At 41.6% G+C, this 72089-nt stretch overlaps 2 protein-coding genes across 7 annotated transcripts; both read right to left on the bottom strand.

Moving 5' to 3' along the window:
- Nucleotides 1-1342: 1342 nt before the first annotated feature.
- On the bottom strand, nucleotides 1343-57393 carry LOC117823500 (transcription factor HIVEP3). Of its 6 annotated transcripts, XM_034698711.1 has the most exons (11): nucleotides 57093-57362; nucleotides 33550-33701; nucleotides 28315-28360; nucleotides 13977-16303; nucleotides 13401-13684; nucleotides 11136-13181; nucleotides 9398-9540; nucleotides 5346-5521; nucleotides 5128-5229; nucleotides 2984-3636; nucleotides 1343-2847 (listed from the first exon to the last, which is right to left on the bottom strand). In XM_034698711.1, exons 4-11 carry the CDS (start codon nucleotides 15955-15957, stop codon nucleotides 2203-2205), a joined length of 6030 nt encoding a protein of 2009 aa, XP_034554602.1. In that variant the 5' UTR covers nucleotides 15958-16303; nucleotides 28315-28360; nucleotides 33550-33701; nucleotides 57093-57362; the 3' UTR covers nucleotides 1343-2202. The 6 variants fall into 6 exon arrangements, with proteins under 6 accessions (XP_034554602.1, XP_034554604.1, XP_034554599.1 ...); XM_034698713.1 differs by lacking the exon at nucleotides 33550-33701 and having other exon boundaries at nucleotides 2984-3633; nucleotides 57093-57381; XM_034698708.1 differs by lacking the exon at nucleotides 33550-33701 and having other exon boundaries at nucleotides 57093-57381.
- Nucleotides 57394-62005: 4612 nt separating this feature from the next.
- On the bottom strand, nucleotides 62006-69676 carry serinc2l (serine incorporator 2, like). Its single transcript, XM_034698714.1, has 10 exons — nucleotides 69554-69676; nucleotides 68311-68472; nucleotides 66899-67086; nucleotides 66229-66308; nucleotides 65962-66099; nucleotides 65676-65845; nucleotides 65241-65331; nucleotides 64397-64550; nucleotides 64097-64306; nucleotides 62006-63746 (listed from the first exon to the last, which is right to left on the bottom strand). The coding sequence occupies exons 1-10, from the start codon at nucleotides 69590-69592 to the stop codon at nucleotides 63608-63610; spliced, it is 1371 nt and encodes a 456-aa protein (XP_034554605.1). The 5' UTR covers nucleotides 69593-69676; the 3' UTR covers nucleotides 62006-63607.
- Between the last annotated feature and the right edge of the window lie 2413 nt (nucleotides 69677-72089).

The following is a 72089-nucleotide window of genomic DNA, read 5'->3' on the forward strand; positions in this document are numbered from 1 at the left end:
ATGACCCTAACCCTGTATCCCTAACCCTTATCCTAACCCTAACCCTAACCCTAGTCATAACCCTAACCCTGTAACCGTAACCTTATTCCTAATCATAACCTTAACCCTAATCATAACCCTAACCCTAATCATAACCCTAACCCTAATCATAACCCTAATTATAACCCTAGCCCTGTAACCCTAACCCTAGTCATAACCCTAACCCTAACCCTAATAATAACCCTAACCCTAGTCATAACCCTTACCCTGTAAGCCTAACACTAATCCTAATCATAACCCTATCCCTTACCCTAACCCTTACCCTAACCCTAATCACAACCCTAATCATAACCCTAATCATAACCTTAACCCTAACCCTGATCATAACCGTAACCCTGATCATAACCGTAACCCTGTAACCCTAACTCTAATAATAACCCTTACCCTGTAACACTAATCATAACCCTAACCTTAATCATAACTCTATCCCTAAACCTTACCCTAATCATTACCCTAACCCTGTAACCCTGTAACCCTGTAACCCTGTAACGCTAACCCTAACCCTAGTCATAACAATTAATCGATAATTGAATGTTTACATATCCAAAGATCGGTCCCCGAAAATCCTTGAAATTTACCTGCCCATATGTATTAGAATCGCTGTTGGAATTAGCTGCATGTTACTGCGTCACTCTCACTCCTAACAGGTGCGCTTTATCTGGGACTTCAGCTCAGCAGGTGTGAGGTCGGGGCTTTCCCCTTTGCTGTGATGTGAGGTCACAGCAGCGGCACTGGAATTGACCGGCCTCATTCGCATTTTGTTCTCAGCAGATGTTTATTTCTACATCCTCTATGTTTTGGTGTAATTCTCAAAACTTTTGGCCAAGGCTGTACATCACTGATACATTGTCAATTTTTGTCATTTTTGCACCTCAGTTTTACATAAGGTGAAGCAGGGAATGCCTAAGATTACCCAGCAGACTCAGTGACGTGTTTAGAGTTATCAGCTCAGTCTTCCCTTTCATCAGCTCACACAGTGTATTTTGATCATGTAAAATGTCTTGCAGAGAAGCAACTTTCTTTGCATTATCCACAACAAAGAGTTTTGATGTGTAATACATTTGTGTTTTAAAAGAAAGCAGGGATAAATTGTCTGTTTAAAACATAACTTACACATGTACAGGACAGAGTTAATAAAGTAATAATAAGGGGTACTGCTTTGTCCACAGGGGGCGCCAGAAACAACACAACCTCAAAGTTCCCCATGCTGTGAACAAACCAAAGTACACTCTATTAGAAAGAGCTGAGGTATAACTGTACTGAGCTCATGACTGAATGGAATGAAGGCACTACTTCAAGAGAGTCAGGTGCATTTTTTTATTTCTTCAATGACTAGAAAGTTTGCTGTGTGTGAAATCTGCAGGGCACTTAATCCTCTTGTACCAGCTAAACTCAATCCCTCATCTTTTTGAACATTTCAAGTCACAGAAATATCATGAAAAAGACAGAAAAACATCATTTTCTGTTAAAAAAAGTAAAAAAAAAACACCTTGAAAACAATGATCATTGTCATTCAACAACAATAAATAAGGAGCGCTCTTCCCTGTACAGAGACAATCTCTAATCTAAAATCTTCTGTTGTAAAAAAATAGAACTTCAGTGCAATTACTTTGACACGTTTCTGCTGCTCCTTCAAAACCACCTCTCTTTGTTACCCTGTCATTAAAGCCATGGCCTTTAGAACAGAAACATTCAAAATACTAACTCCCAGGAAAAAAGAAGAATATTTTCACAGCCTTCTCTCTGCACTGTACATCTCATAACACAAACCTGGACAGAAAAGGCACAAGTAACTACAATTTGAGTAATACTGGACAAAATTTGGACAAACAAAAACCGGAATTATGTTGATTAAAGATTTTGGTCATTTACAAATGTATAAATTTTTCATTTACATACATTTGAACAAACATTACGATTACCAGTATCAATACAGATACAGGAGGGATATATTTGTGTATATATATAATTTATATATAGATAGACATTATTTTACAAAGAAAAAAGTGCATTTTTAATAACAAACCTGAATATTGCCAAAGAACAAACATTTAAGTTACCAATAGTATTGAAAACTGTATAAAAACAAAGCAATAAAAAACAAGACTAATGTAGCAACCAATAAACCAAAATTGGATGCATGACGCATCAAGGTGTGACACTTTAAGTGCTCTGGTCTGTTCTTTCTCCTTTAGCTCCTTGCTTTTCCATCCCGCCACCAGACTGTGGCTCCTCCCCTTCTGGCAGCTGTCCAATGAGACGCGAAGCTACTGGGGCTGTGACACTTGGGGGGGCGCTTGAACGGCTGTCTCTGACGCCGCGTTCAGGCGTCCCGCCAGCAGAGCTGGGGATGTAGACGGAGCCATGTGAGCTGCCATATTGCTTCGAGTCTGTGGTCTCCACCTGTTTGGAACATGTGAATGCTGTGCTGTAAACGCAGCGCACTGGTTGGCTGGTTCCTGCTGCCTGGTGCTCTGACCAGGGGTCTCCAGGAGTCCTAAGCCCTTGAGTTCTGGGGGTCCCGCCCCAGTAAGATTCAAACCTGGCAAAAGACGGCCCTTCCATGGGGGGTGAGGTTGGGGATGAGGGGGTGGTAGGGTGGGACCTCGGTCTGGCTTGTAGTATTTGGATCCCTCCGATGGGGATCATGGGATAGGGGACCCTGGCTTGTTGGGAGTGCATGGGAAGATGGCTGAAGGTGGTGTCTACTGTTTGAAGGCCAGGATAACCCTCACATGTGGAGAGACGGAAAGAAGGCGGAAACAAGCTGGATTCTGGCAATGTTGGTCCCTCAGTACCACTTTTGTCCTGCAGGGGGAGCAAAGAGCTCAAAGTTAGATTTCATAGACTTTCTCTAAGATTTTCACAGGAGAGATGAGCACATGAATCACATTGCTGCCTGATTCTGAATTTATATTACTGAAAGCTAACATAAAAAGCTCACCTGTCTGACATGACCACGCTTTGTCCCTGGGGTCTCCCAAGGCATGTACCCAGGGGTCCTGTGCTGAAAACCCAAAGGTGAGGGAAGGGTCCTTGCATGTGATGAACGGTGGCAGCTGGGCGAAATGGGCCGTAGAGGGGAAAGGGGTCTGATGGGAGATGGCCCTCTCTCTGGGGAGGGTGAGATATGCTGGGAGGGTGAGGAAAGCTCCGTCCTGGGGGAGAAGCTGTGGATGGGTGATGACAGCTCCAGGCGAGGGGAGAGGCTGCGGCTGGGGGAGCAGCTCTCACTGCTGGGGGAGAATCCTCGGGGCGACGCCTTCCAGCCCCGTCGTGAAAACAGCGCTCGCCTGCTGCCTGGAGAGGTGGCTCGTCTTCTGGGCCAGACCCCTCTGTGAGAAGGCTCCTGACCGGGGCTGAGACCGGTACCCAGAGGCTCGGCTTCAGGAGTGCCCTGCTGAGAGTGCCAGGAATGCCCTCCTGTTGATTGGTGGGTGTCGGATGAACAAGAGGATGGTGGGTCATCATGGGATGCAGACTCCTCCTCTTCCTCTTCATCATCATCATTGTCATCGTCATCCTCAGACTCGTCCACATCAGAAAACTGGTGTCCCTCTTGTTCCTCTGAGCCACACACACGCTCATCACTTCCTGCTGTTTGTGCGGATACAGAAAAAAAACACACATCGTTTAATGGGCTAGGTTGTGTTTTACCTTATCACCATATTACCTGCAGTAGATGGCAGTTTACTGGGTCTTTGTATGGACAAGCTGAGCTATGTGCCAATTTAACAAGTTAGTAGCAAAACATACCGAAGCACTTAAACTAAATACCATCCAGAAGAAATGTGTCACCTCAAGTTAAAGCTACATTTCTCAGTATATTTACAGTGCTATGAGCCCTTTAATTTCATACCATGTGTTTTAAAGTGAAAAATAAATCCAGTTAGAGCTCCCCATGGCCCCACCTGACCCCAGCAGCTGATTGAAGGTATAAAAAAATGAACTACTCCCGAGGAACATGAAGCCTGTTCCCCTTGAGAATATTCTAGGGCGGGGAAGAAGTGAAAATCTTAAAAAACAAACTCTTTCTCAAATTGTAAACCTTTTGAATGCAGGAGTTTTTTTTAACACAATTTGGGGGCTTTAAATGCCTCTATTCAGGGGACATGACAGTGGATAGAGTAAGAAACAGTGAAGAGAAGAGAGAGAATGACATTCAGCAAGGGGCCACGGATTTAAACCTGGTTTGCCCACATCAAAGACTTGAACCTCTGTGAACGGGGTGCACGTTTGAACTGCTGAGCTAAACCAGGGACCAGAGGTTCAACATTTTAAGTGGTTAAACTTTTGCTTCAATCAGATCCACAGTACTGCAGAGCTTAGCTTTTATGTAGCTAGTCCATCAAAAAAGAAAACAGGCTAACAAGCTTCTACTCTAGGTTATATACATACTTCCTCATAAGTATCTCACACAACTATCCCTTTGCTTTGTTCTCTTGAACATCCACGTCATTCAATTAAAACAGTCTATCACTGCATGCATAGAGCTGAAAAAATCTTGACACATTAACTGAACACTTTTCAACAAGCACTAAGTGTTAGGGCAGCATTCAGTATGTTTCTGACAACACCTAACTCCCCACCAATCATACCCATGTTATAAATAGACTTGGGATGAAAGGACCGGGGTTTTATTGAATAGCACCATGCCTCTATTCACAAACTATCTCAGCAGCCTTGTGAATGGAAAGATGGTTTAAATGGCGCATCCTTGGCAGTGATGAGCGAGTTTGTCAGCATGAATGAGACATGGAGGGAAGGGTTAGTAAAGGAAGGTTAAAGAGGAGATAGTGGGTTTTTTGGGGCTTTTATAGGTGGCAAAAATAAGTGTTGTCATATGTCAGCAAAACATCCTTGACAACAAGGTGTCCTGGCCAAACTGCTCTGTATTCTTTGTTCATTTCTCTTCTACTTTTTCATATTTTTTATGCAAGGCCACGGGGAAAAGAATAGAACATGGTGTTGCATAAGCTGTCAGTACTGAGCAGCTACCATTCTTCACAGGCACACACAAGTTCATCCAGCTGTGTACCAAACATTTCAGTGGATGGGAAAGATGCCTCTCCATCCCCTCTAAAGTACCTGTTTCCTCGCTCTCTGGCTCGTCCAGGGATGACTCAGATACTCCCATCGCCTGGCATTTTTTCCCATGAGCCTTTGACTTCATGTGTTTGGTAAGGTTTCCTGGAAAGGAACAAGGAAATCACATTAAAAAGGGCCAGGATTTGAACAACAAAGGTAAGATATAACCACTTGGAATAAAGAAGAAGGCTCCAATATTTATGTAGCTGTGCTCTTACCTTTGGTTTTGAAGGCAAAGTTGCAGTGTTTGCAGACGTAAGGACGGACATCTGTGTGTGTTCGGATGTGCTTTTTTAGCATGCTTGGTTTCTTACAGCGGATGCCACATTCTCCACATATGTACTTTCCCCTGCCACGACCTCTCACATAAACATACTCCTCATTGGACTTATACCTGAAAGAAAAAGAGGGAGTGAGGGATAAGAAATTTAATCATGATAAAAAATAATCACATGATTTCTCTCATTTAATTTCATATTTTTATTTATATAATTTAATTTTATATTAAATCTTCCCCTTTAAGCTGTATCTCCCTTAATACATCCTTCAGGAGTTGCTAATTGCGCCTGTCTATCATTTTATGGTGGATAAACACAATTTGCACACTCACTCTTCATCACAATACAAAAATGTTACACAGCATACATCAATGGTTAACTAAAAATGACAAGTGACAAAATTTAGTTGACACAAACTCAATAAAACAGACAACACAAAGGCTCCCACTGAATCTATCACAAACCAGAAGATAGATAAGATCATGTTTAGCAGCTTCCTCCTGAAAACAGCTGCTGGAAACAAGGCTGATGACACTGGAAACTCTGGTGGCACAATATGCTGAAAGATGCTTGAATGCTTTCAGAGAACTGCAGAATAGAGCCATAAATCTCCATTAATCTTTCTGGCTTTGTCACAACGCATACACAACTTTCACACTTATGGGACCGATTGCTCCTAAAAAATATACCAATTTGTGCAGCCTTTATTACACTAGGATGGGGGTTTGTGTGTAGCATTAACATATTCATGCATTTGCACCCAAAACACTCCTACACACACATTCAGACAGGCATACAAGAGACACTGGGATACAAGGCACTCTTTATGGAGGCGGGTCAGGGAAGCCCCACCAAAACCCCCGCAGCACTGAGCTCCTCGGCTGTTCCCCCCACTACACCCTGAGCGTACAGAATACCAGCTATTCTGCTGTGATGGTCCACCCTGCCAACAACAGCAGCAGCTAAAGAGAGGGCAGGGAAGCCTGGCTATGGCCCACAACCTAAAATAGACACTATATATAAAAATCAAGCAACACATTTAGATCTAGTCTATAAAAACACTGTTTGCACACAGTCTTGATGTTTACCAAGAGGCTATTTGTGGACTAAGTGGACCGCAGACATTTCATATTTGACTGAATTGTCCTCTATTGAAAACCCCATCTCCTCTTACTACTAATGAAGAGCTGCAAAATCCAGTCTGAGTTGTAAATAACTATAGTGTGTTTGCCGTGTTAAATTACAGGAAATCCACCCTATCTACAAGAACCCAGGCTGTGAATGTTCCCTATTTCATAACAGAACCTGCAGAAGCAAATCATAACAAATTGTTGCCCAACTCTAAAATAGTCTCAACAGTGGCTTTATGTTGTATTCATTTGCAAACTTGCTACTGTTTACTGGCATGTTTTTCTTGCAACTGCTAAAAATATCTTTCCACATCTCAGAAAAACAAAGTTTCACTCCACACTTACAGAATTAAATCAGCTGTCTGTCTCTCAGTAAACTCAACTGATAATCAGCCTGTTTCTGTTGTGGCATCAAGGCCACTACGGCAGATTTGCAGGAACATCTCCAGACTACTTTCGACAGGGGGGGAACTAGAATAGGGAACTATGATCAATGTATATTTTGAAACAATAAAAGTAAGCCAACATAGTGGTAACATATCCTTAAATCCTCTAATCTAAAATCTCCAAGTACTCTTAAAGAAGGTGTACGTCAAGAAGAGTAGAGCGCGTAGACGTAGGTTTACGTAACAATTAAACACACAATCCGGCGCCAGAATTACTAGTTTGCTAAACAAATGATTCATATTTCTGATATTGTAGGACAGTTGTATGGTGTGTCAAAGCTGTTGTGTAGCCATCCACCACTGAATTGGGCTGAAGCTTTGGTTAATGGCTGATTATAATTGTGGTTAATGCCATCATGCTATATTAATGTAATTATTACTGACATAATGTTCTACAACCTGGATGTAAACAATCACAGATAAGACATGGCATCTTGAGGCACAGCGCATTGTGGTTATACTTTGATATGTACGATGGAGATAATGTTGTATGTAGGCTGTGTCTGGTTAAACTGGCACAGATCCACCCAACTGAATCAATGTGTAACTAGCTCAGTGTGTGGAAGTTAAACTGTAAGGAGGACCGAAGGCTGGGGGTTCTAGATCTGCTAGCTGTAGCCATACTCTGCAAACCAATTTGACAGTGTTTACCCACAAACGTTGGGATCCCATGTTAAGCCCTGCTGAATAAATTGTGCTGCCGGACTGCAAATGTCCATTCCACAAGTTTAAGTGGTATACTCATAAGCAATATTTACCACTTTAACAATGGAAATCAATGTGAATTTTTAAGCATAAACTTTAGGGATATAATTCAATCTGTGTTAAATATGAGGGATTAGAGAGGGAGGGGTTAAAGCGGATTTTCAAGTGACTTTTGCTGCCAATTGGAAGAAACAGCAAAGCATGCTTAATAGGCATGTGCTATTGAGAGAAAGTTTCCCTGACTCAATATCTGTTTCTTTAGCTGTTTGATGTACCATAAACTCTGTGGACATCTGCAGCCCTCTTTCTTAAAGGGACCTCATAAATTGGTGAAAGTACAAGTAGAATGAAGCAGAGTATACTCAAAGGTGCATGATGCATTTGCATTTAAAAAAATGTTACTTGATCTCTGAGGTAAATCAGTAGCATTCAAAAGGCAGACAGGAATAATGAGCGCTAACAGTCAGGCCATACATTCTGCAAGAGAGAGTTGCTGTGCTTATTTGCATGCATGGAGGAAATACAACGTGACATCAAGGGTAGAGGTATAGAGAGAGAGAGAGAGAGAGAGAGAGAGAGAGAGAGAGAGAGAGAGAGAGAGAGAGAGAGAGAGAAAGATAGAGGACATAGAGAGAGGGACTCAAGAGAGAATAATACATATGTAGGTAAAACTGGAAAACTGCCAGTGGCACAGCAGCGTGTAAAGAAAGGTGGTGCGATGGAAACAGAAGGGAGAGAAAGCAAAGGGGATGTCTATGAAGGAAAAAGGCACTTCCTGGATGTGTGTAATGTGCAGCTGCAGAGTGACACTAGTAATTAGTGCCTTATCTGCTGTTAACCAGACTACTCCGTCACACTCAATCTGCGTGCACACTGATACAAGACACAAGCCTTGATGTGCAAGGGTTGACCTGCATGCACACACAGACACATCATCACAGAGACACAACCCTAAGTTAAATGATCCCTAATATATCTTTTTCATACTTTTTGAAAAATACTTTTTAAATACCTCTCTTTTAAAATATTACTACATCTATTTATTGGAAAACCAGTTTGTTTTAAAAATCCTCATTAATTGGAAACATTCCATCTCTATCGTTTACTCCGTCTTTGCCGTCTTCCATTTCTGAACAAGGCAAAAAGAGTCCTCACTGGAAACAATCACTCACACATAAATGGAAAAGCACATTTCTGTGAATATGTGTACACAAACGCACAGGTTTAGAGACAAACAAATGCACACACCGCAAACAAACATGACAATCATATCAAGGATACTGATTGCTTGCAGAATTCTTCACACTGCTCCTCTAAAGCTTATGTAACCATGAAAACAGGTATTAATGAGAGTTTTACAAAGAGTCAGAGACAACCTTTTCCTCCTCACAAACACACAAACACACACACAGCTACCGCTCTAAATTAACACTTCTTAAACACAGCAATCATGCCAGCAGTATGAGGGAAAAAAACAGCCTGGCTGCAGGTACAAATGAAGTCTCTGTGGGTTTCAGTGCCTCCCATCTGTTACTGATATTCTCTGTGTACTCTTGTCAGCACTCCATGGTTGCTGTTTTGCTGTCTTCAGTCATTGGTTTGTGACAGAAGTACACATTCCTCGGCTAAAGAGGCACTGCAATTTTTAGGAAATAATGAAGTTCAAATTAAAAGATTCAAGCTTTAACTATCTAGCTTTTTTACTTCTTACCCGCCTTCAAAGATGCGAACTCGAGGAACCTCACTGTGTTTGGAGGTGGAAGGTTCCTCCTCTGTCGTCTCTTTTTTCTCCTCCTTTTCATGCTGCTGTTCATCCTTCACTCTGGCGAGGGTGCTGGCTGGGGTGGCATGTACCTACACTCAAGACACACAGAAAAAATATCAAAAGAACTTAAGACGTTAACACTTTGATTTTTCTAAAATCTTTATTCATGGCATTATTGCCTGTATTGACAGGGCAGCTAAAGAGAGACAGGAAATGTGGAGAGAAGAGGGCAGGGTATGTGCATCAGAGGGTCGAGGCCAGGAGTCAAACCAGCAGGTGATGCACCAAGGACCAAGGCCTCTATATATGGGCCACCTGCTCTTCTGACAGAGCTAAACAGGCACCCTAACTGTCCCATTTATTATTTTTTTTTTTTTTGAAGTTATATTTTTTGCCTTCATTTTATAGGACAGCTGAAGAGAGACAGGAAACGTAGGGAGTAAAGAGTGTGGTAAGACATGCAGGAAATGGTCGACCGGCCAGGAATCGAACCGGCGACCCCTGTGACGAGGACTGTAGCCTCTGTATGTGAGGCGCTTAGACCACTAGGTCACCAGCGACCCTGTCTCATTTTTTAAAAGAGCTCTCCACCAATCTTGTATGGCAGTCCTATCGCATTGTTGGTCTAATGTGGGTGGTTAAAAAAAGAACAAGACTTAGCAAGACTGGCACCTACATTCCCCACAATGCAACCAAACAGAATTTACAGATTCTGTATACAACTATACAATTTGAAGGTGCAGGACCAGATTTGGTATCATTAGTATTATCATTTTTGTATTATTCCTATATAGTATTATTATTATTATTATTGTATTATAAATACAAATACAACCCTGCAAACCATGGACAGTTATATCATGTTGATTTAGCTATAACATTTTTAGACAAACATCTGCATGCAGCTAACAATCTGCTCATGACACAGAACTGTTTCTCTAGTAAGCTACTATATTCTGATGTGAACACAGCTAGCTCAGCTCCCTTTGTAGCAACAACAGGCTTTGAGCTGGGGCTGCCCCCTTATAGTCAACCAAAGGTAATTTGGAGATGATGGTTTAACTTACAAATTTTCACTTGTCATGTACTCACAGAAAAGAAAAGCCTCAAACATCATCCACTAAGCCCCACAACACTTCATCAGCTGTTAGGTAGGTTGCAGCTGTGAGCCAGGCCAAAGCTAACCAAAGCGTCCTAAATCGAAAAGCAACCTCATACCAACAAAACTAAAGACCTATGCAGAGGAGGTGAGATGATGATCAAAGCTGAAATATAGATTTAGTCTGCTGCTGGTTGTTTCAGCACATTCTGATTTTTTTTAATAGTTTTTGTCTTTAGCGTTGTTGCTAACAGATGGTGTGCTATGGCTATCTATTTCTCTTCAATGTAGCGCAGTGTTGATGAGGTTACTTTTAACAATTTTGCTTTAGCTCTGGTACTCTGGTACTCAAACCACTGTTCTGATGCTCCATAAATGCATATTTAGAGCTAAATGAATATCATAAATCTACATACAGATGGGTTTAACTGATGAATAACAGTTGATCATAATAATCATCTTCTTGCTTGATCCAAACCTATCACAGCAATATCTGTTCAAACCCCATGAAGCAAATCTAGGCATCAGTTTTAAAGAAGTATGATATCATCATAATCATAAATCCAATATAGTTGTTCTGTTTACCTCTGACACACGTGAGGTGCTGCTACTGGCAGGGGCCAACTGGCTTTTGGCTAGGGTTGGGGCTGTTGCCATGGTGTACGTCTCAGAGCTGTGCTTTTGTTTGGAGCACAGTAGAGACAACACTGACTTAGTGCTGAGTCCTGGCAAGTTTGGGTTATGAGCACTGACACTCCAGGTGGAATACACTGAAGAGCAAGGGTCCGATAGGGCAGATGGGTTGGGTTTGACGTAGTTTAGGTAGCACCAGTTGACTGAGGTGGAGGTGTCGAGGCTGGGGTATGAAGGGATGCTTGGTGTTTTAATGCCTTCCTTCACAACTAGCATCCCCTCCTTTTTTTGGCTTGTTGACTCCTTCCTCCCCTCCTCTTTCTTCTTTTCCTCCGCATATTGTGTCCTTGGTACTTGCTCTGGCTGACCCTCCACTTTAACAGCTGTGAACTCCACTCTCTGTGCCTGTTTCTCCTCTCCCACCTCTTGATTTTTCTCATTGGCTTTTTCTTGTCTAAACTTCTGTACCACATTGTCCTCCTCTTCCTCGTCCCCCTCCTCCTCTGCTTTATGTTGCTCCTTTTCCCCTTCCTCTTTCACCCTTTTCTGGTGACGCTGGGCCTCTGTGCTGAGCTCCAGACTAGCTGCAGGGGAAAGCATGCGCTTACTTCCTCCAGCCCCCAGAGGGCCGTACCCCTCCCCAGAACCCGAGGCCATTTCTGTGGGGAGAGAAATGGAAAGAAGGCTTTTGAAGTCAGGGGAGGGGACTTTCAGGTAGGACCTTTGGAGCTTGTTCCGTTCTACCTGACCCATGATGACCATAGCTGTGCAAGAAATGGGTCCCTGTGAACAGGTGGAGGCCAGGATCTGGGACAGGGTTGTATACATGGCATTAGCATAGGTCGGCATATGGGTCTGTAGTCGCACTGGCACCACAATGGACACTAATGGTGTAAGCTGTGCCAGGCATGTGGCAATAACCGGCCTTGGGTGATGGTAAGAGATTCTTACAAGGGCTTGACGTGGAAGGGCAGATGACATAGCAGCGATGGCGGGTCTGCTCTCCGTAGTTGCAATGGAAGGAACTTGTGTGGTAAGTCTTGAAGACAAAGGCAAGCACAGTGCCTGATTAGCTCTAGTCCTGGAAGAGAACTGCAGAGGAACAAGAGCAGGAAGCTGAGGGAAAGGTATACCTAACTGTTCAGCCATGTGGATCTGTGCTGGGTGTAACTGTATAGGTGGAGGTCCTGTCTGTGAATGTAAGAATGCTCTATGGATTATTTGGGTAGACAGCACATCAGAGATGCCTGTGGAGACAGGGAGCAGCTGAGATAGCTGTCCTTGGGGAAACCTTTGCTGGCCACTGGGCTGATAAAGGAGCATATCCTGAGAGGGTGGGAAGATTTGTCGTGGCAACAGCTGCAATGCTTTCCCTGCAGCTTCAGGGTTGAAGCAAGAGCTTGCCTCGGTTGAGTAGGGTGGCAGGTGGATTGAGTGGGAAGGCCCAGGCTTTGGACTCTCTGCTCTGGACAAGTGACTCATGTTGGTCCCCTCCTCCTGCTCAGGTTCCCCCAAGGTGGCATGCTTCACAAGGAGACATTTCCTCCTTTCTTTCCAGGAGGACGAAGACTGCTGAGGAGACAGGGACCCGTAGTCAAATGATTTACTCCTAGTCTCTGAGATCTGCTCTGTTTGTTGTGGGCTAGGTGGGGTCTGCTCAGAGGCTGAACGCCTCATTTCCTTTTGGCTTTGGTGGTGTTGGTGGGAAGCTGATGGCACCATCAACATCTGGGAGCTTTGGCTACTGGAGGCCCAGATGGCAGAATCTGATCTTGCTGTCTCCTCAAAAGACGCAGAGAGGCTTGAAGTGTGTGAGATGTTGCTCTCTTGACTGGGGCTGCGAGGCAGAGACACAGACTCAAAGCTAGACTCCCCAGAGGACTGGGCTGCCTCTGCCAGGCGGAGTCTCTTCTTCTTTGGTGGCAGCTTCTCTGCAGGGAGCTTGGCCAGGGTCTCACTACGCTGAGGCCACTGGAACTCCTCCACTCTCTCTGCCTCCTAGGAGAGATAAATAATTAACTAATTACCTTGAGATTTTGATGTTGAAAGAGGAAACACAAACTAGATTAAAGAGTAAACATTTATTTAACATGAAACAGGCAATTACTTAAGGCCTTATTTTTTTTAAAAGGGAGGGGATGACACATGTATAAAAGCAAGGAACTTAAGTGGTTTGCAATTTCAAGATACAAAGCCAAATACTGCTTTAATTCATACCTTGGATGAGGATGCTGTCACTGGTGGTGACACAGATGGCATGTCAGCATCAGGCTCCACAGTAACAAGGATCTCTGGCACTTGAATGTTTCGCTGGCGTATGAGGCGAGATGTAGTGGGTGATGGTTTTGGCTCAGGTTGTTGCCTTTGCTGACTCTCTTTGAGGTCTGCTTCCTGACTTTCAGTGGATATGCTCTCCTGCTTCTCAAACGAGCTTGTGTGTTGGATCACAGACACACCCTTTCTATCCTGGTCTGGTTTTGGATCAGTCTGTAAAGGAACACCTAGAAATAAACAAAACAAACATATAAGCTCCTGTCAAATTTTATTGGCATACTGGCTTGAAAACATCCCCCCCCCTTTTTTTTAATGTAATTTTACAGAGATGTCCTTATTCTCTGTTTCTATTTCACTTATGTGGATACAGCTATTCATTTATTATGCATATCTTTGCTTTAGCTATTCATGTTCCTCAGATGATGAAGAGGATAAAAGGCTATAATTAACAAGAAAGGTATCACTCAAAAAGGCCAATGTAATGATTGTATTGGCTGCTGCAAGGGTACTTAAACAAACCTGAGAGGACCTGGCCATGCTCTGGTCTGCTTGACATAGGAATGAGCCCAGTAGAGCTGCCTGAAATGGCTACAGATCCGGGGCTGGGAGGATCCTCCTCCAGACTTTCCTCTTTCCTTCTCTTCCTCACGGCCATGGCCAGTGCTCTGAATTTGTAGTGCATCATCATTGGGGGGCGATCCTCCCTGGATGTTTTACCCACATCTCTGCTCTTTTGTTCTACTTTTTGTCGCCCTGGGCATATTCCTCTGTGTGCATCATAGAGATCACTGTGTTGGAAGGGGGCCCCACAGGCTTCACACACAAACAGGCTTGGACTTCTTGGCTGTTGTTGTTGTTGCTGTGGCTGTCTGGCTGAGTAGGAAGAAGTGGGACTGGCCTCCTCAAGCATGACCTCAGCTCCCAATGGGACTTCTATGGCAGGCTGGCGCCGCAGCATACGCTGGGCATGGCCAACCCTCATCTCTGCTACCACTGCTTGCTGCTCATCAAACGACTGGCAGAGACGGTAACTTCTGGGGGACATGGGGCCAGAGGTGGACTGCTCTCCTTGACTGGTAGGGGATGGCATTGAGTGGCATCTCAGCAGAGGAACTGCTGACAGCTCTTGGGTTCCTAATGGATCTGCCTCAGGATTGTGGAGGTGCCTCAAACCACTGGGGCCGGGGACTTCTCCTTTGGGATCAAATATATAGGGATCTTTAGGGGTAATAAATTTGGGTGACTCCATGCTGCTCTTCCTGGACAGAGAAGAGCGCCTTGGCTTTACACTATCGATCTCACTAGTGTCAACTACTGCTTCATTGATGGTTATGAGCTTGGTAATGTGTTCTATTACTTGAGTTTTGGGTACATTGAAGGGAATACTCTTGTCCTCTGTCCCTGAGGATGATGAAAGTGATGTATGAGGATGCTGTTGATGGGGACTGCGCTGCTGCCCTCCCAGCCTTCCATATTTCCCAAGAATAATTTCTGCATATGTTTTGGCGCTGGCACTGGGAGGGCTAACCTGACACAGGTCCGTGCTGCCTGATCCAGAAAAGTAGCCAGACTCTGTGCTGCCTTTACTTCCAGGGCCTAGAGAAGAAGATGAGGTGGAGAGAGAGGAAGGAGGATCATCTGGAGATGCCATTGGGCCACGTTTCCTTTCACTAAGCCTCAATGCTAGCCTCTGCTTTACAGCCTGGGAGTCTTCAGGTCTTTGGCTCTCCTCCAACGGCTCCTTGCTACCTTTCCTCTGGTGGCCCAGCATTTCTTTAGAGGAGGATTTCTTGTGTTGGCCTGTCTCCTCTTCAGACTCAGTGCTTTCTCCATCTGTGTGTTCCTCAGGTTCCTCTCCAACACCACTACCTTCTGGTCCACTCAAACTGGGCTCATTTCGACTGGATGCTAGGCCTGCTTTAATACGATGGGCATGGGACTTGCGATGCTTGTACAGGTTGCTCTTGGTCTTAAAGGAAAATCCACAAGGGCCACAAGGGTAGGGTCTTTCTCCTGTATGTGAACGAATATGTTTCTGAAGTACGCTTGGTTTGGCACATGGACGGCCACAATAAGAGCACACATATTTCCCTGGTTTCTGGGGCTTTTTCTCTCCTTTTCTTGGTGAGCTAACCACTTCTGGGTTTTCTTGGCTGGACTGCGATGGGACCCCATGACCATGTTCACCCTGGCTGGAAGTAGAGGGGAGGGATGAGGTTGATGGGGAAGTTGGAAAGCAGAAGCTTCCTCCTGAGGTACCTGGGGTGTCTGAATGCTGCCATGCTACTGCTTGCTGCTGCTGTAACCTAAGCAGAAGGTCAGTGCGTTTTGGTTGCCGGTTCTGCAGGCGGCCCAAGGATCTGTGTACAGGCCGAGGATTAGGAGGCTGCTGGGGCTGCAGTGGTGGACAAGACCCTAGTGAGGATTCAGCTGTGGCATGCTGCTGCTCTTGTCTTCCAGGGCGCTCCCCATCAGCTGGACGGCTAGGCTCAGCCTCCATAGAGTGGGGAGGAGGCCTCAAAGACACACAAGGAAGGGCTCTCTGAGCCTCATGGGACTAACCGCATGGCAGCAGAGAGGTCAGAGGCAGGGGTTCATCAACACACTGACTTTTAAATCACAGAGGAAGGCCTTTTTCAGTGTGGGCCTGGAGTTTTTATGGAGGACCATGTGAGGCATCATTAAAAGGTGCCCTGGAGCTGCATGGATGCAGGTAAACATGGATCATCTCTCTGTCCAAAGTAGCCTCGCTTCAGTCCAACCCAGGCCATTCTAAAAGCTTTCCCGAGGTCTTCCTTGCATCTCCTTTGTTTATTATACGTTAGCCGTTCAGCATCTGAATGGGTCTGAAAACAGAGAAAGACAGGAAGTACAGGTTTTAAAAATGGAAATAAATTCTAAGGTTATGTCACAAAGTGTTGAGAAAATTACAAATATTTATCCATAATAACAACATAAAAATGCATATTTTTATTTAGAAAATCAACCAAACAAAGAGGTCATAAAAAGTTCCTGCCCTGCTTTATGAAAGATGACGATTACTCAGTCTTTGATAAATGTGACCAAATAACCTGCGATACAGTCTAACCAAGTGTTCTGATTGTAGAGAAGACGGCCAAAATCAAGAGTCTTATCATGAAACTCCTTATTAAAAAATGCTCCTACATATATGACAAACAGTATTATTTCAAGGTGAAGTGTTAAGTGGAGTCAGTGTTGCAATGAGCCTTTAATGATCTAACTGCTTCATCAACATGTTATTGCTACCATCTGTCCTGACTTCAACTGTTCAGAGGCAGATGAAGCAGACAGGGACACTTTACCGTATTGCATGTGTTTTTTGGCCTACACTTTTGATTGGGTGGAAATCTGAGCAAACGGGCACGTACTATGTGCATGTTCAGATACTGTACAAACACTTTTGGATCTTCAGACAGCCAGCCATGCAACAACCACAGCACAGCAACAAGAGAGGCAACCACAGTGTCAGGGCGAGGAGTCAAAACAAATGTTGGAAACACAGCTTTTATTTATGTGATCTGGCACTGAAAATGGGGGTAAATGGAGGGGTATGGTGTTCTAGTAAATAAAATAACTTGTCAACAGCTAGCCTTAGCTCCTCACCCTGACAGGGGTTTATTCTGCCACCAGGTGCAGTGTTTATGAGGGACCAAGACTTAGACTTGTTGTGAAAGGCTTTTATCAAGATTGATCTATTGTAATAGTTCCAGCTCACACACTTCTACAGAGAGCTGTGTCTGTGAGGAGCTAAGTGTAGACGATCAGGGTACGATGAAATCCCCATTTTTATCAAGATGTATGTTCTGTAATATGTCCCACTTACTACAAAGCCTGCACTCAGTCTCAACCCTGGGAGGGGGTTCCTGTATCACAGCCAATCAAAACACATTCTAGGGATGGATGAGGCCAATCATAACATTTTCACTGAGCAGCCATGCCCAACTGCTGACAGTCCCCGTGCAGGCTCATCCAGAGTATCAATCATCGCCTAAGATATTAAGAGTATATGCGATCACCCCCAGCTCACACTCTGGAGATCACAGCTCGCTGAGGGAGTGTGTTCACCTTACAGCTGTGGATCTTTATGATAGAGTAGACAGTTTCAGCAAAGACCACAGCAGATAAAAGAGTATTGAGAGTTTCTATTGCTTCACACTTACACAGAGTTAAGAAACTAGATGTAATCCTCATACTGATACAGCAGTATTAGAAATAATCTGCCTCTGATAGTGCTTCAAATGTGGCATCATGTTTCGGCTATTCACTCATGCATGGCTCTGCATCGTTCCTGGCCAACACAGATCAGTTTTTATTTCCAAATTCCCGTTTGTTAAAAATCCTGAGGTTTGAATGGCTACAAAGACAGAGTAATTCAAACAGGTTTATGTAGAGTTGAATAAAGTTGGGGACCATTTACCAAATCAAATGCTGCTGGAAAAGCTTTAAGGACGCCTGTTATAAGGCAATTAAAAGGACATACAAGGCCATCATAATGCAATTAACAGGAAGGAACAGCTTCATCTGCTTCTATTTAAGGCAGATTAGACTGGCAGGACATCTCTGCACGTCAGTTTGGTTTCTGACTAATCCAACTCACTTTATTTGTGTGAACAGTGAAGTTGGAATCTCAAAATGGTCTTTATCTGGTTGTTGAAATATTGTACATGTAAACATAGATAATATAAGTTTTATAATTAATTTTCATCCCAGTAGTATCAGAGGGGTACTTGGGGGCGTTGTAGCATCCGAATCAAACATTTTTTTATTCAGTCTCAAGACTGTGAGGACTCTATTTACTGGACCCCCGCAAAACTACACAGGGTGGGATTAAGGGAAGACTCGACATGTTGGAGATGTGAGGCGGACCCAGGCACCCTGATTCACATGCTATGGTCCTGCCCTAAGGTCCAGAGGTGGTGGACAGCAATTCATGAAAGTATTACTTTGGTCGTGGGGCAAGACATCCCATACTTACCAGGCCTATACATACTGGGGGATCACACACCCTTAAAGGGGATCCCTGAACCCCATACAAGATGGATCCACACAGCCATCATGCTGGGTCGTAAGATCCTTGTTAGGGAATGGAAAACGGTGGATCTCCCTCCATCTAGCCTATGGTTTACCCAATTAAGTGTGGTTGGAGCTTACGAAGAACTTACCTACAGGATGATAAACCGACTAGATCTATACATGGCCAAATGGGGGAGATACATTGATCTCATCACGGGACCATAGAACTTAATCGAGTTAAGAGCTACCCTTTTAATTTTGTTTTATTGATATAATAATTTAGGTTGATCAACCCCAACGAACCCTGAATGAAAAAATGTAAAATCCTGCAAACCATCTAAATGGAACAAACTGGTCTAATTCTGCCTGGTGATGTAGACTTACAGACCCCTGTATTTTGATGATTATACTACAATCTGTAAATGGTAGACAACACATTTTATGTTCAAGTGTGCGTACCTCTCTTTAAGTTACATACTGTTATCATTAGTATTTAATTTTACTGTTAGTGTTATCATTTTTATTTATATATATAGTCACTTGTCTATTTGTAATCTTATTCCTTTGTTTTTGTCTGACTGATTACTTTGTCGTCATTGTGGATTGTCCTGTGTGGATAATGTGTACCGTCAGTTATTGTGTGAAAATGTGAAAACTAATAAAAAACTGTGATCATAAAAAAAGACTGTGAGGACTCTAGATTTTGTATCAAGACCGGTCAAGAATTTACAGGCTAGTTGTCCACGTTATTACTGTTATTAGAAGGAAAACACCTCTTTCCCAAAAAAAAAAATAACTTGAGCACATTAGTATTTTGATATTTTTCTCCCGGGTTACAGCCGCAAACTTCCTGGTGTTACAGTCCAAATAAGTGACAAGCCCCCTGCACACAACAAGACACAAGGAGAGGTTGGGTGTATGCTCCTGAGATGTCTGCAAACTTGTCTGTAATTTATTAAGTTTTGTTTATAAAACCATAAGGAGTTTGACTACATTGAACTTATACAGATACCTTAAAAGAAGTATAAAGACAGCTAAGCTATCATTAACTGTAAATTACACAAAGCAAAGCAAGCTCTGTGTCAGACGTCTTCAGATATTTTAACTCCCTCATCCAGAGAGATTAAGTGAATTTTAGCTATGCAGTCCACAGACTTTATATTCTGTATAGGTTTATATTTGATAACTTCAAATGCACTTTGCAAGGCTAAGTTAGCTTGCTTTAAGTTGTTGTTCCATTGTGTTGCTTGAGACAAAGAATGCTGATAGGGGCCACACTGTGTATGTGCATGAGACATCGGCAAAAAAACCTAATCTTAGTGAGTGTTTTCATCTCATTTCTAATCAGATGTATCTCATTACACTTAATATATGCCTCAGTCACCAGATGAGCATCTTTTTTATTTTAAGCAAAAACTATTATTGTGTTGCTTGAAATGAATAAAAATGACTACCAATACAACTAGCAACATTTACTAGAGTATCTTCAGTCAAGATAAAGACCTAATTTCTTGCAATACAGGCCTTTTTTGTTTTTATTTATTTATTTAATTAATAAATGAAATGTTTATCTGCATTTTTCAGGTGAATGTGGTTTTAAATAAGTATTATGACATATTTGACAAGAAGTTAGATGAACAAACGTGGTAAGATTTCAGATTTTTTGAATTGTGGTGCTTTTAAAACAAATTGCAGATAACTTGTTTGTACTTTTATTCAAATGCTTCCAGTCATCTTTCCATTTGCTGCACCACTCACCCTGTTCAGGGCAAGGGGATGCTTGAGCATACCGGCTGTCATTGGGTGCAAGGCAGGGTTCACCCTGGACAGGTAGCCAGCCTATCACAGGGCCGACATGTAGGAACAGGCAACGGATGTTTTTGAAACCGCCTGCTGCATACTATCTGCGGATGTAGTACTGGGTTTGAAAGTAGTATGTAGTATGACTGTTCCATTCGATCTGTTTTGCAGTATGCTGGGTTAAGCGTTGCCGGATTTCCAGTTTCGTAAAGCAGAAGTAAACAACGGCAAAGCTGATCGCGAAACTTTAGCATCACTCATGGTTTAAAAAGTTAAGATGTGGTTGATATGGAATTTAATAATTTTCCCAGCAACTATAAACAAAGTGCCCCCTGTCAAAAAAAGAAAGAAAAGAAAACGCGTAACAGCGCAGTGCATTGTGGGAAACAGTTCGCGACAGAGACTGGTCCGATGCATACTGAGAAAATTTCCCAGCCAACCATTCATTCACAACCTCACACATGCGGGCAATTTTGAGTAACCAACCAACCAACCTGGTAAGCATGTTTTTGGACTGTGAAGCCGGAGCACCCTGAGACAACCCACCCATGCACAGGGAAACATGCAAACTCCATACAGAAAGGCACCTGCCTGATTCAAACCAGGAACCTTCTAGCTGTGGGGCCACAGGGCTAACCATTGCACCATACTCAAATGCAAACTAAAAAACGAGAACTGCTTTATTTAGCTCACTCTCATGATGAGTTTTCATAGATGTACTGTAAATGGTCTTAGTTTTAACTCGGTTTCAGTCCATAATTTCTTGGTATTGTCTTGGTCTTGGTTAGTACTGTCTTGACTACAACACTAGTAATCAATATCTGCCAGTACTTAACTCTAGGTATCTGGTAAGATAAAATAGTGTTAGAACATCTCTGGGTGAGAGAGTAAAAATCTAAGCTTTTCCTTACTATAAAATCAATGCGTTTGAAGTAGGCGTAAAAATAAAGCAAAATAAAGTAAGGAGAGGTAGGGAAGAGAGGAAAGAGTGAATCAGGGATCCAGTGGCTGACTATACTGGCCCAGGCAAAGACTGCAGCTTATGGTGCCAGTGGTAGCAAGGCAGCACTGACAGGTTCTTTTTTTTTAATGAGCCACACTTTTGCTCTCACCAAGTGTCTAAAAAAAACTCTGCACAGTCAGCCTTCATTAGAGACGGTTTACAGAGAAAGAAAAGAGGAGAATCGGTCTTCCTCTTGGAAACAACTTGACAGATTCTCCCATCTCCACGTTCCCCCACATCTGCTGAGAGCTGATCATCTGTTCAGTGTGTGTTCCTCCGAGCACACCAACACTATGATTACAGCAGACTTTCACCATCAACACCAAGCAATTAGGCTGTGTAACAAAGCAAATCAACACAATTAAAATTCACTGCTCCGGAGAAGTTTTGTAGGTGGTGCCAGCTAAAGCTTTTCCTGCTCCGAGTTGTTGATCCAGAGAAATATATTACTCTCTAGGAATGCATGCTGATAGGTTAAATCAAAGATAATGAAGCGTACAAACATGCTATACATCCAGTTCTTGCTCCAGAATTCACATATGCAAACTTTAGAGAGAAAAACTAGTTAACATTGAAACAGAAGATATATATTGGAGGGGAGGGAAGGAGGTAACCAAGGGACGAAAATGTGCAGAAAGTGAGTGGGTCTGAATGTGAAGGAGAAGAGGGATGATGCTGTGCACAGAAAATAGGATTGAGCAGGAGAAGGAAAGCACAAAAAGAAAGATAAATTGTCTCTCCCAATCCCGCTATAATAAATGTCTTTTTTCATGTAGTTGGTTATCAGAGTGTAGGTTTAATGATCTCTGGCGGAGCAGTTGATGCCGCCCTTAAACAGGGCGATTAGATGGTTTTAAGGTTTGGGGAGAGCATTGCCTACATTATTCATGGCCGTCTAGACTGCCAGCTCTGAGCGGGGAAACACACAGTCAGAGTCCTGCCAGGAAGACGAGGGAGAGGAATGCAAGAGCCGAGCCTACAAAAGCTGAAACACACACACATCCACACACACACACACACAAACACCCTACAGCACACATACAGTGAAGAAGTACTGCACTCCCCAGAGTAAAACCCACTCACAAACATCAGCCCTAAATCTACTCTGACACATCTGACCAGCAAATCATCCGCAGCGCCCTGAGGTGACCCTCTCTGATTCCAGTCAGCCGGTCCTCCTGCTGTCTGTCGAGGGGTTTTCCTCACTCATCATCCTCATTCCACAGGCATGACTTGTTATCAACGGCACCTCTTACATTCAACACTGCACTGTAAAGCACCACTGGCTCATACACTATAGCATAAAAGATGTAAAGACAACAAACAGGTTTTATGACTCTGTCTGACCTTTTAGATGTTTTTGGGGAAGGGTTCTTCTTCACTGTGCTCTATCTTTAGGCTCAGACGCCAGTAGTAAGCCACATGAAGCTGCTTTACTGTCTGTTGAGTGGAGGTTTCTGATCAGACACACAAGGCTGTAAAAAATAACAATCTGCAAAACAACATATTTTTATTCCCTAACTTTTCTGTCTTTTGGTCTTTCTTTAGCAACTGCCCAATAATTCACAGAACACCTGCAGTATGTTATGACTGTTGCGTGGAACGATTTCTGGTGTCTGTACCTAAACTGTAAGGCTGCACAATGTATCGTTTAAGTTTAGCTTTATCCTTGATTTGTAATGTAGTTATCATTTCTTGAGTTATATTGCCATTTCTTGCTCTGGTCCTTGTGTGTGTGGTGTTTCTTGTTTTACTTTGTTCTTACTTTATGGGTGCTCCCTCTTCTGTGATTGTATGCACCACCATGATTAGCTGCACCTTTGTCCTGTGTGTCACCTGTGTTTGATTACCCTTTGTGTATTAAGTTTCTCTACATTCCTTCTGTCTTAGTCAGTTCATTACATCTCTTCCCCTGCATTCTCCAGTGTTCCTATAGTGTATTTTTTCTTTTTTGGATTAAAAAAAAAAAGATCTCAACTATCCCTTTAATAAAATGTATGGAGGCATGTCCACTTAGGGCTTCCATACTTTCTGATTCTCCATGAGTCTATTTAAAGTTGAAGTTTAGGTTTATTACATTGACGTAGCACCTTAAAGCAGAATGATTTTTGGACTTGCTTTCATGCCATTTTGATGCAGCTGGATGAAGCTAAAGCTTAAAATCTAAAGCAGGGACCCCTTATAGGTGAGAACATTATCCAAGGACCCCCTCAATTACAATTATAAGCACATGCTTACTACCATTTGCAGTCTTAGTTGCCCTTGGAACTAGTTGTATTGTAAAACTTAGCAATCTAAATACTTCAGACCTGTTTCATAGTGATAAACAGATAACACTTCAATTTGAATCATGTAAATACCACTTGTATACTTTAAAACAGAGGGTCATTTCATTCCTTGTGGACTCAACATGACAGCATTTATACTTTTCATGTAATTGATCTTAAACACTTTTAGAAAATTAACAGTAGCAAGACTCACATATCCCTTTCCAGCCACTAAATGGTATCCTAACAATGGTTTATATGCTGTTTTTAATGACACAGCACAATTTTATAATTTATAAGAAATGTATTCTAATTATTACACGAACCCCCACGCTATGGTACACGAACCCCCAGGGGTCCCAGGACCCCACTTTGAGAACCACTGATCTTAAGAACATCAAACAGACATAAAAACCATTAGAGCTAATATGCCCCCTAGTTTCTCTATGTATCACACATCATATCATTATCACAATATTAGACAATGTGACCAATCATTGCAGATTTTTCTAGAAACATGCAGACCTTCTAATTTGTGGTCCAGAGAGAGAGTGAAAATATGTGTGCAGGTGTGTGTGTTAGTGTTTGTGTGTGTGCTCGGTCAGCAGAAACATGCACTGAAGCAGGTACCCGAAGGGATCCTGTCCACACAGAAGATCTCAAACTCTACATCATATGTGTCAAACTCAAGACCCGCGGGCCAAGTCCGGCCCGCGGTGGCATTATCTTTGGCCCGCGAGATAATATCAAATTATTTATAGAGCTGGCCCGACGGTATTTTGCACGCACCACTAAAACTACAAGTCCCACAATGCACTGCATGTCAATCGAGGGCCCGCACGCGAGAGCCGTTACCCGACTCCGCTCATCATCAGCCTTATGAAGCTAGTCACCTGCAGTCAACTTTCAGCTTTCCCTCTCCCCCAAAAACGGCTAAACGAAAGGTGGACTTTGAAAACAGGGGGGTTCAAGACAGGTGGGAAGCAGAGTATATGCATGTGCGCAACAGAGGAACTTTTGGGATTAAGATCAATGCATGGCACAACTACGGGGAAAGATCTCTTTGAAGAGGTATCCAGATGTGTAAATGAAATGAGGCTGCCTTTGGATAAGCGTGTGGGACTGACGACGGATGAGCGTCCGCGAAGTGCAGGCAAAAGAGTGGATTAGTGGGCAGGATCCGGGAGAAGATGCGGGAGGAAAACAGCGCAGGTGAGCTGACAGTTTATCACTGCATCATACACCAGGAATCACTGTGTGGCAAAGCCTTGAAAATGGACCATGTGATGAGCACCGTAACATGAGCAGTTAACTTCATAAGAGCCACATGTTTAAATCAGCGCCAGTTCAAGTCTTTATGGAGGAGTTGTGTTCAGAATATGGTGACTTGCCCCATCACACAGAGGTGCGATGGCTAAGAGAAAGTGCTGAAAAGGTGTTTTGAGTTGCGTGAGGAGATCTGTCAGTTCATGGAGAGCAAAGGGAAAGACACAACAGAGCTCCGTGATACAAAGTTGCTGTGTGAAGTGGCGTTTCTGTGTGACATCACGAGCCATCTCAACGCGCTCAACCTGCAGCTTCAGGGGCGGGGCCGTGTGATCACAGACGCTGCAGTGAGGGCTTTTAAAACCACACACCACATGTGGGACACGCAGATGCTGCAAGAAAACTTGAGCAATTCTCTGTGCTGCCAAACTACCTGTGTGAACAACTGTTCTCTTTGATTAGGTTAAACAAAACATCTCACAGGAGTCGTCTTACTGATGAACACCTTCACTCAATCCTGAGGATTTCCTCAGCTCAGAGCCTGACCCCAAACATTGATAAACTTGCATCCAAGATGAGATGCTGAGTATCTTAGACTAGTGTGCATCACAAAGCAGCAGACTGAGCTTTAATGTTTCCTTTTTGCACTTTTTCTTGCTACCACAGGGTAATTTTGGTTTTCTTTGCAGAACTTTTTTTGCTAATGTTGTTGGCCTGGGGGGGCGGGAGTAGCTCAGTCCATAGGGACTTGGCTTGGGAACCGAAGGGTTGCCGGTTCGAGTCCCAGTATGGACGAAGTTTGGCAAGTGGACTGGTGGCTGGAGAGGTGCTGGTTCACTTGCCTGGGTACTGCCGAGGTGCCCTTGAGCAAGGCACTGAACCCCCAACTGCTCGGGGTGCGCTGGTTGACGGCAGCATTCTCACTATGACATCTCTCCCTAAGTATGTTCACTGCATGTGTGTGCGTTTGTATGTATATACCAAAAAAACTGTATGTGTAGCATGTCCAAAATAGCATGAGTGAAAAAATTGAATTTCCCCCCTGGGGATCAATAAAGTACCTTTCTTCTACTTCTTCTTCTGTGGAAAAATATTTTCAAAAGAAATTAGTAAAGCTCGTTCATTAGATAAGCTGCAGATTGAGCAATAAGAAATGAATGCAACATATTTTTCCTTTTTTAAATGTTTATAGGCAATAACTTAAGCTTTGCTAGTTCAATGTTCAATATGTGCAATAAGTTCATTTCAATAAGTTTTGCAATAAACATTAAACCAGTCCGGCCCCTGACTTGCATCGATTTTTTTATTTTGGCCCTCTGTGTATTTGAGTTTGACACCCCTGCTCTACATCCTTAACACACACTCATGCTGTCACATACACGCTGTCATGAGCACTCTGTCTTCCTCTGTCCTCCCAGTCTATTAACTCCAGCATTTAGGCTTCTAATACAGTAAATCCAATAAAGCAAACATTTAGCTCAACTCCAGCTCAATAATCAGTGCAGGAGCTTTGCAGCAGATTTACAGTAAAAACTTCATTATCATGCACGGGAGAGTTTGTGTTCATTTCCTCATCAATACCCCGACGTGTTCATGCAGCCAGTAATGACAGATGAAAATATGGGCTAAACATTAAATTACCTCGTGCCCTGGGAACACATAAACCCTCTAAAGTGCTTTTTAAAAAATCTGCTGTCATACCCCTCCTCAAAACACACACATACACACAAACACACACACATGGCTCTCTCTCTCCTTTCTCTGTTACTGGCAGTAGCCTGGTGCAGGTTCCCATGGAAACCAGCCTACTCTGAGCAACGGCAGATGGAGAGGGAGCTGGAGGTCTAAATTTATCTCCCAGCATCCTTTCTGACTACATACGCACACTGGCAGCAGGAAGTAAAGGGGGAAATGTTTGGCCCCTGCATGTATCGACAAGCTGGCATGACCTTCGACATCTAACCTCCTTTGATTGACAGTTGATTGATATTACATCACACGATCACATGCACAATTCTCTTTGAGAGCTACACCTGCAGACCCCAAATCTTAATGTAGCAGCATGACATTTGATACTGTTATCCAAAAAGCAGGTTTTATTTTACCTCCAAACCTGCACCCATTAATCTGGGGTAGCTGATAGCTAGCTTGAGCTCCACCTGACTGTATCACAATCATGTGAAAGCATGGTAGTTGAATTCAAGTCTCCATCCAACAGGTAAAATGTTGAATATTCCCTTTTTATTGCAAAACTTTAGCAATGCATTTCATGCTAACATTGCAATAATGTTAAATAGCTGTTAATTGTGCATCCCTGCTCTATAAGGCAAATGGAAAGTGAAATCACAACCGGTCCTCTGCTATCGCCAACAAAAACAGAGCCGTGAATCAAACTCCAACCAAAAATCCTAGAGAGTCACACCAACCAATCACAGAACAACAGGAAGAAAGTGTTTCAAAGAAAGGCAGAACCAGATTTCAGATAGAGCACAAAACCTAAGATGCCAACACCTAAGAGGCCAACACACACACTCAGGGATCTCACTGCTGTCAGAAGGAGCCGCGCGCTAAAGAGAACACCGTCTGAGAAAACACCACATACCAGAGCGCTCACTCACTCACCCTCTCAGCTCTGTGAGGGTTGTTTCGTCGGGATCGCTGCACCTCTGAGGCGAGAGGGTGCTGAGAAGGATTTCACAGGGCTTCGATAAGACTGGCAGATCACAACCATTGCAGTGTTCACTTTGATTAAACACAAGCCAGTGAACTGCAGGTCAACACAGCCTTTAACTGAAATGCGAGTGGCATAGAGGAGCTGGGTAATGTACACCTCGGCGGCAGGAGGGGATTGTGCAGAAAGTTTTAATGATAACCCAGGCAAAGGGAAAAGTTGCCAATTTGGTGACATGATCAACTTTAAAAACAAAGTTTCCACAACTTCAGGTGCAATGCAGGATGCTGGTTTAAATCCACAGGGACCTTCACAGATGGAAAACATCATTTTGTGATCACATAGTTTCAGTTTCTCAGATGACTTTATCACTGATTGAAAAAGATGAAATTCATACAGCTCAGTGACAACCTGACATAAACTCAAGGTAAGTTATCTTAAAACAATTAACAACAAGTTTTTTACATTCAAATATGAGACAAACTTTAAGCCCGGTGTGACCTTAAGGTGCTAAGGTGCCTGATTATAAAGTATCATATGAAAAAATTAGCAGCAGAAGTTTCAAATGAATGAAAAAAAGTCTGCAAGTGGAGAAGCAGCTTAATTTCAACTCATTAACCATGGCTGAAAAGTTAAATAATAAAAAGGAGGGAAAGAAAAGAGCGAAGAGTGGGGGAAGACAGATTGATTTAACCAAGGGAGAAGGAAAGAGAAAGAGAGTGAAGGGAGGGAGGGAGGTTGAGGAAGAAAGACGAGAGAGAGAGAGAGAGAGAGGAAGAGAGAGAGGAAGAGAGAAACCGGCTGAGTTTGGATTACCTGACAGAGCAGTCTGGTCTTCCCCCTCAGAGACGCTTCACAGGCACTGCGAGACAAGCAGGGAGAGCCAGAGAGTGAGAGCGGATATGACTGTTTGAGTGGGTGTGTTGCTGAGAGAGGGAGAAGAGGAGAGAGGGAGAAGAGGAGAGAGGGAGACAGAGAGAGAGAGAGAGAGAGAGAGAGAGAGAGAGAAGGAGAGAGGCTGGGGTGAGGCAAAAAGGGGTATGGTGAGAGAGGGAGACACTAAATGAATGTTTCCACTGTATAAATGTATGAGCAGGAGGAGGATGCGGTGGCATAAGGAACTAAAAACAACTTGTATTCCCGTAAAAAATCACAGCATTCTCTTTGGCTTACAGTAAAAGCGTCAAATTGTCATGTTTTTGTCATTTCTGAAGCAACCAAAGCATGACTAAGCAAGATAAGGAAACAAACATGCTCGTACAGACTTGAAACAGGAGTATTTCAAGTTTTACACATTCAGTGTTGGTGGCTCACTGCCAGTAGAAAGGATGACAAACAGGTCTTACAAGGGTTTTTCCCTGAAACACCAAACTCTAGAGGCTTTTCCTCAAATAATCCTCTCATTATCAGCACAGATATTTTATTGTGGCAGATACAACATTATTCCAAAGTGACAAAATCTACATGAAAATATCCTTTTTTACACAAGTCCTTCACTTGCAACCTGAGTGTCATTGCGCTGCATCCATGTAATGAATTCCAGAGTGGCATCCATTCAAGCAAACCCCCGCATTACGCAGAACTCCGGCTGCTCCTATCAGTGCTGCAACACGAGAGAGAGAAACGCAGAGAAACAGAAAGAGAAAGAGAATTGAGAATGAATGGAGCCCCTGCTGTTCCATACAGCTTTGCCTCATTGGCAGAGCACAGGAAGTGTGAGTCACACACTCTAAAATAAACATGCTCACACAGCGACGAGCCGGCACACGGAATGAGCGGATGGCCAGGCGTCTGATCAGAAGGTGACAGGCGGGGGGGGGGCATGGGTCCTCACGGGCAGGCAGCACGTGGATGCCTGGGTGGTACTCAGCCAGATGACGTGTATGAGCAAGCTATGTTGCTCATCTCTTGATTTACTATATTATTATCTTTATGGTCAGGTTTCACCTGACTAAGAATGTTGTTGTTTTAATCAGTTCAAGGCCACATTCAACTCATACCCTCCTAAATACAATCTCTGGTTTTACCAAGCACACAAGCAGTTAATACTGTATTAAATTATTTCTTACTACTACAACTACTATCACTCCCTCTTCTACAACTACCACTAATTGATCAAATCAGTCACCAAATGACAGGTTATAGGTCTGTTCAAAGTTAAGCTAGCCCCTCCACAAGGCTGATGGAGGCTGATTTTTTACTTGAAGTTATAATTACCTGGTGTTTTGTTGGGGGGTAAGAGAAACCCAATCCTTGTTGAAAAAATAATTAATATATTTTTATTTATTTCATTATTTAATTGTCACCTACATATACTTTTTTTTAAAATGTAAAACGACCTCTGCTACTCACCACTGCACTATTATCATATTATTTTAGTCTGTACATATTAGTCATGCCTATTTGTTGTTCTTTGTATTTATAGCTGATGTTGTTGTTATTATTATTATATTTTTATTTTTATTATATTTTATTTCTATTTGTGTCTTGTACAAAGAGAGCACAGTTTACCAAAGTCAAGCATACCTGGCCAATAAAGCTGATTCTGATTCTGAAAAAGACTTGTGAACTATTACTACTGAAGAAATCATTGCCTGTAAGCTAACTGAACACTAGCAGACAAGTTTGCAGCAGCTAAGCCAGCAGACCCTTTTTTTACTTTTTTTGAGTCTGAAACAGAAAACTTTCACAGAGATTCTGATTTTCAATGTCAAAGTGTTTTTTCCAGCTTTAAGAATCTTAAAGATGTATTTTGGAGAGCAGGAGACCTCTGCAGATAATTTGAGTACCTGTCAAAAACCTGAATCAACACTGAATTGCGGTTTTAAGATTCAGTTGCTAACAAAGTTTACAGCCGACCGAGCTGTTATCCCAGCATTGCTCTGTGTGTAATGATGCAGCTTAAGAAAAAGTGCTGAAATTTAACTGGAGAAATGCTACTCAACTCAAGGTCTACACCACTGGAACTGCTCCTTTTTTCTTTTCTCCCATTAACCTCATGTGTTGAACACCTTCTCATTTGCTCTTATTCCGGTCTCTTGTTTTTCCTCTCTTCTCCTGCTTCTGAATTGTCCACATGTTCTCCTATTCTATCTCTTCTACTCTGTTTCCTCTCTTGTTTTATTTGCTCCCACTCAATAGCAGTGTTGTTCAGCAGTTGGTGATTACCCCTCGCTCAGTGCGGTTGCTGGCTGACTGCTGTAGGGGACTGTGCTGGCCTGATGCTGTGTTTCTCTCACAGCCTGCTGCCTTCACAGGCCCAGGCTCTGTATTGTGTCTGCTTGAATGTGTTCATTGTCATCCTTTACAGCACACACCTTCTATACTGTACTTCCCTGCGAGGGACCTTCACCCATCCGTCATCCCTTTGTCTTCTGTTCCTCAGACTGAGAGCTTCTGACGGGAAGGTGGAGGGGAGGGGGCAGAGGGCTGGGAACAAAAGTGCCACTGTGGCTATGATTGACAGGAAAGTTGCTTTACACAGACGTAACGATTACCAAGGCCGGGGACCGCGCTGCAGACGCACGGTCTGGTTAGAGAGAGCTCAGAGGAGGTTCAACAACCCTACAAGTGACAAATAAGGGGAAAATATTGTGAAAACTGGGAACAAAATGGACCATTGTGAAGATGTGGAAGCAAGGCTTCATGACACTATAATAAAAGATAACCATATGCTACCCACTGACCCAAACCATGTCAGGCTCTTGGTATGCAAAGCTACACTCATTTACAGTAAATGGAAACAAGCTCTCCCCTGTGGTATGGTCACATGAGGCAGCTTCACACACACAGACACAAATCTAGGCAATAATATGCAAAGGCAAGAAACACCTAAAATGCAAACATCATGCTTCATAAGATACTTCATGTTGTTTTGGAAAAGCCAAAGACTATAATTTAGACCAAATGAGTGGTTTGCACATTTACAGACAGCCATACAGATGGCATATTTTTGGACTTTCACCCTATAAACTGCAGACACAGGCAGTAAAACGGGCAGATTTGGGAGTATTCAGAGAGGGTTCTCTCTGTTCTCTGGGCAGATTATTTCAGACCTGTGGTCTTCCAGTAAACTGACCCTCCTCTGTCCTTATGACTTTGGTGTTATGATAGAAACAAAATCCATTTAAAGAGGGAGCCCACCTAGTGTATAAAAGCCACCGTGGTTCAGGATTACTGTACCTGTTTGTGTTGTTTTGGGAAAAAAAGGACCTAAAAAAAAAGACCCATACCCAAATGGGCTCAGTCTTTTGGGAACTATGTGTTGAACCACTAAATCCAGACGTGACGGCTGTATCCTCTCTACATTCACTACACTTTAACTTGAAAATGTAATCTGACCTGATCATTCTAATCCCAATGACAGTGCAACAACAGTTTCATTCCTATGAAAATGTATTATCCAGGCAACAAGCCCTTGTGACAGTGTGAGGAACGTAAATAAGCAGCTCTGTCTAACCCATGCTGGAGTAAGGGCTAAATATTTTAATACAAGCGCCATCACAGTATAACTTACCAAAGGAATTGTTTTAAGCTATGCCAGTGTCCCATAAGATATTTAAACTTTGTATAGAAATGTTGTTTCCCAGAGAGGGAAGCGGCATCTTTTGCTAACTTTATTGACATAACTCAACGTAACACTTGACTGGCATTGACTTGACTGCATGTGGACTAACCTGAGCGTACACAAAATATGGGTTTCATCTTGTACTCATCAGTTCCTTCATTAGCGCCACTTATGTAACCTTGTGCTTTAAATAACATTTAATAGTGCCATTCCAATACAGTTCCTCTCCCAAAATATTGCAATGACAAACTTTTTGAGTTGACACTTTCAAAATGACACCCCCTGTATCTTGTGTTGAGTGCTAACTAGCAGTGTTAGCATGCTAGCTCTCTAAATTAAGGTCCGGAACAGGGTTAACACTATCTGCTTTACACTGGCCTGTTAGCATTGCCTTTGTGTGCATGTTAGCTTGCTTCCTGACAAACTGGAATAACAAATCACTTGATGCCTTTGGAATATGACAAAAAGATCGTCCATATTTAAAATAAAACAACAAACTTAAAAACAGACTGCAACAACTTAACACCCGAGTTTCGATATTTCTTTGGCACTCAAATATATTGGGAAGTTGCATGGTGCCATTGCAAAGAAATTGCATAAATTTTTCACACACACACACACACACACACACACACACACACACACACACACACACACACACACACACACACACACACACACAGATAATACAGCTGGTGGAGCATGGAATCAACCAGCCTGCTAATGGAGTTGAGCATGCCAGTCTTTTGTTAATGCCAATCAATACGTTTCCTCAGCAGAAGTGATATCTGATCCTGTAAAACACAGTGAGACTGACCACTGTCTTTGTCTCTCAGCCTCACCCCTTCTTTTTCTCTTGTTTCTGGCACTCTGAGTCACAAAGAAATGCACAATTCCTTCTTTGCAGCCTCTCCGCATTTTCTTTTTGTCAATTTCGGACTCTTAGCACCCTCATTATTTTTTTCTTTTCTCTGGGGTTGAAGCACTAATAAGCACCGCTGTCTTTTAACGCTGCATAGTAAACTTCGGATAGAATGAGAAAGGCTGACGGGAAACCACGTCTCAAGAGTTGCTGTGGGTAGTAATTATGGAAAGTAGCGTGGCCCTGAGTAAAGTCACTGATTGGTAAGTGATACCATTTATAGAACTCATGTATCATTAACAATTTGCAATGGTACTGTAAACCCAGCTATTGTAGTTTTGCAATATTAGTGCTTCCTCAGCCTAAGGCATTCGTGTGTTTTATGTCAGTAGACCATTTTACCTTTGAAGCTGTGAATCAAACAGCTACATTAAAGACAGCAGAGTTAGCGTCACAGAAATGAAACAAGAGACTGATTGTCTGTAGAAGAAACTTCATCTGCCTTCTGACAGCTCAACACCAAACATCAAACCACTGCATGAGTGAAGTGCAAATGAAATACAAAAGAGTGACAAGGCAAAGGGGGGAGCGAGAGCAGATAAATATAGAAAGAGGAACTGACATTTTCGAAAGCTGTCCTCTCTGCATCCACAAGTTGCACTGATGCGTGGATGTCAAGATCACAGTGCAAATTCTCCCACGCAGCTTACTGTACCCGTCGTTCACGGTCAGCTGCTTTGTATTTGCACTCTCAGTCATCAGAATGCGGCAAACCTGCGATAAGATAAGGATCTTTCATTAGAGCAGGCAAATACAAAACTCACTGGGGCTTAACTCCACATCTAATCAGCCAAAAAACAGCTATCCACCTTCAGTAAGAAACTGTATGCTATGGCCAAAATTTCGAATCTTGTTTGAAAAGTCTGTCTATTCTTGCAATTCAGTGACAAATTTCTGTGCATGTATGTAGAAATGAAGACTTTCTCAGTTTTATACAGCTTTCATTTTAGTGAAGTTACCCATGTGGACTCCCCCCCCCCCCCCCCCCCGCCCCCTGCTTGGAAAACCCGTGCTCGTTCCTCTTTCTGCAGCTGTGTTAGTGCATCCTGTTTGAAGCTGCTGCGTCTACAACAGACCCTGCTGTAGCACTATGCATGACCCAGCGCCATGCCTTATCTACACATCTCAGTAACCTGTGACTGTTTTAATTCAAGCTGTTAGGTTGGAGCTGAGTGCAGCCTGCACAAACACAGACATGGGAGGAGAGTCAACAGGTGGAAGCTCTGCCTGAGTGTGTTCAAACATGAGGACCAGGCCGCAGAATGTGTCAACACGCCCTCCTCCTCCCTCTCCTGGCCTGGTAGAGGGGGCACCCTCCTAATCGAGGAGGTTTACTCAAAGCCGGGCCAGTCCGAGTAATTGCAACCCCACAGTGACAAACAGCTCCATTCAGGCTAAGTATTGGTTTACAGTTTACTCTCCCACCTCCTCCCCCTCCTCTGTGTGCTCCTGCTGCCCATTCTGCCCGGTGCCACGCTGCATTAACAGCCTGTCAACAGAGACTCTCCTGATGCATCAACGCCTCGTCATCTGCACTTCAAACCTAATCCACAAACACAAACGCCATGTGCCATAAAGCTTATGTTTGTGTGTTCGTTCCTCTCAAAGTTGAGGTGAGCGAGAGAGTGAGAGAAAGAGTGCAAGACTGGGAATAACAAGATAGAGGAGACAAACAGCAAGTGCAAATGCGTAGGAGAAGAGACACAGACATAGAAAGAGATGGAGCTCTTGTGTGTGGTCATTTTATCTCCTCAGTACGTGGCTCTGACCTACAGTCAGGAGGGACTCTATCTGCCAACTGAGACAGTGTTATTAAAGGCAATCAAATGTGTACAGAGTTTGCAGCCTCACTATCTTTTCTCTGCAGAGTGAGTCAGCTCATCAATCACACGTGACAATCAAGCAGCAAAAACAGTCCCTTTAGTAAATCTGTGAATGTGTTTGTGTGCATTTGTACAGTTGTAAAATGCTTCATCTACATAATACATGAATACATGTCAATCATAAACTGTATGAAAATGGTGCTCACTGCATGCATACACTGTAGGTTTTTGTGTTTCTCAAAACAAATATGTACATTCATACTTAAGAGGAGCGTGGCTCTCTGTTTTCATTGCTGCATGTTCATATCCAAGCCTAATCTTCCAATTCCCTCAATCCTAATGTCCTCAGCATCTCCTTTGTACACCAATAAAGGGTCGACTGAAGTGCAACAAAACATATTTTCTCTCTTATCTCTACTGGTGTCTGCTCCTACTGATAGTTTTGGCTGTCTGAGATATTTTGCCTCAACCATAAAGCAATAAAGAGTAAACTAGATTAGAATGCTCATGAAAAACAAAATGTGTTAAAGAACTGAAATCCTCATTAGATTATTTTCTCAACAAAAAAAATAAGGCCCTTTGAATGATGTGTTTGATAAATTGTCCTAAATAGTGAGTATCTGTTGACGCTTGTTGTTTTGGGAACCAGTAAAAAAACTATATCAATGCAATGATATTCAAACACACAAACCAGTGAGCAGCAACCATTTCAACCCTTTAAATTTAGTTGAAAACTAGTCTGAACAGTATATCAGTAAGTTAAAAGAACACTGTTATGGCATCAATGTGTCAGAAAACACATTTTTGTCTTGAAATTTTGATAAATAGTTTTTTTCAGGGGCAAAAGGAGGCTGCATTGTGGTTCAGTGGTTAACACTGTGACCGTACAGGGCACCCTGGCTGGAAAGTACTCCGGCTCCCTCCCACAGTCCAAAAACGTACTCTTCAGATTAATTGGTCCCTCTAAATTCCCTCTAAAACACCAAAAGGGTTGTCTGTTTCTACATGTTAGCCCTATGATAGCCTGGCGAGCTGTCCAGGGGGTACCCAGCCTCTCACCCTATGCCAGCTGAGATAGGCTACAGAGACAGAACAGATTTCCCAGTGAAATATCCCATTGACCCTAATCTTTAATTGTTCCAAAACTGTTAGTGAAAAAAACTTTGACTTTTCAGCTGGTTTTCAATGACTAATCAATGGAGCCCTTCGATGTTTCATCACCATCTTTTCAATGAAAATATGCTTATTGGGCAATGACTTCAGTCAGCCAAGCGGCAACCTCCAGTCTCCAACTATGAAGCCCATGTGGAAGTGTTATAAACTGCAATTCATAGAGAATCCTCTTGAGGCTGGCTGCAGAAACACCAGAAACCACATACACACCAATTAAAAAAAGACGATCTTTGCAGCATTAATAAACATGTTTACAGCCTGGCTGACTGCATACAGTCTATGCAGTCAGTTTGTATTTATAATAGCTCCATTGTGTCTCTCCACCGTTTGACACTATATATTCTCTGTTTCTGAAGAGTGGATAAAAGGTAAAAACACATCATCAACTCTTGTATGTCAATATGCAGATGACATACTAAACAATTTGTAATGCTTAGGGTTGTAGAAACAGAGAATAAACAATGTTCCTTTTTTTATACTTTAAAATTGTCTGTTTTCCTCCAGAAAGATCATCTTAATCACACTTTGAACTTCAGAGAATTCAGAAAATAAAGATCTTTCAAGTCATGTAAGGATGCCCAGGTATGTTTGTGACGATGGATTCACTAAAGGTTTGATGAGACAGAAAGTGAACATTCATATTGCTGCTGTTACTTTGGTAAATCATGTTTACAGAAACAGTTTTCAGCGACAGACAGTAAAAAAAAAAAACAGCCTGACCGCAACTGTAGATGAGGCTAAGATGTCAAGACGTGTGTCAATACCTGCACGCTGCTTAGCAACAAAACACTAGGGGCAAACAAACATGCACCGGCGTTCTTTTCTTTATACAAATAGACTAAGAGGCAATTTGTTACGACAAAGATTCAAATTATGGGACACCGAAGTGTATCTGGAGGTGGAACCCAGCTCACACCATCACAAATCCAGTGGCCCACTTTGTGTGTTAGCAGACAGACAGAAATGTGTCACTAGCTGAACTCATTGTTTGGAGGGGCAGTCCAGTACGGCCACGAGGGAAGGCCACACACAGCCGCACCGTCTGGTACCAAAGTACAGAAACATATTCCTGCAAACACACACTGCTCATGACTGAGATCTGATCATGTTGTGCATGTACAGTACATGACACACACTGTGGATGGACAGTTTTCTTTCCTCTTGACCACCCAGACTGCTCACATTGCCTGGAGAGTAAGTGAGCCCCAAAGGTCACATGACTTGTGCTAAGGGAATTAGCATTGCATTCCTCCAGCTGTCATCACCCTATAAAGATCTGGTTAGCAGAAACATGACTCCAAAAGCCGACTTGCCACCTACCCTCCCCTCCTCACCCACCGAGCCACACGCTATAAGATGATTTGAATACAAAGCAGAGAAATAGTCGTCCTTAAAATAGAGATGCCGTTGTTTCAAGAGGCAGAGAAGCAGCAAGGAAACAGAAAAAAAAGGCAGAGAAAGACAGCAAGATGAGCAGGGAAGTGAGACACTGTATTGATGTAGGAAAGGTGGCTGGATGCATTGATTTTCTGTTACTTCTTGCCTGTTTACGTACGGCTGATTTGTCACCCAATACAGGTTGAAGTCTGTCTCTGAACATGCCCTTAGACGGGCTCCACTGGCTTCCTTGTATGCATGTACACACAACGTACAGAGAATCTGTCTCTGCTGGGGATGTTTACTTTAAGAGCTTTAAGTCATGACAGGTTACCAAGTAAGATTGCAATCTTACTGTAAATTCAGGTTAACCCTTGGTGATCGGTTGCACTATGAGACTGCTATGATGGACCTCTTAGCTTTAATTATTGAATCTTGATCGGATGATACCTGTTGAGACCTGCAGTTAAAACAAACAACAACACTTAATGCACTACACACCTCTTTGTTAAATATCACGTTAATCTGCAATTAACTGCTGTAGTGTTTCTGTTTAACTTTTATCCATGGTTTAAAATTCAGTATTAAATCAATAATCAATTTTACAACAGATCAATGCCCTGTTTTATAAAAAGCAAAATAAAAGTGATGGCATGGAGCAAAGTATCTTCTTAATGATTTCTTAATGTTTGAATATAATTTGTCAAATCTTGAAATCTGGCAAAAACACCTATGGAGGAAACACAAGTGTGACACCACTCAGATTGTGTGCCCTTAAAAGAAGAAAGCTATAAATGCATAGAGTATTAAAAATGATAGTACACCTGTTTGCTTTCTTGCAGAGAGCAAGATGAGAATATAATAGCACTGTTACATGAGTATATTAAATATAAGGCTAAATACATTAATAATTTAGCAAAACTCAAAAACCATCAACAGAGTTAGCAACAAGCTAAACAGCTAGGTAGCGGCCTCAGTCAAATTCAAGCAGCAACCTTTGGTCTCAAATTCTGAAGCCCATGGGGAAGTGTTGTAAACTGCAATTCATAGAGAATCCACTTGAGGCTGGCTGCAGAAACACTGTAAACCACATTCACATCAATTCAAAAAAGGCGATCTTTGCAGCATTAATAAACATGTTTACAGCCTGGTTCAAAAAACAGCTTGGCTCTACATAGCTAATCTCTCTATCGGCACACACTATACGGGTGGTGATTTTTTTTCTAACGTGACAGTTCAGAAGATATTAAGAGTTTTTGCCCAAATAAGGACATGACTGACTTGAATCCCGGACGGGAACACATAGCTGTTGGTTCGGAGGCTCAAACTCCACCCCTTTACGTCACACTCTGCCTGGTTGAGTTCTGCATTTCCAATATGGCTGCCGCCGCCGATTGGCTTCAAAACAGCGTTCAAGAACAGATGAGTGACGTCACGGATACTACGTCCATTATTTATACAGTCTATGATTAAATTGAAAAAAAATCTTTAAATCAACACATCTAAATCATGTTTATTAACATATAGTGGTATTATGTGTAACTTGTTGATACTTTTAAATACTAAAGGGACTTTTTTTTAGAGTTAGATGAAGTCATGCTAGCTGTTTCCCTGCTTGTTGCTTTTTTCTAATAATGCTAACTAGCTGTTGCCTTGAACCTTTTTTTTAATAAACAGATGTAAAAGAAGAATTAATTTTTTTCCTCCAACTCTCAACCAAGAAACTAAAAAGGCTCTTTTTTTCTTCCTTTTTTTGTTTGTATAATGTTACGAAATTTGACATATTTTTTCTTTGCGCCCTGGAGGCTCTCTGAATGGAACCATCCTTTTATGATTTAACTTAAAGTAACAGCATTTTTGGGACAGTTTCATTTTTGTTGATAAGAAATCTATACTGATTATGCTTTGAGTTCACTGCCTTCATAGACCAGCCCCAACACGCCATTCCTCTGTATTGTTCAGCTGTGGACAGTACATCTCCTTTATGGTTCAGGTTCAATATACAATACAACTTCTCCGAATTCACACTATAGGGCTTTGACAAAGTTATACATTTGTATGTATTATGTTTGTTCCTGGGAATATAAAATGATGTGTAATTTTCTTTTTACTGTAAGTCCTGCAGTTGTAAAAAACACTATGTTAAACTTGTTGGCCCAGTTTTGAATGAAAGTAACAGTCAAGTGTTTAAACATGCTGTATGTTTTAGGGTTAACTGAAAGATCAAATCAAAATATTATGTGGTTAGTGGGGCGTTATTTCTTCAAGTCATTCACACAAAACTGGATAATATCAACAAATCACTAGAAGTGCAATCATCTCCAAGAAAACTGACCGATAAATAAAACTTGGATGACATATGGGTAACAAGCTTGTCATTACAGCTCTACATTCAGAAGAGTTTACTTGGCCAGTTTCTCCTGAGCGGCACAAAGTAAAGTTGTTTACAGTGAAAATAAGGTGCATTGTACCAATCATGATATTTTTGAGAAAACAAAACCTGCTGCAGACAAGCAAACAGAGGGACTGAAAGTAAGCCTTGCGCCTATATTTAATTTGTAGGATAAACATGAACTTGCAGTCAAGCTGTCTTTTCATAGAAAGGGTGAATGTTTTACTGTTATTCGTAGAAATAAAGTAAATAAATATTTATATAATCCCCAGGGATACCAGATGAAGATATAAAAATGCAATAGCCTGTAAGATATCCCAGTAAAACCGACAACAGACAAGCCAAACAACCTCTGGATGAGCAGAAATATGTTTACAGTCCATTTAAACAGCAGATGAGGAAGTCATTAGCCTGAAACCAACAAATATAAACAAATGTTAAGACGTGCCCAGCAGTGAGAGTGGAAATCGAATCAAAAGACCAAGAAAATTCAGTCTAGGCACTGGAGAATATAACTCTATTCTTACAGAAGTCTGACTACAAACTGTAAAAAACAGCATACCCTCATATACAGCTGCTGAACACATGACAAAAGTGAAGTAGGTACAGATAAGGTATGTGATTATGGAGACGAGGACTTCGTGAGGACCCTCCTCGTGTTTTATGTCCAGACATATATATATATACTGTATATGCACACACGCACGCACGCACGCACGCACACACACACACACACACACACACACACATTGGCACCTACTAGTGTGTCATAAGTACAGGAAAATCACATTAAGCAAGTCCTGGCAGACTCAGTCTTGTCTGCCCACAGTTTTCACTCTGCCCATTGTGGTTTGGCAAGACTCAACGGGTCTTTGGTTTGAAAGTACGTCATTGCACAGAGTATGATTGACAGGTTTCGCCTTTACTCAGACATCAACATCAACATAAACCTTCACTCAGTTTAAAGGTTCAAATTGAGGAAAACAAAAACTGAATACACCTGTCTGGATGAATGGAGGCTTTGTGGAAGTTAATGGACCCTTTAAAATGATTTTGCTTATACCAGAAAATACTTGAGGTAATTTCAGTGTTGAAAAATCAAGTGTAAGTATGAGCTGTGAATTTTTATACAACTCAACCAATTTGAAGATGTTAAGAATAATAGTTAAGTATCGATTTGCAAAAATTAGGGGCGTGGCTGAGTTGACCCACAGGCAGGTGTAATGTAGCTATTGGGCTGGAGTCTAAATGCCCACCTCAGCTCCACCTGTGTTTCATTAATCAAAAGTAAGGTTGCATCAGTATTTCCAACATGACAGCCGCCATCATTTGGCCTCAAAGCTCATCTTCGTAAAACCAAGGAGAGTCGTCATGTTTTCATAAAGTCGCTTACAACACAATGTCATTCACTAACTGAACCATATGATACTTTGCAAAGAGAAGAAGTTTATAAACATTTACAGTAAGCATATTTAGCATCATTAACATATATTCTTTAAAGTATTTACAAAAATACATATAATAAAAAGTAAAAAAAGTATTTTCATTGATCTAGTTGCTAATGCCAGCATGCTAACTTGCTTAAGAAAAATGCTAACATGCTCATATTTGGCAAAGAAGCATTCAGCCATGTTCACTCCCTGTTAACTGGTAACATTTACTAATAGAGCATTCCTAAGCCTGACCTGATGAAGTTGGTGAATGTAAAGTCATCTGTCGCTAACCTTATGACCAAGCGGCAACCTCTGGTCTCAAAACATGAAGCCCATGCGGAAGTGTTATAAACTGCAGTTCATCGAGAATCCGCTTGAGGCTGTGTATGTGAAACCACATAGACACCAATTCAAAGAAGACGATCTTTGCAGCATTAATAAACATGTTTACAGCCTGGTTCAAAAAATGGCTTGGCCCTACGAAGCTTATCTCTCTATCGGCACACACTGTACAGGGGTGAATTTTTTTCTAACGCGACGGTTCAGAAGATATTAAGAGTTTTTGCCCAAATGACTGACTTGACTCCCAGATGGGAACACATAGCTGTTGGCTAAGAGGCCCAAACTCCGCCCCTTTATGTCACACTTTGACTGGTTGAGTTCTGCATTTCCAATATGGCTGCCACCATCGATTTGATTCAAAACAGCGCTCAGGAACAGATTGGTGACGTCACGGATACTACGTCCATTATTTATACAGTCTATGCTTATGACACACCACTCACTCAACCCTTGTCAAGAAATTTTACTCAAACTCAAAATTCAAAGATTCCAATCTAAAGGTGGCACAAGACAAAGGTAAGGAAATCTCTAAACTCAGTAAGAAGAACAACAAATGTCTGATAACATTTCCAAGCTGACCACTGAGGCCATATAATTAATGATATACTTTAATGTACACCATGATAGAATCATGCAGATAAACCCAGCACAGAAGACCGACTGAAATGCAATGTTAATAAGACATAATATCCTTCATTGTGTTATGCATATACATTCAGCATGTGAACATATGACCCATCAGATGGAGCACTTGGTCATGCATTCACACCATTAAGCCAATCAGATGAAGTGCCTGCCAGATGTCAGCTACATCTCAGATGAACTGATGTCAGCAACATGGTTAGTTAGCATGATAGCTAAGGAGAGAACAGGGGGGGTTATGTAACAGTGATGAAGGACAATCATTCTGAAGTTTAGGATTATTTTGTGACAGGTTACAAACCACGTTAAACATGCCAGACAGCAGATACATGCACTCTTACATAGTTTTTCATTAACTAATGTCATATTTTCATGGTATTTTAGACCAATGCTGCAAAGAGATATTAAACCCAAACTTGTGGACAAATTAAAGTACCACACTGCCTTTCACGGAGTCACACTGCAAACACTGCTTAAGGTGAATGACCTGAGATAGAAGATAAAGTAAACACTTCAACAAACATCACCCTCAGATTAAAGGCCTGTGCTGGATTTATAGGAATAACATATTCCAACATCTTCATGCAGGCTTGTTTGTCGACACAGAGAGCAGAGCAGGAAAGACTTGGCCGATGAGAGGCAGAACGCAATAAAACACAATGTACAGGATGACAAACTCCTCTGGGGATAATCTGATAACGCTGTAGTTATACAGAGAAGCAATAAACAGTGGATTACACAGATTGATGGGATGAAACGCTAAAACTCTCTACAGAGAAAACTGCAGCATCCGAGTGGTTGTGGCTGCGCTAGAGCAACAAAAGAAAGAAACTCTAGAGCAGAAAGTCGAGGAAAAGCATGTCCTCGTGCAGTTTTGCAGAGATTCCAAAGTCATCGATTGGCTACCCAACCTGTGACTCGTGTGTTTGTAATGTTGATGACAACTTGACTAAGCATGCATGCCAAAACACACAGCTATGACCTGTGAAAGACAGATTGTTGCAGGGAAAGCTTGCTTTCACAAGAATGGAGTGATCTTCCAAAGAAACAGCATACTTCCACTTAGAAATAAATCTGCCTGGAAGTTTAGCCCAAGAACTCAAGATTTACAACCTCATAAAGTCAAATTTGTACCTATGTAAACACACAGGGCATTTTTCTCCAGCAACAATGCCTTTGTGTGTGTCTAACCCCTTTATTTCACTGAGAGAAAAATTGATTTCTCCTCTCTTCACTCTCTCCTCTGCCTCGTCTCGCTCTAAAACTCTCACTAGGGTTTCTCCTCATCTCCCTCTCCACTGTAATTAAGGTTTTCCCACAGTAATGGACACCCACACTCATGAGTGGGAACCCAGCCCCGCTGCTCCTGCTACTGTACTCTGAAAGACTCCTAATCAGATTCACAGATAGCTACACACCCTTTTCCAGCCTTCTTTCTGCCAAAGACAAAAGGAGAGATGAGTTTTGTGTCTCATGCTTTCAGCTGTACAGCTACTGGCCTCCCTGTGGTGTCAGAGGAAAATATGTCCTCCAGAGATGAACTATAGGAGCAGCATGTGCCTACCAGACCACAAGAGTCACCAGCCGAGCGACCACTAAGCTGACATCAGGACAGGGGGGTCCCTCAGAGGATGAGCACAGCACTATAAAGCATATTGGAGCTGCAGAGTGATGATGAAAAGTCCCAGCCTGCGGTGACTAAGCTGAGGGTTGCTTCCTTGCAGTGTGCTGACAATGCAAGGCAGGAGAGACGAGTGGAGGTGGGGGACTACCTGGGTGTAAACACAGGGACTGCTGACTGTTTGAGGTTGTTAAGGACAGCAGGATTACATAATAGAGATGACTGTAAACTCCAGGACAGAGGACGCGCTTCTTACAGCTATCAACTCTTATTTTACCTGACATATTTCCAACCATATTATCAGAATCAAAATGTCTTGGCTATTGCTGTATATTCTGATGCATATCAAAATTATAATATCCAGAGATGTTGCACTACCTTTGTTTCTTTCCATTACCTTTTTACATACCCAGGCTTGACTAGCTGATACATCCACCAGATCTTAGGAGGATCAGAAAATTCATAACATTGCTAAAAAAATAAAAGATTGTTGATATTTGCTTGGGACATTATAATGTTGTCCCTCTAGAAATGCATTGAACATTATGTAAAGATAATGTATAGTGAGCAGGTAATTAATATGAAATATAATCCCAAAGGATGAGAAATATTTGTATTATTTGTATTATTATTTTAATCATTATTACTTTAATCATTGTTTTAACGTTTATTTATCTTATTGAATTATTTATTTATATATTTATTTCTTGTGTTCATCTGACCTTGTTAACTGCACCTTATTTTTTAACTTTTCTTTCCACTAGTACTTATTTATTAAGTATTTTATTTACAATCATGCCTTTTATAATTTTACCATTGCTGTTGTTTTCTGTCTCTGTTATTCTGTGAAGCACTTTGGGCTGCATGTTTTTATGTATGAAAGGTGCTACATAAATAAAGTTGAGTTGAGTTGAGTTGACAAGACCCCTAAGTGAAGCCACCACTCACAATACATTATCCTGCTTATATAATGTATAATAACTACTCAGTAACCATACACTATCCTGCGTATCAAATATATAGTAACCCCCTGCTCACTCTCTATATGAACTCGGTTTTTCGAGTGTGGCTAGAGTTAGCAGAGCTAGCAGCACCAGCCATTGGTCCACCTTGCAGGTTAACGTCTACATGCATGCATTACTTCAGTCGAGTGGTTTTATTCCAGCCTAACCAAACAAAGTCCTAATACAACCTTAACTTAATTTTCTGGATCAAATAAATGACAAACAGTGCCACACTTTGAGATTCCACCTGTCATCTGTGTTTATTTACATCTGGGTAGTGGGGCATTAGAAATCGATGCATTCGAGCTACAGCCCTGGCTAGTACCGAGTTGCTGCGCTATAGCTCAGGCATAACACATGAACAGCATTTCAGGCACAAACAAAATAAATATTGCTGATTTGTTTAAGCTACTTGTACTTCTGGTGCTGACTAGGGTCTAGTTTGCATAACCACAATCTCTAAAGTCAGTAAACCTAACAACTCTGTGCCTGGAGCCTGGTATGTGCTAGGATTCTCTGCAGATCTCATGACCCTGCATATAAACAGCTACAGTAAATAAAATGACTGATGCATAGTTCTCATGTGCAGGGCTGTCATGTGCTAGCCTCAACTGTTTGCCTTCAACCCTAATCTTTCACAGCTTCAACCATCTCATCTTGCCTTTGCCCCCAAACAGTGTTGAAAACCATGGCTTTAGCCACAAGCAGCAGTGTGTAAACATGTAAACCCAAGACCAGAGGCCTTTTTTTTCAATGCACGTTTATTGACTCAGTTACACTGGCTGAGTCTGTGTCAGCAGCTCAGTTTGGTCTAACATTAACAAACTCAAACTGTTATCTCAATTCAGACACATGGAAGATTATAAGAAAAGTTCAAGGAGTGCTTTTTGATGAATTTCTGTTTGATATAATCTGTTGTTACTTCTTTGTTTGTGATGCTGTTCTGGTCAGGACACCCTTGTCAAAACGAGACAAGAGATTTCATATCTTTATGTGAAATATCCTGAAATAATAATGAAAACAAACAACAATAACAAAACTTCAGGAAACAGACAGACTCATGCTGGGCATCAGCATCATCTGACATTTAATCTCCCACTGTCAGTTCAACGTAGCAGTGTGACAAATATGACACGAGATTACTTTACAACAGCTGCTGTGCATTGTGGAGCCTGATTCTGCCTGATGATTCACCCACTGTTAGACCCTCTCACATCGAGGATTATCAGGGAATACTATCAGACTGACTCGTGGATAAGCAAATTTGTGTGTTAGCACAGGGTCATTTAAATATAATGTTACACTAACCAACACAAATATGAGGAATGAAATGAGAGAAGAAACAGGTTTTGGTTCATGAGTTTAAAGAATCCAGAGTTGCAAGTGTTTTGAAGGTTACGTTGGTTGTTATGATACTGTACTTGAGATAGAAATAATTAATGTTTAAAATGCAGCTACATAGAGAAAGACACGTTATAGTTTAGAACAAGTCAAAGAACAACAAGGGCACTTCTTTCTTTCTCAAGTGTCAACTTAATTGAAGGTAAAACCTGCAATGTCACTAATGATCCCTCATAAGGGACCAAGACAACTGAGCGCCCACGACTGTTTAAAGTGTGGTAGGAAGTTCAACAACAAGTTTGTCTGTAAGTAGATGTCAAGAAAAGACCGTTAAGGGTGATAATTTTCCATTTGCCTTAGTAGTCAGAGCAGAATAGAAGAAGTATATGTCCTGTAGTTTTCCTTTGAATAAAAGTTCGGTTTGGCAAACTTTTTGTTGATTAATTTGCACTTCACTGTTTTGGATCAATTTGTTCTAAATTCTCCAGTTCTCTTTAACATGGTTCCAAAATTAAACATCTACTTAAATAGTAAATAGATGTATTCTTATGAAGCACTTTTTGTAGTCTTCTGACCACTCACAGCGCTTTTACACTACATGTCACGTTCACCTATGCACACACATACTGTACACACATTCGTACAATAATGCTATGTAAAGTAGCCATTAGTACCAACTAATCACATTCCACACATTTACATTCACAAACCGCTGGCCAATGCCTCCTTTAGCAATAGAGGGTTCATTGACATTTTGACACAACCTCCTGAGATGACCCTTGCTAAAAGTGGCATTTTTTAGTACTCTACATGTGGAAAACACAAGGTAACTCATGATTGGTACAACACCTGATATATTGCCCACATAAATAATTAGATCACGATACAGCAACTCTGCCATTACAGATAAATTGTGAGACAAACACAGTTACATCAGGGTTTCTGATGAACTGAGAACACAAAATGCCTCTACAAATGTAAGTAGAGGATCAATTCCACCATAAGGAATCACAAAGTAAGTAGTATAAATAAAGTAGTGACAGAGTGAGAAGGTGGAAGGGAAATCCATTTAAAGGGCTGTGTTATTTTTACATTAAAATATCAGTATTTAGGGCCAGTGATATGATAGATGTATCATGAGTCAGGACGACGATATGTCACTGTAGCCATATTTTGCCCCCTATCTGCTGTTTACATATGATAGTATCGGTACATCAAAATGAATGCAAATTAATACATGACTAGACTGACTATTTGTACATTTCTAAACAAACATCACATTTATATAAGAATTAAATGTGACTCAAATTATCCACCGAAAGTATTCTCAGCATGAAAAACTACAGGGAGATTCTTTTAATGGGTTTAGTAATTAGAAAGTTTGTTTTGTTCAGCTTGTGGTTTTTGAAAATATTTGACTTTAAAATGAATTAAAAGATGAACAGATTGTTCAAATAGTATTAGTTATTGAGCGATTAATCAGCTTAGCAGTTCAGGGGCAGGAGTTACTTACAGATGTTGACAAGTCTAAGTCAAGTCTGAGAGACGTGGACATCTCTACACCTCCTAACTGGCTGACTATACATTCAGTTTCCTGACAAACTCCTCCTCTAGTCACTGTTGCTGCTTTCAGGTTCCCTGTTTTCAGTTAGATACAACAACCAGCAAGGTGTTTAGTATATCTTGTACAATACAGCAGGCTATGAAAGACCTTTCCTTTGCTTTGGCACAGTACAAATGTACTGTAGTGCGGAGGGGAAGGTCTGGCAGCGCTAGACTAGAACATGACAGGCACTCTGATTTTATTGGAGTACAGTGGAAGTCTGTGTTCCGTCTAGACCAAGCGAGAGAAGTTGTTTGTAGGATCGCTCACATAAATATTGACCTTCAATTAGGTGCAACAGACGCCCTCGCTCAGAGGCAATATGGAGGCATCAGCAAAAACACCATTCACATAAACATTCAGTGAATATATATAAACATGCAGAGACATACCTACACAGTGTAAAGAAACACAGCTCCTGCAAATACACGTTTTCTTGTAGGTTGAAGTGACACCAAATGCACAACGAATACAGAAGCCTTTTAATGACCTGAACAGTGTGTCAACACAGCATCTGTAGTATCCCAAAACCACAACAAAAACTATCACTTCTACTCTTACACAACACACGAAGGGCCCTCAGTCTGTGGAGTTTTGTGCCCTTAAAAGGGGTGAGAAGTAAATGACCTTCCCGGTGATGGCAGACGACCACACTGCTGCATAATTAACAGCATCTAAAATGAGGTGTTCTCTATGTGACCTTACCTGACAATGTCAGGTCACTGCACGCCTTCAGGGACTATGTGGGAAATAACAAATGCAGCACATTCACAGACCAACTTCTCTTTTTTATATCTACACTTTCAGAGAGGGATGAAACAATACACTTAACTCACAACAGGACTTTTCGTGATTTTTATGTAACTGATAAAGTATATGTTGAAAGTTTAGAGAAGCAATTGCCTAAAAGACAGAAAAAAGGTTATTTGGGATGCTTTTTTTAGACATCTAATGCATTTAGTCTATCATTTCACCTCCTCCTGTTGACAATGTGTCAAAAGTGACTTTTGATTTGTGTGTATATGGCTGAGCAATCACCAGCAGAGAAAGACAAGAGGGGGAGAACGGAGCAGAAACTAGAGAAGGATGTTAAAACAGACAAGGATCTGAGTGAAAGAGACGTTCACCAAATCGAAGAAAACAACTGCAACCTGCAAGACAGTGTGAGCTTTGTCAGTGTAATCCCGGGTGCACACCAAATGCGAATAAAATCATCTGTGAAGGCCAACATCAGGCCAATAGAATATCCACTGTTAAATGTGATTTTTGCAGAAAAGCAGGACAATTCTAAGACTTTAAATCAACGAAAACTTTAAGTTAAATGTTAATTCAACCCATTAGCAGGAAAGAATTACCACAGAAGCACCATTTACTTTGGAATTCTATCTTTTTTCTGTGTGAAAAATGTAACTTTTTTCTAAATCATTAAAATGATCTTTGAATGAAAACTTTAAATCAACTTGTTTGTTGAGATGCGATTTTGTGTAACCACCCACTCACTATACATTACTCCTTACTTATTGCAGCATTAAACAAAGTAATCACCCATCACATTCTACTGTATGTTGTTTCTTTACACTTTACAGAGCGTTTAAAGAGTGCATCTGAAAGAGGGGTCCAGGGGTCACTGCTCTGCCTCAGTGACAGCGACATGATTGCAGAACATCGTGCTGGAGACCTGCTACCTCGATTTGCTCTGCAGATCCGCATCGGGGTCGGAAGGATTTTCCCCAAAGCCCTCTTACCCTCCAGCAAAGCAAAAATCCCTACAATCCTCACTCACTGCTAATGCAGGGATGCCTCACACACCGAGACAAAGGAGGAGAGAGGAGAGGAAAGAAAAGCAGAGAGAAGGAGAGTAATCAAGAAAAGAGAGATGGAGTCGAGGGAAGAGGAAAGGATTGAAAGTTAAAAAAAGAGGAGCAAAAAAAAAAGAGGGAGGAGGAGAAGACATGGAAGAAGAAACACTTTAAGAGAATAGACTTTAGAGGAGGAGAGAAACAAAGAGTAAAGGGCAAAAGGGAGGAAAGGAGAGAGGAAACAAAAGAAGAAGTAAATATGTGGAGATGCAAAAGAGAAGAAGAGGGGAAACGAAGAAAGGAGAGGAAAAGAGGAAATAAAAGGTAGAGAGAAGAGATAAACTGAATCGTTATTTGAGATGGAGACACAAACAGTGGGACAAAGAAAAGAGAGATAAGGAGAGAAAACAGAAAAAGAGACTACGGGGCTCTGGTGACCTAGCGGTCTAAGCACCCCACATACAGTGGCAATAGTCCTCGTCGCAGAGGTTGCCGGCTTGACTCCTGGCCGCGACCATGTCCTGCATGTCCTCCCCCCTCTCTGCTCCTCACATCTCCTGTCTCTCTTCAGCTATATCATAAAGGCACAAAAGCCCAAAAATAAATAAATAAAAAGAGATGAGTGGAATCAGCTCTAGAGAAAAAAGATAGGAATAGGATAGGAAAGGAAGAAAGTAAAAACTGATAGAAATCTTATTTGACTAACAAAGTGTGTACGGCTTCTATTCCTCTCTTTCATCCCCTCATACATAATCAGAAACTTGGTCCACAACGTCAGAGGCCTTGGATATGACGACTCAGATGGAGACCACCATTAAAAGGATGAGAGGAGACAAAACAATGCCAGCTCAAAGATCAATGTCATAAGCACATTTAAAAAAAAAACTGAGATAAATTTGTCTTCCCAGGTGTCAGAAGTCAGAATAAAGAAGCAACACCTGGAGGTTATTGTGATCTGCTCAGATGCAGTGTGAGCTCAGGGGTGTGGTCAGAGGAGCGTCCAGGGACCCAGAGAGGGAGAGATTTGGAAGAGGTGGGGATATCTAGCCATGAAACACAATATCGTGCCTCCATCATGGATCAATACCCACACCAGGAAAGCATCCATAGTTAATCTCTGAAAACAAAACAGGATCCTTGCTACCAGCTCCAAGAGCATTGTTTAAACTCCTGCATTGAAATCTGAATGCCCAGTATGACTGATAAGCTACTTCATGTGTTAACACTGTTTTCATGCAGTCATTATCAGCCTCTCCCATGCATAACACAATTCTCAACAATGAGATACTGGAAGACATGCCTCCAGACATACCTGTGGTAAGCAGTGCTGAAGCTTAAAATCACAATGCACCAATCACTGTTACACAACGGCGCCCACTGTGGAAAGTGAACACCTGCACAAGGCTGTTGATGTAAGAAGAAAACATAATGGATCATCACATTTTCAGAGGAGAGGAATAGAGAATGAACATCTAATCAATATGACACAACATGGCAAGAGAAGTTGTAGTGGGGGCGCTGGTGGCCTAGTGGTCCAAGCGCCCCACATTCAGAGGCTACAGTCCTCATTGCAGGGGTCGCCGGTTCAATTCCCTACTGGTCGACCATTTCCTGCATGTCTTCCCCCACTCTTCACTCCCCATATTTCCTGTCTTCTCTTTCCTATGGAATGAAGGCAAAAAGCCCCAAAAATATAACTTAAAAAAAAAAAAGAAAAAGAAAAGTTGTAGTGATGGTCTGAACTTCATCACAAACAGCGCAAACTCCCCCTCTACATTCAACCAGGCAGCTAACAGTGCAGAGCAGGCTAATGATTAACCATGAAGAGAGTCTGAATGAGTAACCTCTGACTGTAAAAGCTGCACCTCTTTACATGAACACCAGCTTTTGTCATTACGTAACCAGACTGTTACATTAACAGACAAGCACTACAAACACACACACAGACACACACTACAGAATAACACACATACAATACAGACCTCCTGACACACACAAAAAACTCATAAACTATAGACAGCACAATTAAACAATACAGATTAATACACGCACAGTACAGACTCACTAACACATATACACTACTAGATAAAATGCATACACAAGACACACAACAGATAGACTAACACCCTCAATGTGAACATACATTCACTACGGACTCACTAACACACATACATTAAGGCCTCACTATCATAAAATGCAGACGTACCAACACACATACTTCAAAATCCCTTACACACAAAACAAATTCTCTCATATACACACGGAAACAGACACACACACAACAGATAAATTAACGCCCTACAAATTCACTTACACAGAAACTACAGAGTTACATGCAGAAGTGGGCACAGTTAATTAAAAATGTAACTCCATTAACTGGGAATCCGTTAACAAAGGCGTTAGCTTCAGTAACAGTTAATCAATTAATTATGCTGAAACTTACAAAAGTTTAACGTGAGCATTAAAACCTGCTGAAAGTCCAACAATCTGCCATCCTCCTGTTGCAATGGGAAGGGACCCCACACAACAGACGTGTGCCCAGTTCTGGTAACATACAGTATCTCATAAAAGTGAGTACACCCCTCGCTTTTTCTGCACATATTTAATTACATCTTTTCATGGGACAACTCTGGAGAAATGACACTTTGATGCAATGTAAAGTAGTCAGTGGACAGCTTGTATAACAGTGTAAATTTACTGTCCTTTTAAAATGACTCAACACATAGCCATTAATGTCTAAACAACCAGCAACAAAAGTGAGTATACACCCCTGAAAAGTGAAAATGTCCAAATTGGGCCCAAAGTGCCAATATTTTGTGTGGCCACCATTATTTTCTATCACTGCCTTAACCCTCTTGGGCATGGAGTTCACCAGAGCTTCACAGGTTGCCACTGGAATCCTCTTCCACTCCTCCATGACAACATCACGGAGCTGATGGATGTTAGAGACCTTGCGCTCCTCCACCTTCCGTCTGAGGAGGCCCCACAGATGCTGAGGCTGCCTTGGAGGTGTGTTTGGGGTTCAGTTTCCAAATGGAGGGGATCATGCTCTGCTTCAGTATGTCACAGTACATGTTGGCATTCATGGTTCCCTCAATGAACTGTAGCTCCCCAGTGCCTCACTCATGCAGCCCCAGACCATGACACTTCCACCACCCTGCTTGACTGTAGGCAAGACACACTTGTCTTCGTACTCCTCACCTGGGCACCGCCACACACGCTTGACACCATCTGAACCAAATAAGTTTATCTTGGTCTCATCAGACCACAAGACATGGTTCCAGTAATCCATGTCCTTAGTCTGCTGTCTTTAGCAAACTGTTTGTGGGCTTTCTTGTGCATCAGCTTTAGAAGAAATGTGAGGGGTGTACTCACTTTTGTGAGATACTGTACACATACCATAGACGATAACACAATAACAGGCACACTACAGACTCACAAATATACACACAAATTACTGGGCAACAACGTTAAATAATCATCAAGCAAAGACAATGCCAGGTGCAACCTGATCACACCTGTCATATCAAATCAATCCATGCAAAGAAGGACTCCAGCTCATTTCACAATGCTGATAATTAGAGAGTAGGTCAGCAGATGAACGAGATAAAATACAAACGTGTCTTTTTTTTCCCATTTGATAAAAACCAATAACATCCATTACTCCATGCACATTACAATCTAATATACATGGTTATCTTAGCCAGCAACATGTTTTGTAGGGGTGAGTATTGGCAAGAACCTCATGATACGATACACATCACGATACGATAGTATCACGATAGTATCACGATATATCACGATATCACAATATTGTGATATATTGCGATATTCTACACAGTTAACTAGGAACAATATAGAGATGGAGTATATGTAAATCACACAATATTACTAGGACAAATTAAGTCAAAACTATTTGATTGAAAACAACTTTTCCACTTGATTGTTTTAGAAATACTGAAGACGTATTTTACTTCCAACTCGGCTAAAATATAAATTTTTATTTTTACAAAAAATTGATATTAAGAGTTGGAATATCAAAATTATCTGTTTTGGATGGATTTTAAATTAATTAGTGAAAAATAAAAATACATTAGGTTGTGACATAGATTTCAGAACATGGCCGATATTTATGTTAGAAGTTATTTTGAACTGCATTATTCTATACATAACAACAAAATTCATATTAAACACTAGCCAGTGACTTTTTATCATTTAGGGGTACGTTAACTTGCTTAACAGCAGCCACACTGACGAGGCTGCCTGCAGTGTCCACAGACAACATTCGTTACATTTTTTAATCGGCCTCGTGAGTGCAGGCATCGCCCAATGCCTATTATTTAAAAATTCCATTAACTGGTCTCAATCTATCGCTGGTTCAATGTTCATTCATCCTGAATACAGGCTGATAAAAGAACTTTGCCATGGAAGTCTTACTGGTTGTGGAATCGGAGGCACTACTTTTTTAAAGCTGTATACACATTTTGTTTTAAAAATCAACAAAATCATCTTTAAATCAATATTTTGTCTAATCTTTTTTATGTCTTAAGTTGGTAGCCAAGTAGTAAGTGCAATAATGTCAAGTGAGTATGTGGTTATGCAAATTAGTATCACTTCAGGTTGGGACAAGACCCCTAAGATTCATGTTGGGGTCATGCTCAACATGCTGGGATGCCAAACTAATGCTTACAGTACAAACTTATCTCCAGAACTCCAAAGACACACGTACACTACACACTCACAAACACACCTAACCCACAGACTCCCTAGAATACACTACAGACTCACTTACACAGTGTACTCTCCCCTTTGGCAAACACAAGGAAATTCTATCTGCATTTGAAGGGGCGGCCAACACGCTGGCCTGACTGAGACGTTGAGTCAGGGCCAGACACTGATAGACAATCACAACTCGAGCAAACAAACACACACACACACACACACACACACACACACACACACACACACACACACACACACACACACACTGATTGAAATGATACATAATCAGAACTTCTGGCAGCAGACCAGGCCATAGAGAAAATAAACGATCCCTTCAGAATAACATCAGAACTGAATGCATGCAACACAATTATTAGGCCAGTGGGGCATTTACTAGGCTGCCAGACTGGCACTCCTGGCCTCCATTTTGCATTTTATGTGTGTCTGCTCGTGTGTGTGTGTCCTGGGTCTTGTTCCTGGTTCGCTCTGGTCTCCAGCACTACAGTGGGTCTATTCTTCTCGGGTGCTTCAGAGAGCAGGATTAATGAGCAGAGCAGGGACATGAAAAGGTTGTGTCCACCAGTCACCAGGATTTTACTGCCTGGGTGTGTGTGTCACTGTATTTGTGTGTTTTCCTCGTAAGAGACTGTTAACAATGGCATCCTTCATACATGCATCAACACTTAAACATGCTGGTACATGCCATTTCATTTACACTCTGTGTAATCTGTCAGCCGGTAGTCATGCGTGAAGCAGAGCAGACTGCCAGCTACCACGTTTGTTCACTTTTTCAGCAGCTCTACAGGCAGCACAGCATCCGTGTAACACCTACGAGTTTCACATCAAAGGTTCAGGCTTAACTGTCACTCTGACTCTGCGGATCATCCCATGATCCTTTGCCCCGTTGTGGCCTTTGTTATCAAACGTTATCTAAAGGGAGTTGTGTCTGAAGGTCTGAGCAGGAACTCCACGTGATCCTGTCCCTGCCAAGTGCATCTCATGCCTTTAAGTCAACACGTTGCCGCCTGCGAGGCTGACTTAGAGTGAGAGATGAAGATCTGAGGAGTGCAAGCCAGGTGAGTGTGTGTAAGAAAGTGAGGTACTATGTAAGGCTTTGATCAGCTCTGTGTTAACCGGTGGAGATCAGGCCTTCTCCATGTGCTAAGAAGGAAGACACACAAGAACACACACCAACCTGTACGTCTAACTGGGAGGGGTCTTCAGTAATCAGTGTTAGTGCTGACAGACATTATTTTCATTTTAATTGTACCTAAATAAGCTTCTTGCACAAGTTTACAGGTATGATACTGAATACCAAAGCAGTCTGTAATACACTGGCACTGCTAAACTGACTGAAATGAAAACTGGTCCTACAGCCATGCAGATAATAGCACATTCACTTCCAGCTTTACAGCACTACAATTATTCTCAACAAGCCACCTTCTAACATTTCAGCCAAGTTACAATAGTATAAAAACATCAAAGTGTGTCTGACTCGCAGCTTTCATCTGCATCCATGCTAAAACCATAAATGGCAGTAATCCCTAAAGCCCAGAGTTTTTTCAATCATCAAATGCTTCATGAAGTCAAACAATCTTGGAAACTTGTAAGAAAATGAAGCTGTGCTCTCCTTGGGTTGCCTGCTGAGATAGCGCCTTTCTCCAGCCAGCACCACAAGTGGTCTCAATCCAGAGCCTGTAAGGCTGCCACTTTGTGCTGATTCAATAAGAAATAATTGCATATTGGCCACTCTCCACTCATCCCCCCCTTTCACCACCACCGCACTCTGACACTTTACTCTATTTCTGTGCTGGAAGTTGAAGTTACAGTACAGAACCAGAGCGAGGGGAAGGACACTGCAGCACGGCTGGATTGGATGGGCTGTTGCATGGAGGAGATACTTGACCTCCAATAATATGAAAAATATTTTTCTGCAGCACCTGGCTTCAGGGCAGACAGCTGCCACTGAGGTCTTCATATGCAGAGACACACTTCAAGTGCTGTCCTTACTTCACTCCCTGATAAACTGGCATTACATACACAGACTGTAATGATCTCAGAAATAGATAGATAGATAGATAGATAGATAGATAGATAGATAGATAGATAGATAGATAGATAGATAGATAGATAGATAGATAGATAGATAGATAACACTAATATTGCGTTTGAATGCACATCTCCAACCACATTCATACTATCCATACTCCATTATTTGAGAAACTAAACCCTGGATGGCGTCTTAAATATCCTAAATTGCATACTGAGTAGATATTTGTGTCTAAACAGCGCCAAAACAAACGTGTTCACTTCAACTTTACCTCTTTATCACAGAGCAATCGATCAGTGTGCACTAATGCATGATGTCATCCACTAAAAATCTTACGCGTGTAGGTGTAGCCAGTAACAACGGAGTTCATCGTGAATCTTCAACTTAAGCGTTGCCTGCCTGCCTACGTCCTCGCGCACTGTTGCTCTCCTCAGCCACTTTATTATAAAGGATAAACGGGGTGAATGGAGGAACATGATGAAGCATACGCTGTCAGCCCGGACGTGTGCAGCGCCCTCGTCACTACTTCTGCACGCGCGCTGTATAAAGCCAATGCAATTTACAAAAAAATCCCTCTCATCTAACTACTGATGAAATGTCCATCCTTATGTTTCATTTTAATATAAAACGAAAGAGCTCAACTTCATGACACACTCCAACTGTGAAAGCACGGGTGGGATCCTCCGCGCAACTTCCCACCATGCCCCCTCTGAATGTGACACTCATTGCAACATCACTTAAAGTAACTATTAAACAGGCAGTAATGTGACAGTTCATATTTACCAGCTTGCTTCAGTGCGTACGCTGCAGCCATTTATTCCGAAGCGAAAGGGCCAGAAGTCCGCATTTCCTGGATTGCGCTGCGCCGGATAGAGCTGCTCTCGGTGCCCGCGTTTGAGCGCAGGAAGAGCCGGAGGGGCTCTGGGTGCTTCCCACTGTTGTGTCAGACCGGACAGCGATGCCACATTCAGCTGATCGCCACAACAACACAACATCTCGCCCTACGCCAAACACACTCCGCGGCGCCGCACCACCCCGCACGGCAGGTCCGGTGGGCGCCGCCCCCCTCTCTGCCTCCACCAGTGCGCTCGCGCGTCGAGCCCGCCTCATGAATAATCATAAGGAGGCAGATGCAGCCATTGGTTTAAAGAAGCAGTTCCTGGCTAATGCCATTAATTCTAATTAGCCAGGCAGCCTCATGTAGACGCTCTAAAACGAGACTGATTGGGGGTAATCATGATGCACACAATGATCTGAGCTCGCTCACCTCACTTTTTCTCCCTGCGATATTTCACCATCCCATATCTTGTTGCAACACCGCAAGAATGAATAGCCCACCTAAAGTTATGCTGACACTGCATCCCACACAGGAGAGATATAATAGGGGTCAGGATCTGAGGGCACAAATCAATTAACTTCTCCTGGATGACTGTGTGAACTGCTGAAGGGTCACTGGCGCAGTTTTGCAATCCTTTGCACACATCTCTCTGAGCTGTGAGTGGATTTCCTGCTGATCTGGTGACCGTGGATGCCTGACCTCCTCAAATCTGAGGAGCAGAGAGGAGGGTCTGATGGGGGTCAGATACAGGAAAGGTCACTGGTGGAAGCTGTGAGTGCTGCACGCTTGGAGATCAAACGGTGCTCTTAAAGGCCAGCTTGCAGCAGGGCGCACAGTTAGGGGTTACCGGCTGCAACACTCATGATTTCACCTGGAGAAGTTAAGCTGCTCTCAAACTATGAAGGAAACATAACGTGGATAAGAAACACTTCTCTTTCTGCATTTTGTGCTTCCTTGAGAGCTGTCAATGCATCTGCGTCCAGCATGTTATCTCTTTGTTGTTGAGAACAGCTCCACAGAGAAGAGAGGGAGGAAAAGGGACACAGAAAGTGTGTGGGAAGGGCGGAGGGAGGGAGGGAGGGAGGAGAGGAGGATGGATGTTGCAAAAAATGGAGGGAAGGAGAAAGCAAGAAAGACAGTGGGAGGAGGTGAAAGACAGAGCAGGAGACGGTGGACCACGCTGTGGTGCGAGCGCTCCGTGCTGCTACAATATGACTCTGACGGGCTTATGTAACCAGATTGGCCTGGCATTTGGCTCACAGCAGACGCCGGCTGCACTCACTGTTATATAACTGCATTAGCCGCTCCTCTGAGCTGAGGGGGAGCATGCGCAGTGGAGAGCCCTGCACACACACAACACACACATAACCACACTCAGACTTTCAAACTTTTTGACAGAGTTTGACTGCACTGCACTGCAGCCAGAGTGAGGGAATAAAAGTAATCAGACCAATGAGAAAACGCAGAATTTTCAACTGTTTTTTTCTTCATAACAATAAAACATAGTGCTCTCATTTTACTCAGACTCCCTGCAGTGATTCTGACAGGCTTCAGTATCTTCACTTCCCATCATCCAGCAACAAGTCTCCCATCCTTAAAGCCTAATTGGAGCTTAATGTTGGTTAAATGTTTCCAGTGCACATGCAGTGTGCCAGCAGGGCTTCAACTCAATTAGCTCCCCTGCATGCAGCACATAATTTAATGGGCCTGGATCCTACTTTTAAAACCCAATTACACCTTAGGTTCTTCCAGTCATTCTGTCAAAGAGGTGGACAGGGATGCACAAAAACAACATTTATCCAAATCAGCGTCAGGACCAGCTCATAAGCACAGAAACAAAGCTGCAATGGTGTGATGATCGACTCCAGAGAATGACCTTTTTCCTGAAAAGCGAGCGCTAAACGCTGACATTTTCAGACTAATGTGGGAAAAGAAGAAATGAAGATTAAGGTCAGGGATAACACCACAACTGATAACCATTGTTTGAGTCAATCTGCAATTAAAAAACCCCAGGGTGCCTAACCAAGCGTGGCTGCAGAGCTGCACTAAGTGGTTCATAATCAGCACATTAAAGCCTCTGATCTCTCATTACAGCGACAAATTGCATGTGATGATAACAGAGGAAATGAAGGTGGGATTTATGACACAGGAGCCAATGGCCAAAGATGGAGAGGGTCTTAAATCTGTCCTGAGAGAGAGAAAGAATGAGTTCAGATTCGTACACCTGGTGATGACAGGGGAAATAAAATAGCAATTTATGACACCCTGCTAATTCGCTCGTAGATGCTGTTGCCTGAGACTGCGAATAATCAAATGGGAGAAATGTTTCAGTAGAGAGTAAACAGGTGTCTAGCTCATGAAATCAGCTTGGTTCTTTTAAACCATAAATGCTACAGTCAGTGAAATGAATGAAAGTATAAGAGGTATGTTTACAAGAGTGAAGGCAGCTTTTTTATAGAGTGAAAAAAGTGAGATTGGAGCCATAGAAGTGAAAATGAAACACCCAAGCTTTTGGAGCAGAAATGTAACATTAAATCATAGGTTTGGCATTTAGTTACAATACAGCATATCTGACAATGATGAAGCCAACTACTGACTTTGAAATTGTTCTTGCATGTTGTTTCTTTCCCATGTCATAGTTGAGATTTATGTCAAGAGTCATGTTGTTTTCCTCCAAACTGAGCCAGGAAAACTCTTTGTTTTCTTTGCTTACATGTAAAGGAAATGACGATCATTCTCACAGCTAAACTGTGCAACAATCCATCAGCCCAGGATTGTTGTGGATAGGCTGAGTGAGGGGTGGGTTTGTGGGAGGGTGAAAGCAGACATTAGTTGGTGTGCCCTGAACTTTTCTAGACAGTGCCAACCAGATTGAGTAACTGTAGTGGCCAAAACCAACAGTGCTCTGTCCGACAGCCAGGAGAGGAGGAAATAACACAGCAGAGGCAGCAAGCGCTGGCACAAGTTGCATGGTGGACAGGTCAGGAACATTACTGCTTTAATTTACAGCCAGGAAAAAGAGCTGAAATCTGCTCAGAGGTATAATTGTTATTTACAGGATACACAAGTCATGTGCTTTCAATTTCACTCTGGACTTCAGTCAAAGGAAGCTAACTGGAAGAGCAAATACTAAGCGAAGGGTCAAGACATGAGGGGCTTGTTTGAACATATCCACAGTCACACAGCTGCTGCAGAGTAAAGTTGAGTTAGGGTTTAAGCAGCAAACATGAAGACATCCCAGAGTGAGGCTGAATAATAAAACAAACCACACATCAATATCTTAAAATGAAGCAACGTGTGTTTACATGCGCACAATATCCTGGTTATGATTGAAGTATTCTGATTGTGTGTTTTGAGTGCAAACGTCATGCGAGACAAGCCCTTATGTTGGCTTGAAAAGGCTTGAATAATACTCCCAAAGAGGCCTGATTACTGTTCAATGAAAACACCTTATTCAGGTAATTGAACACACTTTTTGGACACAGAGTGTAGTGGCTGACATGGTGAAAAATTGTGAAAAAAATGCTCACAGATGATCGAAAACTGACACTTTAATCTTTGTGTATACGAGGAGATTAAAATCAAGTATTGTTATGTTCAATGTAAACACCATAATCCCAATATAGTTACAACTAAACCAGGATGAGGCTCAAAGCTGTGATATGGGTTGCTTATTTTGGAGAGCTGTCTATATGCTTCAGTTTATTTAATGAATCATGAGTCCCTAACTCAAGCAGCTACCACAAGATCTAAATCTACAAGGTGAATCCCAGAAGTGAAGGAAAGTGTCTCATTTAATTTGCAGTAACTTGGTGACCTTAAAGGGATATTGAGGTGTTGATGAATGGTCAATACTTTCACTGGATAGCATCATAGACTGTATCGTTATTGGACGTAGTCTCCGTGACGTCACCCATCTGTTTCTGAAGCACTGTTTTAAAGCCAACTGTCAGTGGAAGCCATATTGGAAATTCTAATCACAGGGAGAGGTGGGCTTGAGCCTCCTCGCTAACAGCTACACTGTTCCCGCCTGTCAGTCAAGTCAGTCATGTCCTTAAATGTGTAAAGCTTGTAATCTTAATATCTTCTGAAATGTTGCGTTAGAAAAACACCCCTCCCCCCCCATGTCCAAATCACACAACTCGCGTTTCTGTGATCTTTGATACTCGGTCATCACAACAGGAGATCTATGTGGGAACAAGGCGTTACGTAATGATCCAAAACTAAGATAGATGAAAAATGCACAGACCAGCCGGTGCTGATGACATAGGAGACACACATGGCTATTGTAAACACAGAAAAGCATAGAACTGAGATGAATAGATCTGCCATATGGATTGGCACTATATATCGTCCCCTTGTCACCGATATCCGATCTAGTTTGAGTCCGAACTAGCCGATATCCGATACCAGGATCGGATCGGTGCATCCCTAGTGCTGATAGAAAAATTAGCTCTTCAGACTGAAGCCGTCTTTTGAACCAGGCTGTAAACATGTTTATTAATGCTGAAAAGATCGGGTTTTTTGAATTGGTTTGTATGTGGTTTCCAGTGTTTCTGCAGCCAGCCTCAAGCAGACGCTCAATGAACTGCAGTTTATAACATTGCCGCATGGGCTTCATATTTTGAGACTGGAAGTTGCTGCTTGGATAGCATCTATTTTAGGATCATTATTCCCATGCTAGTAATAAAGAGATGACTGCTTGTTGTAAAGCTGTTTGGAAGTATGTAAGCTCATACTGAGCCTATTAACAGTGATTATTTTAGTCATTGTATTTCAAAACCTATACAACTCTCCCATCTGTTACAGATGTTACACATCTGTAAAGTTTCTATTAAATCTCCATCAAGACAAACACTGAGTGACAGATTTCCAGCTTTATTAAAAACAGTGTTTATACATAAATTACAATATTCATTCCAGTCATAGGCCTGTGCCTTGTTATATGGCATGCAATAAATCACTCACCACTATGTAAGGCATAATAAGCACATATCAGCATTAGTGATATAATCATATTGAAACCCAGGACTACAAAAAGGCACTTTTTAGTGTTTGAAAATGTTACATGTTACGAACTAACATGTCAATTCTACAGAAACAATCTCATTAGTAGGGCGATGGTAATCAAATGTGCATACACATTACATGTTTCAATTAGAAGAAAAGTAAAAAGACTTAAATTATCACAACACGTAGTGCATTAAAAATACTTGTGTTTGATTCATGTGTGACAATTGAAATGTTAAAAAATAATATTAAACAAAAGTTAAGATTTTTACGATACTTCCAAAAACTTTTTTTCCACAGATACAAAATACTCTCATTTCACTCATTTTGAAATCGAGGTAACTTCTATATAATGTATGAAATGACTGTACCGCATTACAACCATCAACATTCGATGAAAGTCAATACCATACAACAGCAATTAATCAGCACTGAAACACATCGTTATTATTTTGAAGCTGCAACAATTAAAAGTCCCTTTTTCTTAACTCACAACCACACTCTGAAACATTCTGGACATAATGGCATTTTGTGAGAGCTCAGGTGGTCACCTCTTGAGCCGTACCACTGCACATCGCATGATGCTGACTGCTATGGATCAATACATGTCTCTGTGCTGCAAACAGACTTGTTTTACAGATACAGATTGTTGCCCGAGGCTGCACAGGGCCAATACCCATCAGACGATGGAGAGGCTTAGCACCACAGATAAATGACCAGAGGAGGAAGGAACGAGGAAGAGCTGAGATTAGACTCGTGCTCTGTGAGGACTGAAAGTGTGATGACGTGGATTTGCATCCAGTCTAGCAGCAAAAGGGAAGCCCAGTTCTTATCTGTAGGGTGTGTCATATTAGTCTTATCTCACTCATGCACTCAGCTAGACTTGGGGCTCCTCAGAAGGGTTCCCCGTCACCCCCAGAGCGAAAACATTCCAGTTACTGTAATCATAGAGACTCCAGACTAGGCCAATCAGCAAAGGCTGATGGCATAGGCCTTTAAAGGGGAATCTTAAAGTGAAATGTCTGAGGTATTGACAGTACTTTGTTGCCAAGTCTATGTGATAGTCCAGTAACTAATATTCAGCAAAAAGATAGTACAGCTCATTCAATCATACCACAACCACATCAGGCAGAAGGGAGGGGGCTGCGTATCAAAGTGAGTGTTTGGCAAAAGACAACATTTTCTCACAACCAAAACTATCGTCAATCAAGCTAGCTAAAAAACACACTCAACTTGAAGTGATCTCTATACACTAAATAATCATTCTGAGTACAACTGGAACACTGACAGCAAAAGTAGTGAAGTGAAAAGATATTCTTAAAAATCAGCTATAGTAAGTGTTTAATATCCTTCATAGCATCCTTCAGACTCCCTATTTTCCTGTTCAAGAAACAAACAAAAAACAAACAAAAAAACAAACAAACCCAAAGAGCTAAACCAGGAAGTTTGCTCAGCTGAAATCTCTGTCAGGAAAGATGAGCGGGGCTATGAGGGTCCAGAGGTAGAGCCCCAAGCCAAGCCAACTGGAGCTCATCTTCACCCACACAGCAGGCATACTGCTCTGCATGGCCTTGGTGGTGGTGTCTGGTCTGAGGAAGGACACAGAGGGAAAGGCAGTGATTAATAAACTTGACACAACACTGTGTGCTTGATATACAGGAATGTTTTACATGAGTTATTAAGAAGAGCTGAAATCAGAAAAGCAGAGTCAATCGTTGTGTGAACGATGGGTCACTTTCAGGTGTAGTATTGCAGCCCCTGGTGGCCACACTGTAGGCCTACACTGCCTGTGCAAAAACTACTATACAGTAGTTGCTGTATGGTCAATTATGGAAAAACATATTCTTATTTTTTCAGTCTAACTTAAATAAGTCCAGAGCTCCAACCTTACAGGACTTTATGTTGCATGGTTGTTAATCTGATGGCGAGAAACACTTACTGGTACCAGTTGGTGAGGGTCATCATGATGTACAAGGATGCCAGACAGAGGTGGAAGTGGAAGAAGGAATAGTTGTAAGTGACACCATCCTCCTCATTGTCCACTGCCCTGCGTATACCATCCTCTCCAACCACCCCCTCTCCACCTGAGCCTCCACCCTCCTCCGTCTGCATCAGTTTGTTTACCTGGGTATTACTAGATGAGCGGATACTAAGAGAGAGACAGAGAGAAAATAGGTTCATAATAATATAACCATTAAAATAAAAAATATAAAACGTAATGTTAAAATGCTTCACTTACCTGGCATAGAGAGTACAGAAGAGGAAGATGATCAATCCGACGATGCCCTGAGCGTCCCACCACTGCACCCCCTCTGTGCTGCTCTCACCGGGTGGTAGGGCGGTGTTGTTGACGTTTGACACCAGACTCAACAGGCTGGGGTTACACTTCCGATCTGAGAAGTCAGAGCGTACACTCACAGTATTAGACTTCATTTGGCTACAAGCCATTATGAAAACACTTAAACACTTGACATATGAAGGATTCTATCTCTGGATAATTGGGAGTTTTATCTTGACTGTAGTGGCTGTATATCAAACTGTATACACAGTAGAATTCATGATCAATAATAAGGTATATTAGGTACTCTCCCTTACATTTCAGCTCATATTAAGTCACTTTTATCTGTTTAGCTACACTTTATAAATATGTTTTCTTAAGTTTGCAGCGTGACCCCTCGCGACATTAGTGTAACACGATAGTTCTCTACGATGACAAAGATTATTTTCACCTTTCTTATGTTGAAAAGAGGTGAAATCCAACACTTTGTGAGCAGCAGAGATGCATTTTTACAGTCCTATTGTGTGTACATACATCTCAGGTGGCTATGTATAGAAATAACTAACCCTGCAGTCACTACGAGCTAATCCATTTTCAATATTCACGTGGAGACACCAGATGAGACAAGGAAGCTGAGCTACCTATTGGATAAAGCAGCTCTTTGATCATATAGGATATCATTGTTCACTTACCAGTATGATCAAATTGCTGCAGCAACAATGATCAAATACATGTGTTGAAAGAAAAAAGTAGAATCACAACTGTGCATGAAACTGTGAGAGTGCTGAGACAGCAGGGGACTCACTTGGATTGTTGGTCATTGCAGACCAGGTAACATACATGGTGTAGAGGGAGATGAGTGAGGCCTGGAGCAAACCTGAGTGTGGCTGGGCTTCCTGTAATAAGCAGGTAAAATGTACACTATATTAATAAGCCACTATAGTACGTCATGCAAAGTGTGCAGTAAAAAACTTGTCAAAGTCTGGAAAGGCGTCTGCAGTCATTCATTAAGAACGGAGAGAAAATGTTTATAAATGTTACGAATGACAAACTTTATCTTCTGCTATTACAACACATACAAATATTCTTCTTAGATATCACTTAGATAAATTGAAATGCTCAAACATTTTCTACATATATGCACAACGAAAATGAATTCACTTGTGTTTTGTAACCGGCTTTGTTGGCAGTTTTATTGTCTCTTAACAGTAGCATGCGATCAGTGTAGTCCACACTGTACCTGTATTTTGGGTAGGATGGACACAACAGAGATGATGATGCAGAAGATAAGGTTGAGGCTGATGAAGACTTTGTGCTCTGTGCAGTCATCTGGTTGAGTGTAGTAAACGTAGAAAAGCACCACAGCAGTAAAAGCCAAGGCGTAATGGAGGACGGTGAAAGACAAAAGGCCTGGAAATAATAGAAAGAAAAGAGAACATCGTCAACATAGAACTACAAGTGTACTTAATTACTTCAAGGGTTTGCTGAACATAGAAAGACAAACAAAATTAACATGAAAAATGTACCTGCAAACCAGCATTTGTTGTCACTATTTTCAGCGTTTTCTATCCACACCTTGTTCCAGGAGTGAGCGAAGTCGATGAGAAGGATAAGTTGAATTAAAATGAAGATAAAGGATCCTACCACTCCAAAGTAGAACCACACTATAAATTGGAAAAGAAACAAACAGTTATATTCCCTTTGCTTGACTCACTGATATAAAAACTGTGTCTGCTCATGGGACTAATACAGTATACTAATGTGTATTTTAATGTAACAGTGCAACTTAGTACCTGTATGAAAGGTTCCATCAGGGATATAAAAAGCTCCCACTGTGATCCCAATCAGGATCAGGAACTTAAAGAACCAGAATCTGTAAAATCAAACAGTTAAAGATCAGCCATAAGTCTGTTGCTCAGTCTATACATTGCCTCATTTGATTTGCATGCAGCTAGTTTAATGATTGATAGTCACTGCCTGATGCAAATGTGTACAGCACTGTTAAATGTTGTCCTGTTGTGTCTGCATGTGTCTCCTTTAACATTTCCTTATTGCTGCTTCCTGATTGTCTTGCTCCATGTATTTTATGTCCATGGACACTTTCTCAAAGACTGTCATATCATGTCCTTGTAGCTTGTATTCATTTTTAATCGTATGGAGCTATTTGTACTTTTCTTTTCTTCTCTTTTTTGTTTGTTTGTTTGTTAGTGTTTTGGTTTCTCCTGTACCTTCTTATTTTGATCTTATTTTACCCTATTTTATCTTTGTTTAATCTTGATCTTTTTAGGGAGCCTTTTTAACATCTAGCAAGGGACTACGGATGTAAACTAGCCTTTTGGCTAACTCTGGCATATTTACAGAAGTGTTAATTAATATGCATGGTCCTTTTAAATTATAAAAAAATAAAATAAATCACATCAAAGCCCATCTCTGAAAATAAGGCCAGTGACATACTGTACATACCCATTTTGAATACTTGCACGGGGATCTTTGCTGCTACGGACACCAATCATGATTGCGCAGAACAGAAAAAAGAAGCAGGTCATGGCAAAGCACATCCGGTACACAGACTTGTAGCCCACGAGGACATCACACTTCACTTGGTTTTCAAAAACATGTAGCGAAGATCCTCCTTTGCAAAATCCTGGAATCTACAAATCAAGAAAAATCAATTGAAACTTATTTCTGGAAAATACTAAGTGGGGAGTGTATGTAATAATACTTCAAGGGAAGCAAATTGTAAATGAGGACACATTTTATTACAGGTGAGCCCTTTACAAAGAGGAAATTCATCAGCATTTGACTTCTGTGGGACTGTTAATATGTAACCACTTTATCTCAGAGACCTCATTTTCTATCAAGATAGCTCATCATCACAACTACTTCCATAACTGAAGAAGATATCAGTGAAATACACAGTATATATGGAAAATATAAATATGCACCATTATTATCACATACTGTAGTTGAAACATTCTAAAGTAACATACAAAGGTTGTTAAATAGGAATGCACCGAAACATGGCTGAAACTGAAAACCGAAAATGAGGAAACCAAGGCCGAAAACTGAAAACCAAAACGACAAAATAAATTATTATGCCAATTATTAGTAGGGAGACCTAGAACAGTTGTAACACTTGCACTTGCTCCAATCAGGAACAAGTTAGGAATGACCTGATTCATTCTGCACATGCTCAGTTTAGTTGCAGCTAGTTTGTACAGCAGTTTGAACACACTGGGTCAAAAGAGCTCAAAGTTATAGACAGAAATGTCAAAAATGTTACAACTGTCCCTGGTCACCCCTACCATTGCATTTATGGCTCTGACTGTGTACTAACCTCACTAAAATCAAGGATCTCATTGAACATATCAGACAACGGGGGTGCATGCCCCTCATCTGGTTCAGAGAGACAAGTCCTTTTTTCTGCGCTCTGGTCTCCAAGCGGGTTCTCCCCATCCATTGCGGCCTGGATCATTTCTTGTGCGCGCTGCTTTATTTCCATATCCAAGTAATGATCTTTGTAACAAGTACAGTCACCATGAAGTGCAGAGGATCCGAATAGATCTCAGTGAAACGTGTGCTGACAGACTCTAAGAGTGTACTTTTCATTGTTTTCACTCCGTGGTCCGTCTCAACCTCTTTGCTTAGAAAATGCTTTAGTGCTGCAATTAAAGGAATAACTGATGCAGACATGTTGGCCCTTATCCAAGACAACAAGTACTGGCCATGTTTTTTGCTTGCGTCATCACAACATTCTGTTTCGTGATAAAAGTATTTCGGCTGAAAACAGAATTTTTGGTTGGCCAAATTTTCGGTGCATCCCTAGTTGTTAAGCCATGGACAATATGGTGTAGTGGCATCGCCAAAGATCTTACTTTATTGAGTTCTGTTTCCATCCCAGGAAGTATCATGATGACAGACACCATGGTCCCCAGCAGGAGAAAGAAGGAGAAAACCAGCCGTGTGATGGTGGAGCTATTGGAGGAGGGACAGCAGCCACAAATCAGGCATGGTGCTGAGCCGCACAGACATGAGGCCTATGGGTGATGGAGAAATGGGGAATTTAAAGACAGAGCCAAAGCTTTGGGTATGAGTGCCTGTACATAACAACAACAATAATAATAATAATAATAATATATGTATTTATATAGCACCTTTCAAAACATAGTTACAAAGTGCTTCACACCAAGGGTACAAATAGACAGGCAGATTAAAATAGCATTAAAAGCAAGGAACAACATTAGGTGTAGGACCTGAACTGTTAAAAGTGCATGAAAAATACAGTGAGGTTGTGCTGAAATTACAGTGAGTAAAACAATTGAACCAATAAAACAGTAAAACTAGATTCTGAATAAAACAAATTAAAAAGAAATTAAAAAGAAAACAAACATTAAAATCAGCTAATTTATTCTAAAAATGCCTTTCTATAAAAGTACGTTTTTAAGAGTGATTTAAAAGCAGGTACTGTTTGAAGGCAGAGAGACAACATAATAGGTTTGTCACATTAGTAATACTGGTCCTTAAGAGTCATCAACGACATACATGACTCATATATGAGATTAATTACAACATAAACAGGCAGATCTGTAGCTGGGACCAGTGTGTCAACAAACCGAGTGTACCGTTTCCTGGCTTTGCTTATATCCACTGTCAGTCCACACTTGAAAAGATAAACAGACTCCACCTTCTTAACATAATACAAAGTTATTGACAGTGACTTAGCAAGTGAACCCGAGTTTACAGTTCAGATGACTTTATAACGACCAGGCCAGATGAGCTTAGCCATGACGTCTAAATTTGATATGACAGTTAATAATCCCGTTAGCATAAAATGACCCAGTCTTAGCCTAGCTGGCTGCTCTGCCACTCCCTCAGTGTCTTATTATCTTGTTGATTCACCAGCCTTGTAAACTGACCTCTCTGTAATTCATGCGGTATATATCAAACCACTACAAGCTTTTAAGTCAATAACACCCTTACATGTTAAGAAACAGTGTTTGAAGGGTTTCTTGTTGTGCTAGTTTCTTAGCTAACCTTTAAACGTTAGAGAAACGGCAGTGAGCATAACCGACTGTCAGAATAGGAGAAACAATGTTTATAAGTAGATAGAATACTTACGCAGCTGGCCAGAGAGCACAAAGCCAGACAAGCCCCCATTTTTATATGGAAATAGTAAAAACAAGCTAAGGGGTTCTGTCTTCTGTCGTCTTCCTGTTAGTAGCTCGATCTTATTACCAGATACAACAACCGGAAATGGGTTTGCTATTTCAAAATAAGTGCTGAAGATCAAATGGAAGGATAAACATTTCAAAATAAAATGAGTAAAATATTGTAAAAAAGACAACTTGTAATGTCAAGATCTCAAGTTATTTTTCCTGTAAATCTCATAATAACAAATTTAGTTTTGTTATTATGTCATGTTTAATATCTCATCGCTTCTTCCCTCAGGCCATATCCCTCATGAACAATCAAACTGTAAACCACTAAAGACTCCTGTGATACTTCACATACATGTGCAATACTTCGATTTCCTGTGCAATACCTCATAACCACGTGCACTATTGTAATTTAGCCCATAACATATCTTATTATATTCATCTACTACATGTGCACTCTGGCTTAGGCTAATTTTAACTTCTGTAATGTCTTTAAAAGTACTTCTTTACCTTCTTGGTACAGATAGTATTTTTATTACATTTAGGATTTTTTGGATTTGTGTTTCGGTTTATATACTTATTGCCCTTACTGTCTTGTTGTGTATTGATAGCCTCCTAATTCCCCAGGAACAAGAAATGACTTGATGCCATTTGCTCAATTTATTATCAAGCAGGAAGAAGTGTTGAGCACTATCATGGTGTTAGGGTTTAACAGGTCGTTTTGGACAAGTTTCAGTCAGTCAATTAAGAATGTATCTTAAGACAATAATAATACATATTTTACATTCATAGTGCCATTAACTTCATTAAATCCAGTTGAAAATAGGTGCTGACATAGTGCTATAGAGGTAAAGCAATTTCTAAAGACGTAGGTCATTGGTCAGTGAGGTCATTAACAAAAGAGGTCTATAACTTTTTCAAATGTAGAATGGGACTCTGTGGATAAAGGTTAGTTGGTATAGAGTTGTTGTCCACCACTGGAGACAACAGGAATACTTTTTTCTGAAAGGTAGAGAGGAACCCTTTGGATTTAATGGAGTCGGGTAATTCATTCCACCGCTGGGGAACAATGGAGGAGAAGAGTCTGGTGACTTTGAGTCATGCTGATAAGGGAGTAGACACCTTTCATTGGCAAAGCATAGTAGTTGGGAGGGAGTGTAGACCTGGATGAGGGTATACAGGTAGGCAGGAGCTGTTTTGTAAACAAATTGCAGGGCTTTGAATTTGATGAGAGCTGCAATAATTAGTGGACAGAGCAATGAACGACATAGTTACATGAGCTGTTTTTGGGTTGGTTGAAGACCATCCAGAGTGCTGCATTGTAAAATCCTCTGCAGATGTTTAAATGTGAATGCGGGGAGGCGCCTGCCAGTAAGGAGCCGCAGTATAGTGAATTCATGATATTATGAGATCCTGTAGGAATGACGTTAAATGCTCTAACAAATAAGGTCTCTGTCTTCTTGATGTTATGCAGGGAAAATCAGCATAACAAAGCGATGAAGGCCACGTGAACCTTGAAGGTTAGCTGGTCATCAGTCATGACAACCAAGTTCCAGGAAGACTAAGTGGGCAAGAGCTGGATATTGATCTGTGATTGCATGGAAGGACTTGCTGGAATGACAAGCAGCTCAGTCTTAGACATGTTGAGCTGAGGGCGATGTTCCTTCATCCATTTTAAGATATTGGAAAGACATGACGCGATCCAAGCTGAGACAGTTGTGTCATCTGTTGGAACTGACAAGAAGAACTGGGTATCACCTGCAAAGTAGTGGTTTGAGAAACCATGGGAGAGGGTGTCATTGAAAAGAGCAGTTTATGATCAGTGGGGAGAGCTTACTGAAATTCCAGTTTCTTGAAATCAGAATGCCCGTGTTTACATGTGCACTGATGAATTCAGCTTTATTTACAGCAGACTGGCAGTTCCAAAAGCTAAAAGTGACAGAGGTTTGGGTAAGAGATGCTTTCTGAGGTGGAGCGGGGTTTTGAGATTTAGAGGTTTATATTTTCTATGACTGGTGGGCTTATTTATGAATACTTACATGCTTTTATTTGCTGGTTAATACCTAATTCTAACACTAGGTGGCAGCATTTACTCACCATGTTCACTCTACAACAATAGTCTGTTAAAGCAGGGAGTACTGTAGTCTCTGTGATTTTATGCAGTGTGCCCCAATATGCAACCTTGTGTATTTGTGTAGCATGAACGAGATCCATTGGGCTGTTTAAGTAACAGATCTAGATAATCCATCAATGAATACAGCCAATGTACAACATATAAAGCTAGTGTAAAGGAGAGTGGTGGTAACACAATAACCTCAAAGTCAGCACAATGACATACAAAACATGCAACTTAGTGACAGGATCTGTGACTCCAAAAGAGCAAAAGAAAAATGTATTTTAATTGTTTGTCAATGCATGGTTCCACACATGTACGCCAACAGTTAAAACCTGGTCTACATGAACTATGATAAAGTTTTAGCTGAGGAAAAAAAAACCTG

Source organism: Notolabrus celidotus, chromosome 12 (genome assembly GCF_009762535.1).
Source record: "Notolabrus celidotus isolate fNotCel1 chromosome 12, fNotCel1.pri, whole genome shotgun sequence".
Taxonomy (NCBI): Eukaryota; Metazoa; Chordata; class Actinopteri; order Labriformes; family Labridae; genus Notolabrus; species Notolabrus celidotus.

Bases quoted from the DNA above. Each gene is read 5' to 3' on its own strand.
- LOC117823500 (XM_034698709.1), bottom strand. From the start codon at position 15,957: ATGGAGGCTGAGCCTAGCCGTCCAGCTGATGGGGAGCGCCCTGGAAGA. The intron at 13,685-13,976 runs GTTTGTTTAAGT...GTTTATTTCTAG, and splicing joins GCATGGCCAGGTCCTCTCAG to GTGTTCCTTTACAGACTGAT. The intron at 9,541-11,135 runs GTAAACAGAACA...TCTTGAGTGTAG, and splicing joins GCACCTCACGTGTGTCAGAG to GTACATGCCACCCCAGCCAG.
- serinc2l (XM_034698714.1), bottom strand. From the start codon at position 69,592: ATGGGGGCTTGTCTGGCTTTGTGCTCTCTGGCCAGCTGC. The intron at 65,332-65,675 runs GTACAGTGTGGA...TGCTTATTACAG, and splicing joins CCATCCTACCCAAAATACAG to GAAGCCCAGCCACACTCAGG. The intron at 63,747-64,096 runs GTAAGTGTTTCT...GTCCTTCCTCAG, and splicing joins ACCCTCACCAACTGGTACCA to ACCAGACACCACCACCAAGG.